We start from the raw sequence: 72089 nt of genomic DNA, 5'->3' as shown, positions 1-72089 counted from the left end.
CCTTTGTGCAGATGTGCACAACTGGACCCTAACCAGGCTGTTGTGCACACTATGGAAATGTAAAGCAGTGATAGGACTAAAGCCCAGGATACTGTCCACCACAGTGAAAGTACTGAACCACTACACTATACAGTACTACAGTGTTAGGTCAGTATGAACGGATGTTGACAATTGTATGCAAAGTATCCCATGCAAAACCTGCAGGCACAGTATAATCCCTGTTGTGTTCACACAAAAAGCATTTGGACAGTAACTACACAACATGGCACAGAACACACAACCATAAACTGGAGATATTTGCTGAAGGTCACACTCATCCACAAATGTGATGGGCTGCAGAGTTCAACATATGGAAAGCTCACACTGGGCATGCTCACACACTTTGATAAATGAGACATCTTTCACACAACATGCCATTGGAAAGCTGAACTGGGCATGCTCATACACTTAGTCCAAATGTTCACCAACTGTGAAAACACACCAGAGGATGCTCATTCCCATTCCTAAACACTGATGATGTCAGCACCCTATAAGTATATCAGGAGAAAAGCAAACCCCCAGTAATCCAAATAGCGCGCTCTGCTAATGCATCCATCTCTAATGTCATAACATAGTTAGGTAGGGATTTGAATCCAGCAAGTGGCAAGTGTGTGTGAAGGGTGGTAAGTGTGTATGAAAGAAACATCCCTTTTGGCAACTGAAAACACACCACAGGATGCTCATTCCCCTTTCTAAACACTGATGATGTCAGCACCCTATAAGTATATCAGGAGAAAATAAATCTCCAAGTAATGTGAATAGCGCGCTCCGCTAATGCGTCCGTCTCTAGTGTCATAACATAGTTAGGTAGGGGTTTGAATCTAGCAAGTGTGTATAAAGGGGGGTAATTGTGTATGAAAAAAACATCCCTTTTGGCAACTGTGAAAACACACCACAGGATGCCCATTCCCCTTTCTATACACCGATGATGTCAGCACCCTATAAGTATACCAGGGGAAAAGAAATCTCTCAGTAATGTGAATAGCGTGCTCTGCTAATGCGTCTGTCTCTGGTGTCATAACATAGTTAGGTAGGGGTTTGAATCCAGCAAGTGTGTGCGAAGGGGGTAAGTGTGTATGAAAGAAACATCCCTTTTGGCAACTGGGAAAACACACTACAGGATGCACATACCCATTTCTAAACAATATCACAATTATTTATGGCTTTTGATTCCAGACATGTCACGTGTGTTTTGCCCACACAGAATGCCCATGTGTGCGGGTTGTTTCTCACAATAATGCATGACATCGATTAAACCAGTTATGGCAATGCACACATGATGTATGTGTGTGCCAAATACACATATGTACCTGTGACCTTCAATAGTTACCATGTGTGATGCCTGCCACATGTGAATACATGGTATTTGCACAGGGTAACATTATGACTGTGGTCTTCTGTGCAGGTGCTGCATGTGGGATGTGTATATACAGTGTGAGATGTAGATGCTATCAACCTAGTAGTGAGGGATACACACCTGGTCTGGGGCATATAGTCTACATGTTGTTGATGAACAGGTGCTGCATGTTTTCACCTGTTGTGGGAGTGGTAAGACGTTGTTCCATAGCAATGCAGTGACTGCATGCTAAGAACCGTTCAGCTAGGGTGTTGTAGCTACAGTAATTCATTAGCATTCAGTAATATGTCAGCATTCCTGGTGAGGGTCTGATGCCAACCAAGGTCAGGGTTCTACCAGCCTGTGTCACTTGCTCAGTGAGCCCTTCCATGTTCCCTATCATGTATCCCAGTGAGGGACATCACACATCAGCTGTAGTGGCATGGACAATGACTGAGTCATATGTGTCCATGCATCTGAATGACCTGTATGCTTGTGTTATGTGGTGGACCATAGTGCCCCATGAGCATATCACTGTGACCTTCACCTTGTCCAGCCTGGTGAGCATGACCTCACTGTACTGGACAATAAAAGTACCTAACACAACCGCAGCAGTAGTGTTGTAGTACAGACTGTGCTTGTTTGGCACACAGGATTTGTGTGCTATGTGTTATGCGTGCTGTGTTCAGGCCTAACGTATGCCTGTGTGCCAGCTGCAGAGGTGTCTGCCACTCAGGCAGGATGCTATCCTTAGGCTCCATGAATGGCCCGGTGTGTTTCCGTGCTTGTATTGCTGTCAGTGTAGGTCCACATCAGACTGGTATTGCAGTCACTGTAGTATTTCATGCCACCTGACAGGTTATGCCAGTACTGGGTTCAGAGTGCTTAGTCCACAGTTTGGCCATGTGTTTCCATCTCATACATGTGTTGTACATCCATGGGTAGGGGATAGGGTTGACTGTGTACATGTGGCAGCTGTGACATTACTACATGACTCACATATTCCACAACTGTACCATAGAGGTGACTGACAACTGACCTTTGCACATGCTACCATAGTATTGAGATTGCATTGGTGATTAACAGCACATAGGGCCAATGGTGAACAAGATACATAGGTCCATAGGTTCATACAAGGATATCTGCCCTAGGGCATTTATACACCTAGCCAGAATGTGTGTGGCTTTCACCATGCATTGTAAATCTATCTTGCTATGCCCTTTTCCAAGGTTAGTATACTGTGCCTCTGTCTAACAGTGACACATAAGTGATACCCAGGGTAAACCTACAATGTCACATCCAGTCATTAATATCCCTCTGGAAGATAGTCACTGAGTGACTGTGCCTATCCTCTATTGGGATAATATTCCAGAATGAAGGGGGCCTCTGAGTTATGAATGTGTCCCTCCAGCATGTCCTATGTATATCACTCCTGAGGTTCAAGTCTTTCCAGCATGTAGCCTGATGGGATCTGGATATTCTGAGGTGCAGCATGGCCATTAAGCCAGGGTTTGACATGGCTTTATATGTCAGGCACAGATTGCCTATGAAGAGGCAGTATGCCACTGAGTAGAGCTGCTGTTTCTTTAACCAGTCAGTATGTGGCATCTATTTGAGCCCTTTGATCCTCTTGTTGAGGTACGTATGTGGTCTTTCCAGTTGCTGCAGGTGTCTGGTAAGGTGCATGCCGACAGGGGCATTGTAGTCAATTATGGGCATGATGAGGGATGAGTAAAGAGGCACAATGTCCTCCCCTGATCTACATGTGAATCCCTTCATGATGATGTGGCCCATATAAAATGTTTTCCTAACCACTTTGGCCATGTTGTTGTCAAATGAGAGAATGCTATCAACCTGTGTACCCCAAGGTCCATAATTCCTTCGTCTGCACTTAATGGATTAACACATATGTGGTACTTTGTGGTCACTTTGTTTTTGACAAAGGGGATGACTATACACTTTTTGGCATTCAGCTTGAGGCCATGGCTGTGGCACAAGTCATGTGTTTCCAAGAGGCCCTTTTGGAGGATGCGTGTGTTAGCTGGAGAGTTGATTATGGCATCCAGTTTGCAGTCATCTGCGACTTGCTCAGCCACAGTACTTCCATGTTGGCCTGTACCTCTGATAAATATATACTGAACATGACAGATCCCAGGGCTGAGCCTTGTGGGACACCACTTGTAACTGGTTTTGAGGCTGACATGGCTCCAGCAATTCTAACCATGTGTGTTCTGCCCTTGAGCCACTGTGCAATATCTGTAGTGACATAGGGGTTAATATGTACACTGGTGAGCTTCCCTAGAATGCACAAGTGGGGTATTGTATCAAAGGCTTATGCAAGGTCCAGGTAGGCTGTGTAGACCACCTTCCCCTTGACAGTGGCCTTGGTGACTGTTTCAAAGAAATCAAACAGGTTTGAGAGGCAGGATCTGCCATTAACAAAGCCAAACTGTGTATGGTGACATGTCTGTAGGTCCCCAATATCTATATTTATGGGGTTCATGATGATCCTTGCCATAGCTTTGCAGACCAAGCTATTCTGACGTATGGGGTGAATAGTGTCCAGGATCCGTTAAGGCACCACCTGAATGTAGAGGGACCACTGTTGCTGTACGCCACTCTTTGGCCACATATCGTGTAGTAAGGCTGGGATTGAACAGTAGTGTTATGTCTGGGTGTAGCTCTTCTTGGGGTTCATGTAGGACACAGCCTGGGACACTGTCTGGTCCCATTGATGCAGTGTTTATTGCTTTGGAGAGGGCAGCTCTTACCTGAGCATCTGAGATGTCAGGGGGGGCAGCACTCTGCTGGGAGAAATATTTGCCCTTTTGGTGTGGAGGGGAGAAGGTAGCAGTGAACCTGTCCACTAGGATGATGGCAATGTCTGTGTGTTTGGTATTTCGTGTGACATCTTGGACTACCTCTGAGCATATCTGGGTATTACCACCCAGGTTCCTAACATAACTACAGAAAGCCTTGTGATTATCCTCAGTGTCTTGTGGAATCTTCTCTCAAAGATGGCCTTAGACAATCTTATGAGTGCCTGTAGTTGTCTTCTAATACTCATCAGTGATGCCTTCACATTTTGGGAGTTTGTTGTATCATGTAGTAGCTTCATCCTTCTATTGTATAGTTTGTTTATGGCTGGTGTCCAGCACACAGGACGTCTGCCTTTGGAGGATTGGGTCATGCTTTCGTTTGGGATTGCATGATCCATGCATTCCTGAATGTGTCCATAGAATGCCTTTATACAGGTATCTGCAGTCTGGTCCATATTTTCAACAGGCCTGGGGGCTTTGAAGGTTTCCACATCATTTATGAGGAGTGTGAACATGCTTGACATGAGCTCCAGACTGAGCAAGGTGAGGGTCACATTTAGCTACCTGTCGGGTGATAGAATGTGCCACATAACACAAGCACTCAGGTCACTCCACAGCAAGTACAAGTATGAGGCAGTCATTGTCCATGCTGGTGTGAACAACCTGAGACGTACCTCCCTGGACCACATGGAAAGAGACACAGAGGAGCTCTTACAGCACCCTCTCAAACTCAGGAATCCCACACAGCCTTCATGATGACACAGGAGAGTATAGATTTCTCTGCAAACACCATCACACTGGGTGACGTCAACTACCCAAACATAGACTGTGAACATTACTCAAGCCACAATACCCAAGCTCTAGGGTTCCCATAGTTCAGAAACTCTTTAGCTATGGAACAGGTAGTCAACATTCCCACAAGAGGGGCAAATATACTAGACCTGATCATCACAAACATGAGTACAAAATGCTCACCACTTGAAGTATATCCCTCATTGTTGCAATCGAACCATATACTAATCACACTGGAGTACTGGATCCCCCACATATGCAAACCTCAAACACATTGATGTGTGTGTGGGAAATGCCCCTATTAGCAACTGTGACAGTACACTACAGGATGCAGATTCCCCTTTTGAAACACTGATGATGTCAGCACTCTATAACTACATTACCTGAATTTAAGTCCTTCAGTAATTTGTATAGCGCGCTCTGCTGATGCGTCTTTCTCCAGTGTCATAACATAGTTAGGTAGGGGTTTGAATCCTGCAAAGGGAATGTATGCGTTTTAGTATGAGTGGGGTTTGTGTGTGTGCATAATGCTGTGAGGGAAAAGTGCCTTTTGCCAACTGGGAGAACACACTACAGGGTGCACATCCCTCTTCCTAAACACAGATGATGTCAGCACCCTCTAAGTACAGCATTAGAAAAGATTTCTTCTACTAATGCAAATAGCACACTCTGCTAATGTGTCTGTCTCTAGTGTCATAACACAGTTAGGTAGGGGTTTGAATCTTGCAAATGGAAAGTATGTGTTTTAGTGTGGGTGGGGTTAGTGTGTGTGCACAATGCTGGGGGTGGGATGTGGCTTTTGCCAAATGGGGCTATGCACTGCAGGGTGCACATTTCCCTTAACAAACAGTGATGTTGACAGCACCCTATACAAACAAAACAACAAAAGAGAAGGTGTTGGTACCAATAACGCATGTTGCCCTAGGGCAAATAGCCTAGTATGAACCTATGAACCTATGTGTACTGCTATAGTACTTCTGCCATATGTTGCATGTGTGTGTGTTGTGGGGGATGCACAGGTAATGGCCAAATATTTCTGCACAGGCAACACGTCTGAAACACTCTGGGTGTTCATCCCTACATACTGTATGTGTGTTGCCATCCAACCCTGTGATGTGGACACACATTACTCAGCCTGGATATACATATCCCAACAACACCACAAGCACAGTACACTACCTTGCTATGTATGCATGTAATTACACAGTTATTCACTAGTTAGGACTGTGATGCTATCCATGCAGCCCACTGGGCCAGTGGAAGCCACAACACACACTGCTGGCCCCTTTGCAAAAGCTTACCACAGACATCCCACATAGTGCATGTAGTGTGCACACACATATCTAACCCAGACCGTATGCACACCACTTATTTATCCTGTCCAGTGGACTACAGATACAGGCACATTGTATAACAATAGCAGGAGGCTACTGCAGCACAGGGCAGATTCACATGAAGGCAAGGCATCTGTGGTCAGCAGTGGTAAGATGCTTCACATTCACCAAATGCACAGATATTGGCAACATTGTTGCAGACAGTTTAGGTGCAGGTATCCCCCCCCCCATTCTCCTACACAAGTGGAATTAGTTATCACAGATGACTGTAACCTCCCTATCATCTCACATGTCCAGGTGAGGGCCACCCACAACATTGCAGAACACACAGCATCACTGTTACAAAATGGTATCCCTGGATGTGTGATGCGTTCACCCCTAGAGGACATAGCACCACATTACAGACTGATATTAAACCCTGGCCATACTACAGGATATGTACCTGAACAGTGCCATACATACACAGTGGTCCCACACCAATGAGGAGGAACCTCTACTGGCCCTGGGAACTACTGCATCATATGCATAACTGGCCTTGTGTTCTAAGCTATGGAAGTTTTAAGTATGGACGACATGTACAGCAATATTACATATGTATATATATCAGGACTATGTACACACAACCTATCTCATGGACATACCTATAGATAGTGAACTATGATACATTTGGAGGTTTCACAGTAAACACAGTATTAACCTGCTACTTTGCATTACCTGTGTTTGTGTCAGCTGTTGCTGTGTCAGTGGTGCTACTTGTTGTTTGCTGCTGCTGCTGCTGGTTTTGTTGCTGGCTGTCTTTATTTCTTTTTTTTCTATCTCTGTCTCTCTCTCTCTTTCTCTGTCGGTTTTGTGCAATGAATGTATTGCATGTGTGGAGTGTGAGTACTGCATGCTTTTGTAGGTATCTGCATAGGTCCATGTGATGGCCTCTGCACCAATTGTAAGGCAGCATTTGCTAATTGCATGCAGCCAGTTGTGTACTGATTGCATGTCTCACTGTGATTTCAGGACAGTGCTATAAAAGGGTATGTGAGATAGGCATTGCCCTTTCAGATTGTAAGGGCGTGGACCATGCTGGTATGCTGTCGACAGTTTTCTGTGAGTGTGAAGGTTAGTACGTCTCTCATGCTTCATGCTGTGTTGTAAATTCAGGTTGCTGCATTTCTCTCACCTGTTCCCTGTAGTGAGTGTGTATGCATACTGACACCTACAACTATATTTCATATGTATTGGTATATATATATATATATATATATATATATATATATATATATATATATGTGTGTGTGTGTACATATACATACTTTCATATATGTACATTAGCTGACATTATTGGGTACAAGCTAACAATTAGCAGGGCTGTTTCTGTTAACACTAAACTAGTGTGGGAATCCAGTAATTGGGACAGTAAAAGTCTGCCTGACATGCTTTGGGTAGTACACATCCTATATTGCCTTTATCTTCATTCCTACTATTACATGTTCTACTTATTTTAGCACTATATTCCTGTATGAGAGTCATGGCTTACTGGTAGGTCATACAGACTAGTGTTACAATGGTCTTGTGGTAGGGCCTACTAGTATGCTTATATTTTGCTTTCAAATTGAGTACAGGGCCTATCAATCAAAGTGCTGGATGCACCTTTAAGCAGTTAAAGGGGTTAGTAGGTCTCACAGGAGTCAGGCTGTGTTGCAGATTCTGGTTGCTGCATTTATCTTCACTGTTTCCTGTAGTGAGTGTGTATGAATACTGACACCTACCACTATATTTCATATGTATCAATATATATATATATATATATATATATATATATATATATATATATATGTATATATATATATATATATATATATATATATGTATGTGTACATATACATACCTTCATATATGTACATTACCTTACATTATTATGTACAAGCTGACAATTAGCAGGGCTGTTTCTGTGAACACTAAAGTAGTATGGGAATCCAGTAATTCAGGCATTAAAAATCTACCTGACATGCTTTGGGTAGTACACATCCTATATTGCCTTTATATTGATTCCTACTATTACATGTTATATTTATTTTAGCACTATGTTCTTGTATGAGAGTCATGGCTTAGTGGTAGGTCATACAGACTAGTGTTACCAAGGTCCTGGGTTCGAGACTGACAGTGGGAATTTATTTTTCTTTTGAAATGAGTACAGGACCTGTCAATCAAAAGTGCCAAAGGCACTTTTAAGCATTTAAAACCAGGTCTGCGCTCGTTTGCGCGGAGCTCACGCATGTGCACTGGCGGTGAGCTCTGCTAACACAAGCGCACACCCGCGCTATTTTCTTTGAAAGAAAAGAAAAAGGGGTGACAGGAAAGTGGTGAAAAAGGGGTCACAAAGAGGGTAAGACAGTAGGGAAACAAGCTTGGAATTTGCAGGAAGGATGTAGGTGAGGCCCATAGCTGCCCATGTCTTTCTCAGCAACAGCTGTGCATTTGTATGCAATTTAGTGTGACATTTGGAACCTTCCACCCCTGAGAGAGGTGTCAGGAACAACATTAATACCTGTTGTACAGCCAATTGTAATTAACAGTTTCAATGTCCAGCGGACATGTGTGCAACATGGACAGCTATGTATGGGGCGTAATTTTTTTGTGGGTACAGAGTGCCCTTTTTTTTTTATCAGGTGAGAGTGGTATGTCAGGTGAGGTAGTCGGTATAGCTGGGGAGGTAGGTTGGGTAGGTTAACAGACAAGACGCATACAGGGGCGGTGTATGACACATGTGGGGGGGTTACACAATTGACAAGGACAGAGGTTGGGATATCCAAGGCACATGAGCCCACAGATGGCAACAGTGGAACTGATATCCCCACCCATAGGCAGTTGCCACTGTTCCTTCACAGCCCAGGACAGGGCTGTGCTGGGGGCTGTGCAGGTGGGACAACGGGCATGCCCGTAAGCTGTGCCACCCGGGCCTCAAGCTGGCATAGGGGCCCAAGAACAGAGTCTTGGATCTCTCTTCGCACCACAGACCGGACACCTTGGAGGGTGAGTGGACGTGCTCCTCCGGCCATGCTTGCAGAGGGGGGACGGGCCCCATCCCCTGCAGCGCTTCCACCCGAAGGTGGCACAGGGCCACCGGAGGAGGGTCCGGCCTGGGCACTAGTGCCAGGTGCACTCGCCAGCTGAGGTGGGAGAGGTGGGTCTGCTGGGACCTGCCTTCCCAAGCGTTCTAGGTTTGTGAGTATGTTATGTTAGTTTGGGTTAGTGGCATATTATTCCATTCAAATTAGTTGTAACAGCATGCATTGGTATTCCCATTAAACAAACACCCAGATATTAACACCATTGATCAACAGGCATATCAATATCACATGCATTATTTGAACGGAAATACACAATCAAACAACATGCAGGGTTGATTAATGGCAACAGGCCATCAGGTTTGCAGGTATGACCAGGGCACATGCAACAACAGACATGCATATATTTTTGAAACAGGACAAATGTCCATGGTTAAAGAAATGTTCACATACCAATATTTAGTGAGTTTTTTAATTTGCAATTATAGGGTGGGGTGGAGAAAGAAAATGATGACACATTCATAAATTATACATTGATATACATTTGTAATAGAAACACAATTAACTTGTGGGTGATAGTTTCCAAATGATTTTTACTTGACTGTCATGCTAGACCTGTTACAGATACATCACTATCCTAGTTATTTTGAATTTGATCAGATACATCATCCTGCTACACTTTGATGACAGGGCAGGGGACAACTATGGATGTTTAGTATGTCAGACAATCATTCATTCTATCTGCAAATTGCTGACTGTGATCACCATATACAGATTTTGGCCTGAACATTCAAGAGTCAGACACACTGAAATCAGTTTGGGATGTTAAGTTTTAATTCCCACATGCATTTAGTTGTGTAGAACCACACTGAAGCTTATATATTCAAGAGTTATTACTACTTTATTTATTGATACATGACCCTTTCTGTCACTCTCACTCATCCTGCAATTTCACAGTTCAGGTTGGTACTTCTAGGCTTTGTTCACATATTAGACCTGTGGGGATTCCAACACTTTCCAGCAGCCTCACTTCTGTCATGATTCAGCATTTCAACAGGGGATATATCTCACATGTGATTACCTCAGATTCTGAAGCTGTACTCTTGAGGCTACTGCAGGTTATACTACATTTTATTAATGGTGGGACATCTGTATTACAGCACTATTTATTTCTATCACTTATATTTCCAGTTTCACTTACATACTGATGAACTTGTTGCAGCCATACCTGCAGACTTTTACTTGCTGCTTGCACATTCTCTTACTTTTAAACAATACACTGCAGTGTTCTGCTACATGCTACACTATAATATTTATTTACAAGTACTAGGTGGGGTTACTAACCTGCATGGTGGCGCAGCCGCACCAGCCTGTGGTCATGTGCCTGTCGATTCATAGAGCGGACACCTGCAGCTGTAATACAAAACAAGTAATATTGGGATACACATCTCCATGGTATCAGCTAGTTGAATTCCTTACATACATAAGTAGAATGTAACTTACTCAGTAGTGGGGCGTTGGGCATATCCCGGGCCTCCTGGATCCATTGGGTCAACTGGTCTTGCTTACGTCGCTTCAGGTCCGCATGGTGGTGACGGACCTGCTCACCAGTGCGTGGAATCCCAGTAGCACTAGTAAGATCATGAGCAAACTGGTCCCATACCTCCGCCCTGTACGCTCCCCATGAGACCTGGCCCTGCATGAGTTGGGCCTCATGATGGTGAACTAGGAGCCAGACCATGTATCTTGACTCCTCAACGCCCCACCGCTGTGCTCGAAAGCAACATCCCTCCCCTACTCCACTCATTCTGCCTGCAGGTCTATTCTACAATCGTTTATGCTGTGTATTCCTGCCTATGGGGCTTATATATGTTGATTTTTCCCGCACATTTCTATGATTGGCCGGTTTAGAATTGTATCTACTTCACAGAAACTGCTTTATCATGCTCCATTTTGGATTACATCCTATATATATGCTATTTCTGCATTTCTAAGTACTGCTGTCATGGTTTAGTACCTTGACTCTAGTGCATGGTATCCTGGGTTCGAATCTGACCACTGATTTTTCATTTTTATGACTGTCTAGAAATGAGTTCAGGACCTGTCAATCAAACATGCCAAAGGCACTTTTAAGCACTTAAAACCAGGTCTGCGCTCATTTACGCGGAGCTAACACATGTGCACTGGCGGTTAGCTTGTGGGCGCGGCGTGCACCTCCGCGCAAACGGTGTGCGCTGGGTTACACCTTAATTGGCTAGTAACACACATGTTAAACTAAGCACAGCTAGTTGCACACAGTTTGAGTCTGTTAAACCAGTGCTTAGCTATGAGCAAGCAATTTGCAGTTTGTGAAACACTACTTAGCTACAGGCACTCTGTCTCACTGCAGTTTAGCTATCAGTACATTTCTAACAATTTTTATTCTTGTATTACTTGGAAATATATGCTCCATTTCATTCCATTTTACAAAAGGAAATACTTTTACATTTGTACAATACTGTCAGGGGCCTTTTTAGTGCTTATTTACAAAAAAAAAGAAGGTTGCTGTGTGGGCTCAAACCTTGCCTGCCGGCTCTCAAGCCGACAACTCTACCGCTCTGCTATTACTTCTTGGCTTACTTTGCATATTTAGTTCTTATATCCTTTTCCACTGATTGCTAACTGCAGTTGCGCTAGTAGCACACCCACGCACACGAGCGCACACAGTAGCAAACATTTACGGGGTTTAAAAAAAATAAAACAGTTTTTATTTTCATTTTATAACATCTGTTCACTCTTTACATTGCTGGTCTGTGGGGGCATGTGTTGTGTAGTGTGTTTATTCACATTTCCATGGCCTTTCTTGTGGCTGTTTACTTTCAGCCATTATAGACTTCCGGGGGCGTGTCCGCTTGCAGGGCTTAGCCAACGGACACGCCCCCTACTGTCTTACACGGTCCGTGTAAGAGTTACAGTGTGATTCAGCATGCCTCATGCACCTCATGCATATGCATGACATGCTGACATCACACGGTTTAACTGCAGCCTCCGTGTAAGAGTTATAACTCTTACACGGAGGCTTCCTGAATCTGACCCACTCTTTTCACATTCAGGAAGGCTACTTGTCCTGTATTTTTGCTTTTATGGCAAGTATGCTAATGTACAGAATTTACATTCTACTGTCTCTAGAGGAGTATCATTCAAGGAGTTTCAGTTTTTCCACAATCACTATGTAGATCTGCAAGCTAACATTTACATATACTTGTTTAGTAATTATGAGGGCTGATAGCTCTTTTGTGTTCTTTCTCTGACTTTCTATTAATGATGCCATGACAAGACACAGGTTTAGATCTATCATCTCTTCCTCTTGGATACAGAGAATTTCATTGCTAAATAAGATTGTAAGATGGTGTACACAATATATTTTAGAATTCAATGGGGAGGGGGCATCTGGGCTTTTGATATCTGGTCAGTCTTGTTAGACTCCACTGTACTCTTGATTTAAATAAGAACAATAGTGCACCTGAAAATCAGGGATTTTGCTCTGACAGGCTCACCACAAATGTTTTAAATATGTGCTTATAAACATTTCCTTCTTGAACTAAATCTTATGGGCAAAAACATTGTTTCCTAAACTGTTTTAAGTAGACTGTTTTGAATTCAAATGTGGTCCAGCTGTCTATACACAACTGACACTTATAAACACTTATTTTATTACAGCTTACTAGTAGAAATAGGGGTAAAATACCATGTTTTCTATTTAGCAATGCTTTAGTGTATTATTGGATTATTTTTATTTATTTATTTATTTTTTTTTTTGATATCCAAAAAGGGTAGCATTATCTTGGTATAATCAAATAATGCAAAATTTATAACTGCACACTAAAATAGCTAATATTTCACTCAAAGTCTGAAATATTATAGCAATAACCCACGCCTGGGTGTGGGTAATGCTAAATTTACCCACGGTTGGCGTGGTTTGGTCCCAAGGAAGCCGAGGACCAAACAAAGCCAACCGTAAATTAGCATTACCACACCCAGAAGTGGGTTATTGCTATTATACCATGACATTATTTAAGAAAAGAAACTGTTACTTTTCTTAAATAATGGCATAGTATAATGCCTGTTTACTGCCCTTCCGCAGATGTCTGGCATCGCGGCAGTTCTGATGTACTGCGCCTGCGCGGTACATCAGAGTTGAGCAAAAGCAACGGAGAAAGCAAGATCTCTGTTGCTTTTTTGAATGTCGCTATGTTAAATGAGTTTAACATAGCGAGACAGTTTAAAATAAGCAGCGGACATCTCCGTTGCTTATTTTAAAACTGTCTCGCTATGTTAAACTCATTTAACATATGAGACATAAAAGCAATGGAGATCTTGCTTTCTCCGTTAAAACTGTCTCGCTATGTTAAATGGGTTTAACATGGCGAGACAGCTTAAAATAAGCAACAGAGATCTCTGTTGCTTATTTTAAAGCTGTCTCGCTATGTTAAACCCTTTTAATAGCGAGACAGTGTTCAAAAAGTTATACTAATGGAAAAAGTCCGGGCGACGGACCTTTTCCATTAGTATAACTTCGATTACAACGCTGGCCAATCAGCGTGCACGTTTTGGGGGGGTCATGGTATAATATCATTTATGTTATCTATGGTAGAAAAGTGCCGACACTGTAAGCACAATATGGTATTACATGTTACAACCAACTATAGACTGTCACACAATAACAAAGGGAAGATAAAAGAAGGGAAGTGGAACTTGTACTACAATTACTAATTAATTAAACAAAAAAAATGTTTGTTTTGTTTTATGCTGCATTTTCCTAATGTCATTACCTGTTTGGTCATGAATTTAAACCAGGACTATCTGGTGTACTTCTCTTTGAGAAAATGTTTATTTCCTTGATATAAACACAATATAACAGCTATAACCCATCTTCAAATGTGCATACAGTAGATGAAGCTCACTGTCGGCCTTGCGCTGTCTGTTTATCCAATACAGTTAATATAATCTAATCTGTCGTTCACTGAACTTTGGGTATCTCTCATGATATAGGAACATTTAGCATTAACAATTCATGAGGTTTGGTGAAATTCTTTAGCTTCAGTTTAGAATAATGCTAAAGCTATGTAAGCAGAAAATGTTCTAAATTGTCAGCTACAGTCTGTGAACATATCCAGCAGACTGTTATTTGCTCAATACAGTTTTAATTTTTTATTTGCTCTGTTAGAAATCTTATGGAGAAATTTTCATGTAAACAGTTTTTAAAGGGTAATAAGACAGTTCACTTTGCAGTTTCTATAATTATTTTCTTTTTATTCACCTTCAGCACACACCAGTTTTTGGCGGGCTTCAAGTATTCAGCTGGGCATATATGCCTTAGCTATGAATGAATATTGTATAATGTAGGACAATAAAATGAGGTGGAACATTTCCCTCCTTCTGCTGTTGATAATGACATTTTAATTCAGGAATACATACAGAATGGGCTGAAGAAAAAGAGTGCAATTAATACATGATGCAGAATGTATAACTTGCTGTAATTCTGACTATTAATTGCCATTTATATTATGGACAATTTCATGTTTATTTTACCTTGCTGTTAACTGGGTAATCTCCCTGGATACAACTTTTCAGGGGTTACCTGGGAACACTACCTAGCAAAGTGACTTGCTTAAAGTCACACAGTAGGCAAATGAAAGCAGAAGGAATCAAACCCTGTAACCTTGAGTACAGGAAGCAGCAAATTATCAGCTCAGAGATGCCACTTAATTTGATACAGACAGCCCAGTTCTGCATAGTCAGCATCTTGACAGAAAGCAGGAACATGCTGAACCAGCCAAAAATCAAATAGAATAATACAATAGTAGCAGCATTTATTCCATCTTATAAATAAGGTGTCTTAACATCATCTTCTAAATTGTTACAATAACTAATCTTCTAACATGCTGCAATAATAAATTGATAAAAGCAGATTCAGTGAATGCTGGTACTGTCGGCTGTGAAAAATAAGTTATTGGTGTTATTCGGGGTTATTAATATTTCATTGTTTACCTGCACTCCAGCTTTACTACTGGCAAAGTGAGATGTGGCATCATATGTAGGATTAAACCAAGACAAAAGAGGTGCAAGAATAGAAAACCATTGTACACAAAGACACAGACAGACAGACACACACACACACACACACGCACACACGCACACACGCACACACACACACACACACACACACACACACACACACACACACACACACACACACACACACACACACAGGCACTTATAGACACACACATGCTTGCACAGAAGCACAAACACAAACATAAACAGACACAGGCACTGATGGAGAGAAGCACTTCTGCATACACACAGGCACACATACACACACACACACACACACACACACACACACACACACACACACTTAAATCAAATCATCAAATTGTTTGATAAGCATCAATGAGAGAGTCTGCAAAGCATAAATAAGTCTGGGATATATATATATATATATATATATATATATATATATATATATATATATATATATATTATAATAACCAAAATTTGCTTGTTAATGAAGATAATTATAACCTATTTTAATCAGCTGAGTTATGTGTTGTAAAATGCTATCAGTTTCAGAGGAAATGTTACAGTTCTTAAATACTGCATCATGAGTTTACAATTATACTGATCTTTTTATTTAATTTTACTGTCAATAAAATCATTTATTGCTATCATTTGTTTTGATTAAATTTCAAGTTTGATATGTTTCTAAAGTGAATTAGTGATGAGTTATTATGGGAATGATTTAATTTATATTACTAATTACAAGAAGAATTAGTAGAAAACAGATAAACTGCTTTCTTCTAACTGTAAAAGCATTATAAAATGTAACCATCAGTTTCTTTCTATTTCAGACATTTGTTTTAATCCAAAGTTCCATGGCCTGTTGTTAGCTGCCTCAGTGGTGCATTCCATGCACAGACTTTTAAGCAGAATTAGATCAGACACTGCTTTGTAAACAAGACAGAAGGAACCTATAAGAAACAGAATGCAATGACAATTCCTGAAGAATTTCTAAATAGTTCCAGAATTCTAACCATGTTATTATTCATGTATGGTATCCGTGTTCCCTTTTCACATTCTTTCAGGTGACTTATGTAGAGATTAAAAAGTACAGTATTGTGCTCAAGAATGTGGTGGGTTCATAGGTTCATAGGTTCATAGGTTAGTACTAGGCTATCAGCCCTAGGGCCTATACAAGCCTAGCCATAACAATTCCCTGGCTATTTCTTCCCACATTATTTACTTTCCTGGACCCCTGTCTAGCAGGGCGACTGATGTGATCCCTGGGGTGGCTTTCCTTTCTCCCATCCAATTGTTAAGGTTCCTCTTGAAGAGGTCCAAAGAGGCACTCTGCTTGACATGTATGGGCAATCTATTCCAGAGTCTGGGGAGTCTCTGGGTCAGGAACCTATCCCTCCAGCATGTTTTGTTTATTGTGATGACAAGGTTTAGATCCCTGGAGCGTGTAGCTCTGAGGGATTGGGATTTCTTTAAGTGTAGCATGTCCAACAGCTCTGGGTTTGACATGGCCTTGTATGTTAAGCAGAGATCGCCTCTGAGTAGACGATATGCGACAGAGTATAGCTGGAGTTTTTTAAGGCGGTCAGCGTAGGGCATCTGCTTTAGGCTTGTGATTCTTTTAGTGAGGTATTTCTGAGGCCTTTCCAGTTGTTGCAGATGTCTTGAGAGGTACATACCAAATGGGGCGTTGTATTCTATAATGGGTCTAATGAGGGATGAGTACAGTGGGACAATGACCTCCTTTTTTCTGGATGAAAAGCCCTTCGTGATGAGGTGTGCCACATAGAAGGATTTCCTGACTGTTGTGGCGATGTGGTTATCGAAGGTGAGACCACTGTCCACCTGTGTCCCTAAGTCTCTTATCACACTTTCTGTGTTTAGTGTACTGCCACCTATATGGTAATTCATGGATACATGTTTTTTCCCAAAGGGGATAACAATACATTTCTTGGCATTGAGCTTGAGCCCATGGCTCTGGAACCAAGCATCTGTTTCTGTAAGGCCCTTTTGTAGAGTATCCACATCATTTGGGGATTCAATAATGGCTCCCAGTTTGCAGTCATCTGCAAACTTTGTTAGCCAGAGTCCCTTAGTGTTGACCTGTACTTCAGAGAAGTAGATGCCAAACAAGAGCGGCCCCAGGACTGAACCCTGAGGTACTCCACTTGTCACTTGTCTGGAGCTGGATTTGGAGTCGGCTACTTTTACAGTGTGGGTTTTATCAGTAAGCCATTTAGCAACCCATTGGGTGACATAGTGATTAATGCCCAACTTAGTAAGTTTATCTATGATTCCAGAGTGGGGGATGGTGTCAAAGGCCTTGGCAAGGTCTAGATAGGCTGTGTGGACCACCTTACCCTTGTCCATGGCTCTGGAGACTGATTCAAAGAAGTCAATCAGGTTCAGGAGACAAGATCGGCCCTTCACAAACCCAAACTGGGTGGGGTCCAGTGTTTGAAGGTTGCCAATGTCTTTGTTTATAAGTTCCATGATAATACGCTCCATGGCCTTGCAGATAAGGCTTGTCAGACTGATGGGACGGTAGTTTCCGGGATCCAAGGTGGATCCCCCCTTGTGGATTGGGATAACTGTAGCTCTGCGCCACTCAGTGGGCATGAAACCTGAGGTGAGGCTATGATTAAACATGACACTTAGGTGAGGTGCCAGTTCATATTGTAGTTCATGTAGTACACAGCGGGGGATGTCATCTGGTCCCATGGATGCTGTATTCTTGGCTTTAGAGAGTGCGTTTTGTACCTGTGTGGCCGTTATTACTGGAATTTGGCAATCTTCCGGTATTGAGATGGGCCATTTAGGGGTGAGAGGGGTGAAGTTGGCACTGAATCGATCTGCCAGGATATTGGCAATATCTTCGGATCAGTATATTTAATGCCATTCTGTTTTAGCTCAGAGCAGATCTGAGCATTGCCATTTAGATTCTTGACATAGTTATAGAATGCTTTGTGGTTGTCTTTGGAATCTTTGGCAATTTTATTTTCATAACTAGCTTTGGAGGATTTTATGAGGCATCTCAGTTTCTTACTGAGGCTAGTAAGGGAGTTTTGCATCCTGGGATTTTCCTCTTTTCTGCAAAAGTTTCTTCCTTTTGTTGTAAAGTTTGTTTATGGCAGGGGACCACCAGATTGGCTTCCTTTTTTTGGATAAGAGCATTTTGGTTCTATTTGGGATGGCACGATTCATGCATGAGTGGATGTGCTCGTACAGTGCCTTAGTATAGGATTCAGCAGTTGAACTTTCAGTTCCCGTCTGCATGGGTGTCATGAAGTTTGTCACTTCTGACTTGAGTAGCATGAAGTTGGCTTTGGAGAAGTTTTTTATGGTGGTTTCTTTACTGGGGGGTGGGGGTGGGATGTGGATGTTAAAGGTGATTAGCTTATGGTCAGACCTGCCTAACGAGGGGGTGACCATAGGTATGGAGCATTGATTTCCCATGTTGGTAATGACCAGGTCTAGGATATTGGAGCCCCTGGTGGGACTATGGATTAGTTGATCCAGGGCGTTGGAATTTATAAATTCCAAGAACCGTTGCGCAAAGGTGTTGGGGCATGAGTAGTTTTCCCAGTTAATGGCAGGGTAGTTAAAATCACCCAGTATTAGGGTGTTTGGTTCTATCTTAATATTTTCCAGTATGTTTAGAAAGGTGTAGTGAGAATCTTGGGGTATGGTGGGATCTGTAGCAAGCTACAATTTGGATTGCAGTCTTACCTAGTGTTAGTTGCACTTGGAGAATTTCAGACACATTGTGTTGGCCAACTAGCCTGGTGGTGTGAATATCCTTGGTGAATATTGACACTCCTCCACCTTTAGTGTTTCGGTCCTGGTTTGGTGGCCGAAAAGTTTGGTAAGAGTTGTAGCCTGGTATTGCAGGGGTGCTCTCTGGAGCCTTGAACCAGGTCTCAGCTACTGCACAGATATCGATGTTCTCCATTTTTAGGAGTGCCTCGGGAGAGTGCATTTTGAGGTTTAGACTTCTAGCATTGAGTAGCATTACCTTCAGATTTTGCATGCTTGTACCTGTTACGGTGGTGGTTTTGTCCTTTGAAGTTTGCCTAAAAAAGGCACTATAGGGGTGGCAAGAGCCTTAGCCAGTAACCTGAATCCCAGGGGCGACAGGTGTAGACCATCTCTGGCAAAGCATCATGGTCTGTCAATCATGTCATCCCAGTCAGACAGATACTGGATCCCCTTTGAATGACACCATAAGCTTAGCCAATTGTTGAAGTCAATCATTTTATCCTTATATTGTGGTATAATTCTGGGTGAAGGCAGGATGCTACTCAGGGCTAGGGTCATACCTGCCTGGGCCACATGATCCGAGAGCTCTTCCATGTCTCTTTTCATGTAGTCCAGGGAGGTACGTCTCAAGTCATTCACTCCAACATGGACAATGACAGAGTCATATTTGTACTTGTTGTGGAGTGACTTGAGTGCATGCGTTATGTGGTGGATCCTGGCACCCGACAGGCAGCTGACTGTAATTTTCTCCTTATTCAACCTGGTGAGAGGGGCATCAGTGTGCCGGACTATAGAGTCACCTATGACTAAAGTGTTAGGTACATTGTCTTGCCTTAGGGGCTGTTGCTGGGTGGCACACTGGTGTTGTGAACTATGTGACACATTGGTTGTGATTGGTGTCTGTTTGCGTTTCAGCTTCAGAGGTCTTTGTTGCTTGGGCAGGTTACAGTTAAGAGCCTCTGCATATGTGGATTTAGTGTTGCTATATGTGGGTGTTGGTGGTGCGGGTTTAGAAGAGCTATGTGTTGCTTGAGGTGTAGTGTGGGTGTTAACCTTCTCCTCTTGACTGTTTAGCACAATCTTGGGTGGAGAGAGCTTTGCTTCCATTTTGGCTATGTAAGTGCATCTCTCACAGGTTGTAGTTTTGGGTGGTAGGAGGAGAGGGTTGTCTGTGTACATGAGGCAATTGCTGCATTGCCCCAGTATGCCCAGATTCACCAGGTGGACAGGAGAAATCACCGGAAGCTGACCTTTGGACATGCCTGGTTTGGGGCTTTTTTTTTTTCTTTGTAAAGTATAGGAGCTGTTTCCTTAGCAAGATAGGTTCATAGGTTCATAGGGTCATACTAGGCTATCTGCCCAAGGGCATTTATAAGCCTAGCCCATAGTTATGTGGCTTTCGCCACCCCTTTAGTTTGAATAAAAACTATGCCTATCATTTTGCTGTGCCCCTGTCAAGCAGTGACACTGAAGTAATCCCTGGGGTATATCTGCAATCTCCCATCCATTGGTCAAGATTCCTCTTGAACAAGGCCAGAGAGGTGCTCTGCCTCACATGTACCGGGATTTTGTTCCACAGCATAGGGAGTCTCTGGGTGATGAATCTGTCCCTCCAGCACGTTCTATTTATAACCGTGTCAAGGTTTAAGTCTCCCGCCCTTGTGGTTCTGAGGGATCTAGATTTTTGAGGTGAAGCATATTCATCAAATCTGGGTTTGACATGGCCTTATATGTCAGGCACAGGTCACCTCTGAGCAAGCGGTATGAGACTGAATAGAGCTGGAGTTCTTTCAGTCGGGCAGCATAAGACATATTTTGAGACCCTTTATCCTTTTGGTAAGGAACTTTTGGGGCCTTTCAAGCTGCAGCAGGTGTCTGGTCAGATACATTCGAATGGGGCATTGTACTCAATCATAGGTCTAATGAGTGATGAGTACAGGGGACGATGACCTCCCTTGATCTAGATGTGAATCCCTTCATGATCAGGTGGGTGATATAGAAGGTTTTCCTAACTACTTTAGCAACATGAGTGTCAAACGAAGGCTACTGTCAACCTGGGTCCCCAGATCTCTGATGACTTTTTCTGTGCTCAGTGGATTGCCACCTATATGGTAGCTAGGGGTAACCTTGTTTTTCCCGAAGGGTATGACTATGCATTTTTTGGCATTTAACTTCAGGCCATGGCTCTGGCACCAGTTATCCGTTTCTGTGAGGCCCTTCTGGAGGATATCTGTGTCAGATGTGTTTTCGACTATGGCCCAGTTTGCAGTCATCTGCAAACTTTGTCAGCCATAACCCTCCTGTGTTTGCTTGTACTTCAGAAAAGTAGATGCCGAACAAGAGTGGACCCAGGACTGAGCCCTGTGGGACACCACTTGTGACAGGCTTTGAGTCTGACATGGCTCCAGCAACTCTGACCCTGTGGGTTCTGTCACTTAGCCAGTTTGCAACCCATCTTGTGATGTATGGGTTTACATTCAAGCTGATGAGTTTTTCGATGATACCTGAGTGGGGTATTGTGTCGAAGGCCTTTGCCAGGTCGAGGTAGGCTGTATGGACTGCCTTTCCCTCATCAATGGCCTTGGTGACTGTCTCAAAAAAGTCAACCAAGTTTAAGAGGCAGGATCTGCCTTTGACAAAGCCAAACTGGGTTGGATCCAAAGTCTGCAAGTTCCCTATGTCTTTATTTATGAGTTCCATTATGATCCTCTCCATGGCTTTGCAGATAAGGCTTGTCAAGCTAATGGGGCGGTAATTTCCAGGGTCTGTGTTGGCACCGCCCTTATGAAGTGGGACCACAGTCGCCGTGCGCCACTCCTTGGAGTGCGTATCCTGAGGTGAGGCTAAGATTAAACAGCTGTCCTAACTGTGGGTTTAATTCCTCGTTGAGTTCATGAAGCACACAGCCGGGGACACCATCCGGTCCCATGGATGCTGTGTTTTTTGCCTTAGTGAGGGCAGTTCTCACCTGGGCGTTGGAGATGTTTGGGGGGCTACAATCCTCTGGAATAGATATCTCTCCTTTTGGGAGGGAGAAGTTTGCACTGAACCTGTCAGCCAGTATGTTGGCAATGTGTGTAGGTTCAGTAATTTTCACATAACTTTGAACTAATTCTGAGCATATCTGGGAGTTTCCTCCTAGGTTTCTAACATAGCTAAAGAAGGCCTTATGATTCTCTTTAGAGTCCTTGGCGATTTTTCTCTCAAAATTTGCCTTGGATGATTTTATGAGAGCTCTTAGTTTTTTACTTATAATGATCAAAGGTGTCTTACCTTTCAAGGATTTTGCTCTATCTTGTAGTAGCTTCCTCCTTTTGTTGTAGAGCTTGTTTATGGCTGGGGTCCACCAGACTGGACGCTTGCCTTTGGTACAGAGAGTCTTAGTTTTGTTTGGGATTGCCTGATCCATGCAGTCCTGTAGGTGCTGGTAGAAGGCATTTGTAAGTGATTCAGCGGTTTGAGTAATGTTTACCACTGGCTCAGGGGCCTTAAAGGAGACCACACTAGTTTTAGAAGTGTGAAATCGGCTTTTGAGAAGTTTTTCACTGTGGTCTTTTTGTTTCAGGTGGGGCGGGATGAGGACCTCCAGCGAGATTAGTTTATGATCTTATCTCACCAGTGAGGGGTATACTTCGGTGTTGAACATTTTGATCCCATGTTCATGATGATGAGATCAAGTATGTTTTCTCCTCTTGTGGGGATGGTGACTAGTTGTTCCATGGCATTTGAGTTTATGAACTCCAGGAATCTTTGGGTTAGAGTGTTCAGGCTTGAGTAGTGTTCCCAGTCTATATTAGGGTAGTTGAAGTCACCTAGTATGATGGTGTTTGGAGATACATTTATCCCCTCCAATGTTTTCAGGAAGGCCATGTGAGGTTCCTGAGTTTGAGAGGGTGGCCTGTAACATGCTACAAATTGCAGAGCAGTCTTGCCTATGGTTAATTGCACCTGGATGGTCTCCAATGCATCGTGCGTTGCCACCAACCTTGAGGTGTGGGTGTCCTTTATGAATATGGACACCCCCCTCCTTTCTTGGTGTTGTCCGGATTTTGGGGCCAGAACGCATGATATGAGGTGAAACCTGTTAGTGCTGGGGTGCTCTCAGGAGCCTTGAACCAGGTTTCTGTCACAGCACACTTTGCAATTATAGGCTGTTTAGTGTCTACTATTAATTTCTCCTTGTTAACAAGGAGAGTTCAGTGTTTGTATGAGTTTAAGGCTTCCTAGTGCTTTCCAGCAGGTATTAGAGAAAGTGCTAGTCACAGGGATGCTTAAAGGTAAGATTGAAAAGAATGCACTCTGCAGTGTGCACTAGAGAAGTTAGATGTGAAAGTAGGTAACTTGAGTTTTACCTGTTTAAAAAGTTAAGGTTTAGTGGAGAGTTACTATTTTTAAAACAGCAAGATGGATTGAAAGGGGTGGTCACTTTTGTATTTTGGTACTATGAAATACTGTAGGATGGCCAATAAATTTAAATAATTGAAGGGGTGGGATTTCAAAATGATGATTTTGTGATTACTCACATAAGCCAGTGAAAGTAGAGAGAAATGAGATATATGGTCAGATTAACATAAGAGGCGGGCAACTAAAAGACAGTGGTATTTAACAAGACAACTTAAATAGGTGGGAAAAAATTCTGCCTGACTCAGAACAGAGAGAGCTGTGGTCTCTTTTGAAGTTTTAATATGCTGTTAAAACAGAATGCAAGCAAAACACAAGGTAAAGAAAACAAACTACAGTATTCAAAATATAGAAAGGCAATACAGTAATACAAAAAATAAAAGCAAACTAACCTTTCCTTCACAGCAAAGTGTAGCAGAGTCTGGATGAGCCTTTCTGGTAAAGCTCTGAAATGTTTTAGTTTACTCCTTAAATAGAAATTTTAGTTCCTAGCTCCACCCCTCTGTTAACAAGTGATTAACCTTAAGTGACCTCTTCTGTCTTATGAATGAGTCCTTAATTAATCAGTTCTTATTTCTGCCTGACTCAGAACAGAGAGAGCTGTGGTCTCTTTAGAAGTTTTAATATGCTGTTAAAACAGAATGCAAGCAAAACACACGGTAAAGAAAACAAACTACAGTATTCAAAATATAGAAAGGCAATACAGTAATACAAAAAATAAAAGCAAACTAACCTTCCCTTCACAGCAAAGTGTAGCAGAGTCTGGATGAGCCTTTCTGTCAGTGAGAAATGCAATGGTACAGTAGTTACTCTGGTGTGATTTAGACATGTAATTTAAAATTAGATCGACTACCAAATGTAGAGAAATCCATGGTGGTGCAGCGGTAGCATTGTTGCCTGTCAGCAAGAGGTTCTCCCATTCGATTCTCGGCTGGTGTGCGGGGAGTGCCTTCTGTGTGGAGTCTGCATGTCCTCCCTGCGGTTGGATGGGCATTTGAAAGACATGCGTAAATGGGCGTGCCTTCGTTGAAGGTTGGACGTCAAGTTGGCACCTTGGCGTTCGTGAAAATCTTCTGCCAATCATTAGTGGACCAGAGTTCCGCTGTGGTGACCCCTAACCGGGAAAAGCCGAAAGGCCAACAACAACCAAATGTAGATTGATAGGTTCATTGGTGTTTACTAGGCTAATGACCACAAGGACCTTTTTAAGCCTAGCCATGCATCCAAAATCTCTGACAACTTTTGGTACCCTTGATAAGTATAAGCAGGGGGCTTGGGAGATAAAACATTTTCAAGCAGGAGCCTGGGAGATGAACCATTTACATGCTGTCTATGTCCATTAGAGACATAGGTGCCAAGTCAGGGATGAATTTCCTGTTCCTCATCCAATTGTTCAAGTTACACTTGAATTTTTTAGGGAGGAACTCTGCTTCACATGGATGGGGAGCCTGTTCTAGAGATGGGGTAGTCTCTGGGACACATACCTGTCTCTCCAGCAGGTCCTATTTATATCACAGGCAAGGTTTAAGTCTTTAGAATGGGTTATTTTGGTGCTGTTTGTTTTGTGGCTATATAGAAGGTCCATCAGATTGGGGTATGACAATGCCCTGTATGCCAGGCATAGATAGCCCCTCAACAGCCTTTAGAACATAGAATACAGGGATAGAGATAGGGCCTTGTGCTAGCATGCCTAGGACATTTTACTTGTGCCCTGTATTCTTTTAGTGAAGAATCTCTGTGGACATTCCAGTTGTTGGATATGTCTGGTTAGGTACATACCAAAGGGGGCATTGTACTCAATGATAGAGATGCTGAATGCCAAATACCGTAGAACAATTACTTCATTGGACCTAGATGCTGTACCTTTGTTTATAAGTTGCACAACATACAATGATTTCTTCACTATTGTAGACATGTGATGGTCAAAGGCTAGATTACTGTCTATGAGTGTCCATAAGTCCCTGACTACTGAGTCAACTCTAAGGGGTTTGCTGACTTCCTGAAGGATGCTATTATGCATTTATTGGTATTTAGTGTTAGTCCATGGCTCTGACACCAGTTGTTTCTCTCTGTCAGTCCTTCTTGGAGAACATTTGTATCAGTGTGTGATTCAATGACAGCTCCTAATTTGCAATCATCAGCAAATTTAGTCAACCAGAGACCATCCACACTAGCCTTGACTTCAGAGAAGTAAATGCTAAAAAGGAGTGGCCCAAGAATCGATACCTGAGGGACTCCACTTGTGACTGGCCTCTTTGTAGAGGTGGACTCACCAATTTTAACTTCCTAGGTCCTGTCTGTGAGCCAGTTGGCTCTCCATCAGGTAACATATGGGTTTGTACCTAACCTCTTGAGTTTGTCAACAATGCCTGAGTGGGATATTGTGCCAAATGCCTTGGCAAGGTCAAGGTGGGCAGTGTGAACCATTTTGTCCACATCCATTGCTTTGGGACCTTCTCAAAGAAGTCCACCAGGTTGAGTAAACATGACCTGTCCTTGATGAAACCAAACTGGGTTGGGTCCAGTGTCTGGAGGTTTACTATATCATTATTGATCATTTTCATGATAATTCTTTCCATGGCTTTTCATACAAGACTAGTGAGACTTATGGGTCTGTAGTTTCCAGGGTCTGTAGATGGCACACCTTTATGCAAAGGGCTGACTGTTGCTGTTTTCCATTCATGAGGCATAAAGCCTGTTTGGAGGTTACAGTTAAATAGTAGTTTCAGAGGGCTTGATAGTTCATGTTTCATGCTATTTAGAAGGCATCTGGGATATTGTCTGGGACCATTGATGCAGTGTTCTTGGCCTTAGAGAGAGCATTAAGGACATGTTCCTTAGCAATAGCAGGGGAAGTTGTATTTAATGGTATTTCCTGAGGGAAGGTTGAGGGGGAGAGAGAGTAAAGCTGGAGCTAAATTTGTCAGCTAGTAGGTTTGCACTATCTTCTGGCTCAGCATAGGTGGCTGCATTTACAATAAGCTTTGCACACAATTATGTATTGCCTTTGAGGTTGTGGACATAGCTAAATAATGCCTTGTGGTTGTCCTTGGTCTGGCAGGCCAAATTTATCTCAAAGTTGGCTTTGGTAGACTTTATTAGTCCTCTGAGTTGTTTGTTTAGCTTGATGAGAGTGCATTTATCCTACTGGTTGCTCCACCTCCTAATTTCTGCCATGATTTTCTTCCTTCTGTAATACAGCTTATTGATTTTGTGATTCCACCAGGGTGGTTTGTTTTGGAGTTATTTCTGTACTTCTTCCTGGTGGGTACAGCTGCCCCTATACCATTATTAGCATGCTTGCACAGGGTTTCTGTGAACAGTTCAGCATAGGCAGCAGTGTTCTCAAGGTTTATGGGGACTTGAAATTTTGCTAAGTTATCACTTAATAGCAGGAAGTTAGTCTTAGAGCAGTTCCTGAATATTCTAGGGTTAGCTGGGGGTCCAGGTTTTATTTCTACTTCAAAGGAGACCATTTTGTGGTCTGACCTTACCAGAGAAGACATCATACTATGGGGTGTGAAGCACTCTACCAACTTAATGAGGACCAGATCCAGTATGGTTGCAGCCCTGGCTTTTGTACTGACAATCTGGTCCAGAGAGTTTGTGTTTACAAAATCCAGGAATCTCTCTGCCTGTACGTTTGGTGTCATATAGGATTCCAAGTTATTAGTGGGGTAATTAAAGTCACACATGAATATGGTATTGGGTTAGATGGTGAGTGTTTCTAATAAGTTTAAATATATATCAGTTTCCTGGATCATAGTGGGAGACCTATAGCTTATAAGGAAGTGGTATTGGATTTTACCTATGGTGATTTGAACATGGAGTAGTTCAAGTGCATTGTCCTGTTCGACCAGCCTTGAGGTATATATATATATTTTTGATATAAATCGCGACACCTCCACCTTTAGTCCCTGTCTGTGTAGTGGTTGGTGTAAATGTGTGGAAGGCATTATAACCTTGCACTGTCAGTGTCCCTTCCACAGCTTTAAACCATGTCTCAGTGACTGCACAGACATCAGAATTCTCTACGGTGAAGAGAGCTTCTAGGAAGTGGAGTTTTTGTTTGGACTCCCGGTAAATGATTTTTTTTTTTTATTTCACTGGTTAAACACTGGTCAAAACTGAAACTGACTGCACCATTCTTTTTCGACCTTTAATGATGTTGTCATTTATATATGATATGACCATTAATTTTGGAACTATCATTTTCATTATTCTTTGCCAAATCTCATGATCCTACATTTACTGATATTACTTGAGAAATCATTAACATTCATCAGATGTGTTTTCTTAGACTGCTTTGGAAAACTTGAATATATTTTATTAAAGCAATTATGTTATCTAGTTTGCAATAATTAGCATATTTGGTTATCCAAACCCCCAATGCCCACTTTTATATCTAAGAAATGTGGTCCAAAATAAACTGACCACAACATAAGATCCTGTAGAATACCACCGGAAACCCTATCGAATGGGGTAGGTATAGCTTATGTTATTACATCCAGTTGCTTAGTGAGTAATTTAACCATTGAACTTCTTAAGGACTGTCATTGAATGCATTTACATTTATAGATGTTACCTTACTTACAATAGTGGTAAATGTCTTAGCAAGGCCTAGATAACAAGGATGTACTGACAGTCCTTCATCAAGTGCTGTTGTTATCCCTTCAATAATTGCCATGAGATTCTATATTAATCCATATTTAAGAAAAGTAAATCTGAATGTAATTTTGGATAAATTCTGATCAGATCTTTTCATGATTTTACTAGCATATTCATGTGTCCAGAAAAAACGTAAACTCCTAATATTGCTAAAGCCACACTGAAGGAGCAAAAAACACTGTAAAATCCAGTATAAATCCAATGCTCTTTATTGTAGGTAAGCGCTTTCACAACCAGCCCTGGTTGCTTCCTCAGACCAAAGATTACAAAAAAAAAATCATCCCAAACTTTAAAAGCCTTGAATCCTGTGTCACATGACTATGACCAATTGATTAGTTAAATGAGTTAAAAGAACAAGTACATTCAAAATGCAAATACACTCAAAAAGCACAAAATTTCATTCAAAGCAGTAAATAAAAACAACATATAATATGATGTAAAAGAAACATACAAAGAACATCCATAAAAATGCTATATATATATATATATATATATATATATATATATATATATATATATATATAAATATATAAAAATAAAATATAAATTACCTGCTATACTATCTAACATACTAATACCACCCTATCTGTAAATCACTAATAAAACAGCTTTCTTCCTAATATTCAAAAATACTGTATGTATAAATAAAAAAAAAAAAACATCTAACGTATACTATATTATATATTATATGTTGTCTCACTATAAAAATGCTGGTATAACCCTATCTATAAAATACAAAATTAAATAGCTTTTTTCCTACCTTTCAACACGGGTTTCAGAGATACATAATCAATCAGCCCAGGTAGATTATGGGCTGCTAACATAAAAATCCATCTCAACTCCCTTTGTTCCGTTCTATTATTTAAATCTTCCATCTTAATGGTTTCAGTGACAGTGTCAATAATAGAAAAGTAAAAATAGTGATTCTCTTCTTGTTGTAATATGTGTTTAGCCAGTGCACTATGTTGCTGTTGTCGCCTAAAACAGTAAAGGTGGTCGCAAATTCTCTCCCTTAACCATCTGTTGGTCTTACCAACATAAAATGCACTGCAGCAGGCACAGTGGGCTAAATATATCACATTCCTACTCTCACAGTCACCTGAGGTCTTAAACTTGAAGGATTTCCCACTCAATGGATAGACAAACATGGTGTTAGTTTCTATATACTGACAAAACGAGCATGTATTACATCTCCTAGTCCCATAGTTCATAATGGAACTATATTCTAATCCATCTGTATAGCAGAGCATCTGCTTCAATGTTTTTCGATTTTTATAAATAAAACAAGGTTTCTCTCCTACTATTGCACTTACCCTATCATCAGTCCCCAATATATGCCAATTATGATATGTATATATTATATCCTTAATCAAACGAGTATCAACTGAGTGTGTAATACTAAACCTCAGTAACTGTTCTCTGCTCTTCATTCTCTTAGGGGTCATTTCCACTACACCCATATTGGGACTAGAAAAATATGGTTTCCCTGTGGTGTTCATTTTACTTCTGGCTTCAGTGTATGCCTCATTTCCTCTCTTTCATGGTAACCCCTGACTAGGAACTCATCCCTCAAACTATTTTCAAAGTCCTGATCTCTTGCATGTAATTTTGACATGTGTATAGCTTGATTATTGATGACGTACCTAAAAATATGGGGAGGGTGCATACTAGTGTGGTGAACATAACTATTACAGGAGCAATTCTTCCGATACAATTTAGTGTACACATTGCCAGTGGTTCCATCCAACTGTATTTTTATATCTAAAAACTCAATGTGGGTACGAGATCTATTCATGGCAAAACATAAAAACTTAGTGCTTTTATTTAAATGTTCCACAAATTCACATAATCTATCCTCACTATACTCCCCAAAAAAGGAACAGGTCATCTACAAAATGACGAAAAAATGTCACCTTTGAAAGCATTGGCATTCATCATAAAAGTTCGCTCCCATTGCGCCATCACCAAATTGGCTACGCCATTGGCTCTAGGAGTCCCCATAGCTACACCTGACGTTTGTAGGAAATATTTCCCATCAAATGTAAAAACATTACATTTTAAGACAAGCTGTTACAAAGAAACTAATCATATCACCTTCTCTACACTAAATGAGCTTTCCTGTAGTAAGAAATCTCTTAGATAGCATATTCCTTTCTCATTAGGTATGCTGGTAAAAAGGGATATGACATCCAAAGTAACTAAAAACTCTTCCCCTGTAAGCATATAATTGTTTAAAAAGGCATAAAAATCTCCCAAAAAACATTCTGAGTCCCGTAGTATCAAGTTATATTGTGTTATTAATGGTCTCTGTTGTTTTTCCAGATATACATCAGTAATCCATCCTGCCCCCGAAACAATCGGTCTAAAAGGGGGTTCAGGATGCCTTTGTGAATTTTTGGAAGTCCAACAAAACTAGGGATAATAGGACATTCAACAATAAAATATTTAAGCAAATCTTCTGGTATATAATTTTCCAAAAAACAATTTCTAACTTGACGGTTAAAACTGTCTACCAGCATATTAACCTCTGTTACATCAATCCTCCTATACGCATTCACATCTAACAGTAAATTATTTATAGCTTCTAAATAAAACAGTCTATCCATTACTACTACAGAATGTCCCTTATCAGCAGGCTTTATAATTATTTCTCTATCATTCTTGAGTCTATTTAAAACTTGTTTTTCACTAAACATCATGTTGTAAAATTTCCTTTCCCTCCAATTAGAGTAAAACATTTCATATAACTCATTTTCACAAGCTTTCACAAAAATCTCTAAACTAGAAAGAATTCGTGTGGGTGATGGATCCAAAATTGTTTGAGTCTGATATGCTGCCCCCTGTCTTCAACTGGTACCACTATGTAACTTTTCAGTGCAGATGGAGTATGTGTTCACATACTGACAACTTCTGTAACATGAATGTGAGGAGATGAGTAAGGTTTTCTTTCATTCTGTTGAGAAATATACTAGATATATTGTCTCTTCCCATGTGACCAGAGTCTTTGATTTATCTGCTGCTCCTGTTATAATATCAGTTGCTATAAATGGGGTGCTTCCATTTATATTTATATTACTCTGACATATATCTTTGTTTTGAAGTATGTACAATTTTTCTACAAGTATATTCTCTGTGTCCTAAATCAAGCTGGGGGGGTCTTATTTTGACCTACATTGCTTCATACCTCCACATCTCCCTTGTGCAAGACCCATGGTGCATCAAAGGGGCAGATGTGCAATGGAGAAATGTGGTGTATCTCCCCTCCTCTGCAGTAGCTCAGCCATGTCTCCACCCTTTTTCTCCTTTTATACTACACCTTCCATTGCTCTGTCCCCAGCCTCCACCAAAGATCATTGCAGGAGATGCCCGGGTTATATGCTAATACTGCTTCCTCCTTGCCACTTTGTCTGTCACCTGAGACAATAATTGAACCTGGGTCAACTGGCCTGTAGTCAGAGTTTTTTCCTTCTGTGCCACCACAGGGACTTGAATCATACAGAATTTCTGATTCTGATATTATTATAACACTGTATATTTACATTTTGGCACAGTTACACTTGCTAACCAAAACAAGAGAAAACTACAATTTTATTTGCTAAACAATGTTTTTGTATTGTTAGAGTCTGTAAAGTTCTAAAGGTCATTCTCACCTTAATTTGACCCTCTCTGCAAATATTTCTTTGTTGTTCAAAATCTCCTTACACAATTTTCAGGATGAAGCATTTAGCTACTCAGCCTAGTGAGCTAATACCAGTGGAGGCATCTTCACAAATTTAAATGCATCATTCTGCTTAATCAAACTGTCTTTGTGTTGACATTTAAAGTGATAGGATATATATGTATCTATCTATATATATATATCTATATATATATATATATATATATATATATATATATATATATATATATAATATATATATGTGCGTGTGTGTGTATGTGTGTGTGTGTGTGTGTGTGTGTGTGTGTGTGCGTGCGTGCGTGTGTGTGTGTGTGTGTGTGTGTGTGTGTGTGTGTGTGTGTGTGTGTGTGTGTATGTGTGAATTTGTTAGGGTTCCCTATTGAGATCTCAGCACTGGAAATGCTGAGTGCCAATAAGCAAAAAAAAAAAAGTCCAAATATCCAGGAGAAGAGTGAATATTGAAGATTGCGCTTCTCCTTTAATCTTCTTTATCATTGTAGGGGGGCAAATCCCACTTGCACCCCCTCCCAAACTTATATATACCAACTCTGAGATCACTATATCTTGGAGAAAAGTAAATATTCCAGGAAATGGCCAGCTTGGACTTGGTATATATTATTAATAAATGAAATAGATATAAGTCTTTTTCTGGCCACTCAGTCTCTGTGTTTCAAGGTCCTGACACTTCATATGGTTACAGTTTGTTAGACAGTACATGTCATGCTTATATGCTTATTATCAACCAAATTAAACACATTTTAGAGCTCTAGACATGTTGGTAATATTTACAATTAAACAGCTACATTTCTAAAGCATTTTGAAATTTTCTAGCAGACTTCTCAGAGAAATATGTCAAAATTCTAGGCTTCAGAATGGACTTAGCTGGGAATTTTAGATTTAGAAGTATGAATATAACTTTGTCTTCAAGCATGTTTGCCATTTCTTCAGTATGTTTTTGGATGTTGCTTGCATACTTCTTAGAGAGTGAGAGAGAGAGAGAGAAAATTTCATGTTTATAGACAAGTATATATGACTTTTTACTTTTAAGGTAATGCCAGTTCAGGGCAAAAAATATTCTGGACATATATTACATTTCATACTCTGAAGAGAAGACACATTTACTTCTTATTAAAACCAAACTACAATATAACATAGCAAAGCATCAATAGGAAAGTATTGCAAAAGCCTTAGTTTTGTAGCGTTGACAGCTCTTGGTGAAAATTTCAGGTAATTATGCTGGGGTGCCTAGGTTGATATAGTGCATTTAAGCGGACTGCCATTCCCCCTTAAGGACTTTCAAGGAGCACAGTGCTGAACTTTTTGAAACATCCTTACAGGGACAGAAAAGATAAATATTTATATATATATATATATATATATATATATATATATATATATATAGAGAGAGAGAGAGAGAGTGAGAGAGGGGGAGGGAGATGTATATATTTATTACCTCTGATTACTTATCCATATGAAGAAAATGAAGATGTTACTGGTACAAAACAATAGAGTGGAGTCATAATTTTAAGTGACTCTATTAGAAAGTCCATTATGCCACTTAGTTATGCTGACAAAGAAAAAAATAATTATGTCAAGTCTTAGTAAGTGCAAGTTACATACTGTTTTAATAGGCCCACAGAAATTAATGACAGGAAACAGATAATTGATTCTAATATAATACACATGAGGGTGAATGATTTGATAAAAAATCTTTTATATTATATGTACAAGCAGAGGATATTGTTTCCGATCTGTTTAAAACCTAAAGTGAATTTATGCCTCTCTGAAATTCTCCAGTCATCAATATTGTCAGATTATCAGTTCACCAAAGTGACGTGATTTAACAAGCAGTTGGCTAAATGCATAAAAGATCTAGATATTATTAGGGTATGGTAGATTTTCATTTGAAAGATCAACTATTCAATAAAGACAGGTTTCATTTCAGCTTTTTGAGCAAAAATCATTTAGATGTAAAACATTTTTGGGCTTTAGTTGAGTGTTAAATTTGGAAATAGGATGAGAGCATAAGACATTTTTTAATGATATGTTATGGTAATGCAAGAAGTCTAAATAATAAACTGGAGGAATTTTATTTAACCTGTGCTGAAAATGAATATGATGTGGCAGTGGTTACAGAACCATGGACTTGTAAGGGGTGAATTTGTTAGGTTACAAATTATATGACTGTTTATGGGGAAACCAGAAAAAGGAGGTAGTCTGACAATATTTGTATTTAATAAAATAGATTTCTTGAGGAAGATCATAGTTATGAGCCATATTTTTGAAATTTCAAGGGGATTGCGATAAAAATATTTTAAGACATCTAGTATGTCACAAAAGTCCGACTTTATCAACTTTAGACCAATGTTCATTTATTGAAGGGGTATATAAGTACATGGATACTAATAATCGTATTACATTGGGTGATTTCAACTTTTCCAAAATTAACTGGACTAATGGAACACGTAACTGCACTGGAATAGAAATTCTATGTTCTAATTTTGATTAACAAGTTTGTGAAACGTTTCAATTTTCCTACAGGAGAAAATAATACATTTGATTTGTCAATTACTAAAGCAGCAAATAAATTAATAAATATTTAACAGTTATATTCATTTGGGAAATCAGATCATATTGTTTTTGAGTTTTCAGCTTTGAACTATTTACACACACAACATCATATCAAAACTTTATTGAATAAATTTTAAATATTCAACACAGATATACAGCATTTGTTTAATTTTATACATATAGCTGAGGTAGATTTGGCTGATATATCTATTGTATAGAATACATTTGCAAATATATGTTATAATTATCTTAATAGGTACAGCAAACCCATTACTAAATGTAATGAGAAATTTTCCCCAGACTTGTTGAACTAAAGCACTTTAAATTGCTGAAAAATAAAAAGAGAAAATTTAGAACCTGGAAAAAGTACAAAAATGGAACCACAAGAAGGGCTTATAATTTAGTAAGTAAAACGTTGAAATCATCATTAAGGAAAGCTAAATGCAAATATGAAAATAATCTATTGATCAAAGCATCAAACAAGACATTTTAATTTTATGTTAATTAGGTTTATGACAGGGAAAATTATTTTTGCCCAATTGTGCCAGAAGGCACTGTGTTATATCTGAGGCAAATATTAACGAATGGATCTAGTAGGCATTTTATTATCTCCAACATCAGCAGGGAAATACATATTATGAGGTTAGTCTGTCTATATGAGGACTTGGTGTTTAATTCTTTGTTATGAATAAAATATGATAGTAGTCCTGATGTTACTAACATGCCATGCTGTTTTTGAGCTTCATTGTATAAATTTATATAAACAATAGTGACATCAATTTTTGATAAGTTATTTTCATTTGATTATGTTCCTGGAGATAGGAAATGTTCTAATGTTGTGCCTACTCATAAGGCAGGTCCAATGGATCCATCCACAACCCCTTTCGCACATGGAGTTGGGGTGTCACTTCAACAATGGCAATCATCTAGAAACAAGGTTTACATTGCCGGGTGGCTAGATCTTCTGCAGTAGTTCTTCCACACCACATACTCACAGCTATGGCCAATTTAGAGTGTCCAGTTCACCTACTGCATGTCTTTGGAATCGGAGGAAACTAGAGCACCAAGAGGAAACCCACAGAAACACAGGGAGGACATGCAGACTCTGCACAAAAGGCATCCCAGCCAAGAATCAAACTGGGGAGCTTCTTAATGTGAAAAGACAATGCTATTTGCTGTGCTACTGTGCCACCCTTAGGTTCAGGTCGAATGGACAATGTAACTGATTATAGACCAATTACTCTGACTCCTTTGGTTGGCAAAATGTCTTTTATTAATTTTGAATGATGATTGAATGTGCATTTTATTAGACACCTCACAACATGGGTTCATGAAGAATAGATTGACACTTACTAATGTGATTATTTTTATGAACCTGCCAATCTGGCATTGGGCAGAGGATTATAAGTAGTTGTGGCCTATTCAGATCAATCAATGGCCTTTGATAGTGTTCCACATAATGTTATTATTAATGCAATATGTTAACATTTAGTTATCCCATACATCATTCACTGGGTGTCAAACTGTTTGCAGGGTAGATAATGAAGGGTCAGAATTAATGCATATAGCTCTAGGTGGGTCCAGGTATATATGGGATTTCCACAGGTTTTGGATTTCGGGTCTATTTTATTTAATATTTTTTTCTTTGATGCCAATGTCTACTTCAATGCAGTTGGCCAAATAAGGTGACAATATTAAATATGGACCTTTCGTAATTTCTCTTGATGACATTGTTGCATTTAACATCTATTTGAGTACTCAAAACAAAGCAGATCCAAACCAAGAACAAAGTAAAATATCCAAAGGCTTGAAAGGAACGGAACAGTCCAATGTGTCTTGAATCAAAATAATAAAGAACAAAAAAATAAAATGTAGAATATTACATCAAGCGCTTTCGCCTGGAGTCATACCAGGCTTTATCAAGATGAACCATCATTAAAAATTCAGTGCTTAAATAGCTTCTAGTCCAAATCATGTGACTGGAACTCCAATTAATAAAATATGCTAATTAGCCATTAAAACTAGCAAACCACCAGGTTATGTTAGAGATTTAAAAAGTTGCTTTTCAATGCTGTCAAAATTAAAACAAGTACATCAACATGACCAGCCAAACTTGTAATATCTTAAGATAACGTTAAAAATTATATGTGCCTAAAAAAACATTCAAAAGTTGTGGTTAAAAATTACTGCCCATTAAGTACAAAATAAGCAGTAGTTAAAAAATTGTTCAAAACAAGACATTGTCCATGTTGTTCAAATAAACACAACTACCAAGAAATAAACATCATAACTTAGCCCTCCTCAGTTTTAAAACACTCATGATGCTAACACTGTCGTTCAAACCAGGGGGTTCAGTTGCATTTAATTTAAGCTGCCACCATAATTCCTTATATTCCAATCGGGCCTCCCACTCGCCCCCTCTACTATCCTGCAAGACTTGATCTAATATAAAAAAACTTAAGTTGCATATTGGGGCATGAACCAAGATGTTTATAAAACGCATTGTTTTCCTTCTTCTTAGAAACATCATAGAGGTGCTCATATATCCTTCTTCTGAGTGTTCTCTCAGTTTTACCCACATAAAAACTGGAGCACTGTGTGCAAAACCCCAAATAGACGACCCCTTTAGTACCACAGTTATAAGAATGCTCAGCCTTAACTCTAAACCTCCTAGATGGAATAAATAATGAATTTTTGTTGAGCACATAAGGACATTGTTTACATGAGCCACACTTATACGTGCCAAATTTCGAACAACCCCTTGTAGAACCAAAACCAGATTCACCCTCAAAAAGGCCCTTAAGGTTCATGTCTCTTTTTCTAATGAAATGGGGGCATTCCTTGATGAATTGTTTGAAATCGTTGTGATGTGTAAGTATAGGCCAATATTTTGTGATTAACTGCTCGACCTTCAGTGAATCCCCAGAAAAGGTATACACAAAGCTATTCTGGTGTTCGGTCTGTTTAGATGATTTAAAAAGGGTTTCATGAGTCACCCCACTACCTAAAAGAGGGCAATACACAGTTTCCCTGCCTGCAATTATCTCCCCAGCTAAATCATCAACTAAGTACGCTGGGTACCCCCTTTCATTGAAAAGTTGCTTCAAAAAACTGACCTCGTCAAGGAAAAACTCTAATGTACTACACATCCTAGAGGCACGTATGAATTGCCCTTTCACTATCCCTTTCTTGTGGTGAAAGGGGTGACCACTATTGAAGTGCAAATAAGAGTTAGAGAAAGAACTTTTCCTATATACTTTAGATTGAAAGGTACAATTAATAACATCCTTAAAAAGAGCAATATCAAGATAATTCAAATAATCACTGTTAACACTGTGAGTAAATGCTAAAAAGGGGGTAGTAGAGTTGATATAGGCCATAAATTCCAAAATTTGGTCCAAGGTACCATCCCATAAAAGACAAATATCATCAAAGATATCTTTGATAGTGGATAATATGTTGAGCCCAAGTTGTAGAAAAGATGAATTTACTTTCCCAGTGGTGTAGTACAATATTGGCGTAGCCGGAAGCACAAGCCATGCCCATTGCTACACCCTTCTTTTGTTTGTAGAAATCGCCCTTAAAATAAATAAAATTGTTGTCCAGGACAGTTTCCATGAACTCAACCAATAATCCAATCATGTTAGCCCCTAGGCTAGATTCAAAAGTTAAAGTGTCATTAAACCATTCCAAGCCCACGTCATGAGGAATACTAGGAAATAGCTCAACTATATCAATAGTTGCCATCAGTAAATCTGGTTTGTAAAAATTTTTTTGAATGCCAGAAAGAAAGTCCCGTGAATCTTTACAAACATAGGGTAACTCAAATGCAAATTTGTTAATGTTAAAATCAATGAACTTACCTAAGGGCTCTGTTATCCCACCAGCCCCAGACACAATAGGCCTAAAATTTAAAGGATCTAAGCCCTTGTGCGTTTTAGGAATTCCAAAATTTGCAGGTGTCCTAGGATTTTTGGCATACAAATAATTATATAATTTTTCATTTATCGCACCCTGCAGTAAATGATCCATGAGTGCATAAGAAATCTTTGAATATGCTATATTTAACTCATTCCTAGATATCAATTCATAACGCTCAGCATCCTGCAACATATTGTGAATGTAGTTGTCATATGTCATGCTATACATTAAAACTACACCCCCACCCTTATCCGGCTTCATCACCCGGATGTCCTCCTCTCGAAGCCTTCTTACCAATTGACTAAGCTCTTGTCTAAAGTTGCCAGGTGGAATGTGAGACCTGTTCAAACAGAAGTCTCTTATGTCTCTCTCTACCAAGTCTTCAAATAATTTTAACAATGGATTTAAAGGTGGGTTAAATGTGCTGAATCTTGTCAGCCCATCATTGATCTGAGTCTGACCTTTGAAAAAGAAAGAAAGGTTCAGCCGTCTAACAAAAAGTTTTAAATCAACTAAAATAGTACATAGATCAAGTCTGCGTGAGGGTACATAATGAAGCCCTTTAGTGAAAAACTCAAAAAACTCATCAGTGATTGTAATATCAGTAAAATTATAAATAACAAAATTGTCCTTTCTAATTAAGACAAAATTGTCATGTACCCCCTCCGGGGTTTCATGAACAGAAATTCTAATACAGTCTTCATCTAAAGCCCTTATCTGTGTGTTCTGTTCCAAGCTTGAGGTTGGTTTAGGACATTCCTCCCCCCTGGTCTGCCCGGGGGATAGTGAAAATCCGATGGTCCACTTTGACTGTTTTTTTGAGCAAGCCTCTCTCTTCTCCTTGGTACGTCTAGTACAGGATTAGGGGCATTATCATTAAAAACAGTATCACTGTTAAGATTGTAGGAATGCCTAGTATCCTGCCTACCCCTACCAACCAGTGGGTAGGCTTTTCCATCCCTGTGTTCTGTGAGGTCGCGCTCAAGCTTCCTGATCTTGCGATTTACTATCTTTAAACAGAAATGGTCTACTTCATTAAAAACACAATCATATTCCCTTTTAACACTTAGAAAATTCTTATTTTTAACTACACAATCATTGAGAGATGTTACCTCCTTAAGTAACACAACAGCTTTTTCCTCATAATCTTTTATCATACATTCAAGCATGTCAAGCCCTGCCTTGTCAAAAATTTTAACCAAACTATTGTAAAGGGTAGATCCAGCTACAGCATTATTAGGAAATTTGTAGCAGCATAACCTCTTCGGGACACGCTGCACATGCAAACATTCTTTCAAGTAGTCTATTTCTAATTGCGTGCTCTTAAAAGTGTACAGCTTGTCGTTAAAAGTTTTAAAATCATGTTCCATGCAGTTGTCCAAGCTGTTATTAGTAATAAAAGTACCTTGTTTGAATTGAAATTGTTTTTCTGTCCATGAAACACAATTAAAGTCTTTTTTCACGGAATTACTTCTAGCGTTGTTGACATTCACTTGGTGTAACTGCTGCTCCTGTGGATCGGTGCAACCCAATAAAATCCCTCCAGGAACTTCCGCTGCTGAAAAAACTCCATTACTAGGACCCGAAGTAGCTGTGGCAAACAAACCCAGTTCATTTTGTTGATTGCCAGGCAATAAAGCCTCAGAAGTGTTAGATTCAGGATTTAAGGACTTAGTCAGTCGAGATAAAAGAGATAAAATCTGCTTAAATTCACCACGTGTAACCGGTGCATCATTGGTTTCATCTCTTAACAATAGTGGTGTATCAGCAAAACTAGATCGTTCAGCCCCTTCAGCCATGGATAAATAAAACCAACAAACTCAAAACAAAGCAGATCCAAACCAAGAACAAAGTAAAATATCCAAAGGCTTGAAAGGAATGGAACAGTCCAACGTGTCTTGAATCAAAATTGACTTTAATAAAGAACAAAAAAATAAAATGTAGAATATTACATCAAGCACTTTTGCCTAGAGTCATACCAGGCTTTATCAAGATGAACCATCATTAAAAATTCAGTGCTTAAATAGCTTCTAGTCCAAATCATGTGACTAGAACTCCAATTAATAAAATATGCTAATTAGCCATTAAAACTAGCAAACCACCAGATTATGTTAGAGATTTAAAAAGTTGCTTTTCAATGCTGTCAAAATTAAAACAAGTATATCAACATGACCAGCCAAACTTGTAATATCTTAAGATAACGTTAAAAATTATATGATGCTAACACTGTCGTTGTGTATACCTTTTCTGGGGATTCACTGAAGGTCGAGCAGTTAATCACAAAATATTGGCCTATACTTACATATCACGACGATTTCAAACAATTCTTCAAGGAACGCCCCATTTCATTAGAAAAAGAGACATGAACCTTAAGGGCCTTTTTGAGGGTGAATCTGGTTTTGGTTCTACAAGGGGTTGTTCGAAATTTGGCACGTATAAGTGTGGCTCATGTAAACAATGTCCTTATGTGCTCAATGAAAATTCATTATTTATTCCATCTAGGAGGTTTACAGTTAAGGCTGAGCATTCTTACAACTGTGGTACTAAAGGGGTCATCTATTTGGGGTTTTGCACACAGTGCTCCAGTTTTTATGTGGGTAAAACTGAGAGAACACTCAGAAGAAGGATATATGAGCACCTCTATGATGTTTCTAAGAAGAAGGAAAACAATGCTTTTTATAAACATCTTGGTTCATGCCCCAATATGCAACTTAAGTTTTTTATATTAGATCAAGTCTTGCAGGATAGTAGAGGGGGTGAGTGTGAGGCCCGATTGGAATATAAGGAATTATGGTGGCAGCTTAAATTAAATGCAACTAAACCCCCTGGTTTGAACGTTAGTGTTAGCATCATGAGTGTTTTAAAACTGAGGAGGGCTAAGTTATGATGTTTATTTCTTGGTAGTTGTGTTTATTTGAACAACATGGACAACGTCTTGTTTTGAACAATTTTTTAACTACTGCTTATTTTGTACTTAATGGGCAGTAATTTTTAACCACAGCTTTTGAATGTTTTTTTAGGCACATATAATTTTTAACGTTATCTTAAGATATTACAAGTTTGGCTGGTCATGTTGATGTACTTGTTTTAATTTTGACAGCATTGAAAAGCAACTTTTTAAATCTCTAACATAATCTGGTGGTTTGCTAGTTTTAATGGCTAATTAGCATATTTTATTAATTGGAGTTCTAGTCACATGATGTGGACTAGAAGCTATTTAAGCACTGAATTTTTAATGATGGTTCATTTTGATAAAGCCTGGTATGACTCCAGGTGAAAGCGCTTGATGTAATATTCTACATTTTATTTTTTTGTTCTTTATTAAAGTCAATTTTGATTCAAGACACGTTGGACTATTCCGTTCCTTTCAAGCCTTTGGATATATATTTGAGCACTGTTTCATATTGCTTTAAAGAACATGAGCTCAATATTAATAAGGATAAATGTGGGGTCTTATTCTTTAGGAAGCAAAGAACTGACCCTCCTGTAAGACTAAGGTCTGATAATCTTACAGCTTTGACAGAATACAAAAACCTCAGTCCCTGTGTACGATAACTTTGCATTTATAACACAGGCTCAAATAATACAAACCAATGAAAGTGATAGGTTTAATTTTAAAGAACTTCATTTTGAATGGTGTACATTTTCTGAAGAAGCTATTTATAGTATATGTGTGTCCCATTTTTGAATATAATTCCTTATTCTCTGCATAAAATAGGGGTAATTTACTTATCTGTGATGATACACAGTGAAAGTATAATAAAATTATTGGAAGAGGTTAAAAGCCAAACTTCTGATTCTAGATTGAAGCAGCTTGGATTATACTCAATCAGTTATAGATATCTATGTGTCAAATTATGCCTGGCATATAAGTCATTAACAAGTGAGAAACTTCATGTGTTACTTAATATAGATTTGCTGGACTTAAAATGCACAGCTAGAAGTGTGATTTTTTTGGGTCTATATTACCTTATCGAAAAACGTCTTCACTGAATGCCTCTTTGTCAACCAATAAACAGTGATCTCCCAAATCTGCAAACGGCCACTTCAGCAAATTTTTTTCCCAGGGGAAAAAAATCACTTGGCCAACCAAAAAACAAACAAACTTTCAAACCCTACAAAGTGGGGGGCTTTGCTCCCCCACCCCCTAAGTAAATATGCCAACTCCGAGATCGTACTACAGTGGGGAAAAGAGCAAATTCACGATGATGGCCAAGCATTTCTTTCCCTTGGGAAAAAATTCACTGAAGTGGCCATTTGAAGATTTGAGAGTTCATTGTTTATTGGTTGATGAAGAGGCATTCGATGAAGACGTTTTTTGATAAGGTAATATAGATCCGTAATTTTTACATTTAGATTGAGTAAATTTAGGACTTCATTGAGATCCAGATTTTTATCCCATGCAGTGATTTGTCTGTGGAATAACACCGCTCTTTGTATAAACATCAAAGTGAGACCCTGAAAACATTTTAAAAATATCATGACATCTGGATGGATTCAATGTTTATTTACTTAATCCAGAGTCTGCATTTTAATTTGGCATTAGCGATGATGCAGTTATATAGTTAACTATGAACTATGATGTAATGCCAAATCAGTATAAAGATATGTTGGACAGATATTGCATTTTTCACTCAAAAAATTCATAAGTTGGTATACCCAGTGTTCAGGTTTAATACACATTGAGAAACCTGAATCCTGTATATTATTGTTGCATTTTCTTTAACCTGCCCAAATGTCTAATTTAGATGTAAAAAGTAAATTTCCTTAATTATTTATATGTCTTGTGAGAATTTGTTGCATAATTAGAACAGTTTAGATAATATATGAATCTTTCTTTACTGTCCTATGGACTCTGAGGTATATCTTAGCTGAAAGGTCTTTTAAAATTCCTGTCACTTGTATATGGTATTATTTCAATCATAGTTTGATACAAATTATATTTACGTGCAAGACATAACTTTTATCGTAGTAGACTACAAGTAATGCCAAAATGTAGAAGGCGCTTTCATCTTTTTATATAAACACATTTAAAGAAAGACACTGGAATTGTTATTTTGAGATTGCCCATAAAGTTAAAGATGGGATCCATATGGGTCTATATAATAAGATCAACGGTTGAAAACATAGAGCACCTATGGTCGACACCATATGGTCGAGGTCTTCAAACATCGAACTTATAAAAACAACAACAAAAAAAAGAAAAAAGTACCCTAATGGGTTTAAGCAGGGGGGGCAAGCCACCCTGCACCCCCCCCCCCCGCTACTTAAATATACCAACTCTGAGACCACACTACATTGCAGTAAACAGAAATCTCCCTTTACGGACATTTCCGTTTACAAGTTCAGTGTTATGCACTTTTGCTATTCTCATGTCGACAATATCAGCTTCGATATTGTCTGCTTTTGAGAATATAATATAGACCTGAGCCATATATAGGATTCACTGAATTGATTCTAATAAGTTCACCTGTGCTTTTCTGTATAATGAAAATACTGAGTGCATTCCAAAATGGGTTTTGTAGCTGACATGTTTCTAAATAAGAGACCAACCTGTTTCAGAGCCCTATTTCTTGTATATTGTACATGCCCATGAAATGATGCGCTTTCATTTATTATTATTCTGAGATCTTTTACATATTTCACCTGTTCTAAGTCTTGACTCTGGTCCTCCTAAGATGAATTTGTTTCAGTTTACAAACAAAGCTATTCCTTATGAGGCACTATGACAATTTCCATTTGAACTCCAAAATTACAAAATTGGTCTCATTATAACCCATTAACCAGTCATGAAGGAAAATTTCCTCAGGCTAATTTACAGCATTATTGATTGCTCTTAAATAAACAGCATTGTCAATACCATATCAACATTACAATGGCATTAGCAATGCTCTAAATCAAAAATACCTGGATATGCAATATTTTTTACTATATTTATATATACCACATACGTGTGTGTGTGTGTGTGTGTGTGTGTGTGTGTGTGTGTGCGTGTGTGTGTGTGTGTGTGTGTGTGTGTGTGGGGGGGGGGGTGGGTGTGTATGTGTAGGCACACAAATATTGGAATTATCATTTCTATTCAGTAAATATAACAGCATTTATAAACCATGAATAAATCATATCCACAAGCAAAACAGTATAAAACATACATCACTTGGAAGGAATATAACATAGAGGATTATGATCAGATCCCTGATCACCAAATGGGGTAGTATGCCCTGGTAGAATTAACAACCGAATGGGGTAGTATGCCCTGGTAGTATTAACAACCAAATGGGGTAGTATGTCCTGGATAACTATGGATCTTTACTCATTTTAGGTACTATTAAAAGTGGTGTCTGTTTCCTTGATAGGGGATACAGTCCTGAGTAATGAGCTCTACGAAAGGTAGACATAGTAGCTCTGAGATGGAGGGAGCTTTAATAACTATCATAAGCGAGGCCCTTAAACTCTGTAGATTTATGGAGCTTCAAGCTAGAAATCTGTTGCAATATTTCCACTTGGGATATGGGTTCAGAGAGCTGGGTCTGTTCTTTCTTTGGTACCACTATGAACTGTAATGTGACTGGAAGTTTATAGTCTAAAAGGTTACTTGCAACTGCTGTTGTTGCAAAGAAGAGACTATAATGCTTATGAAAAATCTTCATCATGTCCACCATTTAAAACCATTGCTTGCTTGAATTTGTGTTTCTTAAGAAGATTCATAGGTTCATAGGAAGGCATTTATAGGACTAGCCAGAATGTGTCGGCTTTCGCCGCCCCCTTAGATTAGTTCCCTGTGCTTCTGTCCAGCAGAGCTATTGAAGTGATCCCTGGGGTAAACTTTCTGTTTCCCATCCACTCATCAAGGTTTCTCTTGAAGATGGTTAGTGAGGAGCTCTGCCTAATGTAGATTGGAATCTTGTTCCAGAGCATGGGAAGTCTCTGGGGCAGGAATCTATCCCTCCAGCACGTCCTATATATTGTTGTGGTGAGGTTTAGATCCCTGGAGCATGTGGCTTGAGGGGATATGGTTTTCTTTAGGTGGAGCATGCCCTTCAATTCTGAGTTGGACATGGCCTTGTATGTCAGGCAGAGATCACCTCTGAGTAGGCGGTATGCAACTGAGTACAGCTGAAGTTTCTTCAGTCGAGCTGCATAGGGCATCTGCTTGAGGCCAGTGATCCTCTTGGTGAGGTACTTCTGTGGTCTTTCCAGTTGTTGCAGGTGTCTTGTAAGGTACATCCCAAATGGGGCATTGTACTCTATGATGGGTCTGATGAGTGATGCGTACAGGGGCCCGATGACCTCTTTCAGTCTGGATGCAAACCCTGTTGTGATTAGATAGGCCACATAGATGGATTTTCTAACCACTTTGGCAATGTGATTATCAAAGGAGAGGTTACTATCTACTTGGTTTCCCAGATCCCTTATTATGTCTTCCATATTTAGGGGGCTACCACCTATGTGGTAGTTTCTGGGTACTTTGCTTTTTTCCAGAGGGGATGACTATACACTTTTTGGCATTTAGCTTGAAGCCATGGTTTTGACACCAGATATCTGTCTCAGTGAGACCCTTTTGGAGGATGTCTGTGTCAGCAGGAGAGTCAGTTATAGCCCCTAGTTTGCAGTCGTCTGCGAACTTGGTCAGCCATAGTCCTCCTGTGCTTGCCTGTACCTCTGAGAAGTATATGCCAAACAGGAGGGGTCCTAGGACTCAGCCCTGGGGAATGCCACTTGTAATCGGTTTAGAGTCAGACCTAGCTCCTGCAACTCTTACCATGTGGGTTCTGTCCATGAGCCAGTTGGCAACCCATCTTGTGACATAGGGGTTTATGTTCAGACTGGTGAGCTTGTCTATAATACCTGAGTGGGGAATGGTGTCGAAGTCCTTTGCGAGGTCTAGGTAGGCTGTGTGAACCACCTTTCCCTTGTCTATAGCCTTGGTAACTGTGTCAAAGAAGTCCACCAAGTTTAGGAGGCATGATCTACACTTAACAAAGCCAAACTGTGTAGGGTCCAGTGTTTGGAGGTTTCCAATGTCTCTGTTAATGAGATCCATGATGATGCGCTCCATAGCTTTGCAGATCAAGCTAGTCAGGCTTATAGGGCAATAGTTCCCGGGGTCCATTGTGGCTCCACCTTTGTGGAGTGGAATAACTGTTGCTGTGTGCCACTCTGTGAGCATGTAGCCTGTGAAGAGGCTGAGTTTAAACAGTGTGTTTAGGTGAGGGGTTAGTTCATCTTTGAGCTCATGTAGGACGCAGCCTGGGACACCATCTGGTCCCTTTGATGCTGTGTCTTTGGCTTTGGAGAGGGCTGTTTTAACCTGAGTGTTTGTGATTTCAGGGGCACTACATTCTTCTGGTATAGTTATGGGCCCTTTTGGGGGTGAGAGGGGGGAGAAGTTTGCATTGAACCTGTCTGCCAGGATGTTGGCTATATCAGGCGGTTCAGTGTATTTTGTGCCGTTCTGCACTAACTCTGAGCAGATCTGAGAATTTCCACTTAGATTCTTGACATAGCTAAAGAATGCCTTGTGGTTATCTTTGGAGTCCATGGCAATTTTTCTTTCGAAGCTAGCCTTGGATGATTTTATGAGGGATCATAGTTTCTTGCTGATACTGATCAGGGATATCTTCCCTTCTTGGGATTTTACTCTTTTCTTTACTAGTTTCTTCCTTCTATTGTATAGCTTGTTTACGGCGGGGGTCCAGCAGACTGGTTTCCTTTTCTTGGAGGAGTGAGTCTTGGTTTTGTTTGGGATAGCATGATCCATGCATTCTTGTAGGTGCCTGTAGAGTGCATTAGTAAAGGATTTTGCAGCTTGGACAGCGTTATTCTTTAGCATAGGGGCTTTGAAAATTCCCACCTCAGTCTTAAGTAACGTGAAGTTTGCGTTTAAAAAGTTTTTCATGGTGGTTTCTTTGACCTCCTCTTTCTTGACTATTCTGTTATGTGCATCTCCTTTCATATCTTTTGTAGGCCTGCAGAGAAAGCGATTACTACCAGAGTCTTAAGTAACCTAAAACTTGTTTAGTGCCCGGGTCATTGGCATAGAGGAATGAAGGACTAATTATGACCCAGATGACCGAAATTTGATCAGGTCTATCCCATTGCCATTTGGTTCTAATAATCCTGATGGTGTCTTCAGATGATCGAGCTGATGGTGCAGTCTCATACTTCCTTGGCATACAGCAAACATTTACAGTAGTACCACAGAGAGTGAGTTGACATATCATTCTACTCATGATAGACTTGTAAGATTTCTGCTCAGTGCAGTAGGTTTCCAGCCTCCAGTGTCTAAGAGGGAAATGAGTCAGAGAGTCTAACTCTCTAAGGCTTGATGATCGAAGTGAGAAAATGTAGAAATGATAAGATAAACTTCTGATCACACAAACACACATACACACATATGTACATGTGTCATATCTTGGGGAACAGTGTGTGATCTCTTGCAGGTAGCTCTTCTTCTTCTTTCCCAGGCTTTCTTCCTCTAAATCACAGAGCTAGCAAGTAAGGACAACTTTAAATTTTCACAAAAGAGTAAGGTACAGAGGACACAATGAGACATTTTTTGGTTACCAATCGTTCCACCTCTTTTCTGAAGTTTATGACTACCTACAGCCATAATAGTGTAAGCTTTCTTTACTTCACACTATAAAAAAAACACTTAGAACAGCAAGCCTCACCAACAATCTCTACTTCAAACCCTCTAGGGTTAATATGCCCAAGCATGTACCCTCAGATAATTAAGTGTAAAGTGATCAAGCCCCAGGGAATGCACTTATGAAGGCTTTGAAGGATATTGAGGATTTTCTCACATCAATAACCTCCACATTGACTTCCTTGCCAGGGGCTATGAAAACAGTGTACTGCACAGGATTCTCATGTCCATTTTAACCCTGAAGGAAAATGATGACCCAAGCCTACCAAAATATCTTGAACATATCATCAGGACTTTTTGGAGCCTTTACACAGACCTCAGAGGTGACGTAAGAAAAGTAAGTAAGTAAGGAGCATGGTCCTCATGTTCCCAAAGAAATCAAGAAAATTATTCATGAAAACTGGATCAGAATTAATGAAAACAAAATCTATTAATCAAATCCTAGAACCCAGGCCCTCCTTCATGATTAAAAGAGGTAAAAAACATATGGGACAATAAGACTATAATGAGGCTAAAAGGCACAACAAGACCATTGGAGAGCAAGGAACACACAGATGTGGCTCCAAGAACTGTAGGAAAAAGTCGTATAAGCAACACAAACGAGTTGATCTTCAGCAAAATTGATGGTGACCGCAGTAGTGACTGAGTAGTCTACAGGGCCCAGTGTACATGATGTAACTGTTTCTTTTCTGTGGAAAATCATTAATAAACTGAAGTTGAGTACAGCACACCACATGTCCAACTTAAACTGAAAACCACTAAAAACTCCCTAGCTATGCACAGTTTTGAGTAGCCAGGTTACTGCAGTTTTACATTTCACATCTTAGACTGTATTGAATGTAAACTACTTCAAAATAACCTTGATGTAGTTCTGAAAAAAAAGTAAGCAATAATGGCAAATTTACCTACACACCTACCATCAACCAGCACTTAGTGTTACACGGCTCCTTAAAAAGCACATTGGTTTTAAGGAAACTCAACCACAGACACTGTTTCTGAATCATACGCTGGGACAAAAATTATCATGCAGCATGTTTGGCAGTGGCACTATAAGTTCGCTGGTTGCCTGAGCTTTGTCCTATCTCCTGGTTATTCATTTTAATTTTTATGTTTTATACTTTTTTAGACTTCTTATGTTTTATTTTCTACTTTGCTCCACTGGGAACACAAGATCAATGGCCTTAACTACAAGCTCTGCTTGGGTGCCATACTAGTTAATGTTGTTTACTGATCCTGTGACACAGATGACTTTGGAACAGGGAAGAAGATGGCAGTTTTTTCAGTCCACACTGGTGGATTCCACTTTGCACTTTTAAATCTTTTTTTCAGTCTGATTTGTTTAACAGTCAGTTATTCTGGCATAAAATTGGACAGGAAGATAAAGAAAGTATGCTTATACCATACTCCAAACACATCAGAGACACAAATATCCGTTCCTGGTATCAATAAAGTGCTAGATATATACTTAGATTTAGTTATTTGAGAAACACTGGTCAAGTAATATCCATTAGTTAAGCTAGATTTGTGCTTCATAAAAGCAGAGTAATTGTACTGTGATCCTAGTTTGGATATTTAAATTGAACAAGTCTAAGCTAGATATTTACCCAATAAATTTGTGAAATTATTAACGTAATCCTTTAGACACTATAGATGAAAAGGAATGCTGACTAGTATTAGAACATGAACCTGCTTTAGAGGCTTGGGTATGTTCTGCAACTAATGACATTTTCTGTGTTTTTTTAGCAATATGGATGTAAAGAGGAAACTGGTAAAATGATTCCAAATAACCAATCAGGGGTGATCCTTAGCTTTACCACTCAGACACTTCTATTCAAGTGAGGGAGGCCAAATAAAAAAACGGAGGCAAACCTTAACTCCACCACTCAGACACCACTACTCAAATGAAGGTGGCACTTTCTATCATTTCATTGTTCCCCCAAACCACAGATCACCATTTGCTGGGAGTGTAGTCAATTACCCACTGCTAACACAGCCAACAATGACTCCTATGCAGAGGAATACACAAATGCCCTGTATGTACGGACTTAGCTGTACCTGACCAGATCAAAACCAGATCCTCCCAATAAAACAGGCCACCCTGGTGAACCTCAAGTATAAATAGGTTATATAACAAAAGGAAGAAACCAATGTCTAAGGACAACAGTGAATTTAGTCAGCAGAAGAAAAATAACCTCCACAACTTGAGCAAGCAAATTAGATATCTTGTAAAGTCCTCTAAAGCTAGTTATAAAGCTAAAGTAGCATCCTTAGTTACGGACAATCATAAGGCATTCTTTAACTATGTACGGAATCTAAAAGGGAACACCCAAACTTATAGTGGATGGTACCCGTCATACTGAACCTGAGGAAATTGCCAACCTGCTAGTTGACAGATTTGGCAGAAATGTCACCCCCTGTCCCCACCAGTCATACCCCAAAGCATAACTGACATCAGTCCTCTACCTAGTATGTCCAAAGAGGAGGTCATATCCACGCTGTCCAAGGCCAAAACATGGCCTCTATGTGACTAGATAACATCCCAGACTGCTTACTAAACAGCCTAAAGCAAGACTTAGCAGAACCGCTTGGAAATCTCTTTAACCTCAGCCTGAGGCTTTGTTCCACCAGAGTGGAAAACAGCAACAGTAATCCCCTTGCACAAATGGGGTTCATCAACCAAACCTGGGAAGTATAGACCCATAGGCCTAACCAGCCTTATCTGCAAGGCCACGGAAAGAATCATCATGGACTTATTGACAAGGACATAGGTGACCTTCAAACTCTTGACCCAACCCAGTTTTGTAAAGGGCAGATCATGCTTATTGAACCTGGTGGACTTCTTTGAGAATGTCATCAATGTCCTGGATGAAGGCAAAAAAGTACATACTGCCTATTTTGACTTAGCCAAAACTTTTGACACAGTCCCCAACTCAGGTATCACTGAGAAACACTCCCAGTTAGGGATTAACCCATACATCACTAGATGAGCAGCCAACTAGCTTACCAACAGAACACATACTGTCAAAGTTGGGGATTCCACCTCTACCGGTAGAACAGTTACCAGTAGTGTTCCACAAGGATCTGCACTGGAACCTCTACTGTTTGGAATTTATTTCTTGGAAGTCCAAGAGAAAGGAGATGGCCCCTGGCTTACCAAGTTGCTGAGGATTGCAAACTGAATGCAGTCACTGAGTCCCCAAATTATATTAACATAATGCAAAAGGGGCTGACACAGACAAATGATTGTTGCCAAAGCCACAGACTAAAATTAAATGCAAAAATGTGTATTATTATCCTCTTTGGCAAGAGGAAGTCCCTGTATATTACAATATTACCAGCACCCCACTAAGCTCCAACCCCTTGGTGTGAGATTTGGGAACACAGGTTAATAGCAATCCAAACTTTGATCACCATGAGTCCACAGTGGTAAGGAAAGCCTTCTAAGTCACGCACCTCATAAGTAAGGGCATCACATCCAAGACTAAGGATGTTATAACTCCTCTGTACTCGACCCTCATCAGACCACTACTAGAATACAATGCTCCCTTTTGCAAGTACCTCACCACACACCTGCAGTACAGAGGTTTCTCATCAAGAAAATTCAGGGTCTCCAAAACATGACCTACATGGAAAGACTGAAAGCCCTGTCACTGTACTCTGATTCCTACAGGCTGTTAACAGGTGACTTGTGCCTGGCCTAGAGAGCAGTCTTTGACCCTGCCCTAATGGAAATATTACACATCGGCAAATCAAATGGGACAACTGTTAGTCACTCGAAGGATCACAACCTAGTCTGTGACATTAACAGAACATGCTGGAGAGACAGATATATCTAAAGTCAAAACACAAACGGCCAGCACAAGTTAGGTGAACCACCAATAACTATTTATTGTAAAAAGAATAAACAGAAAAAATGCTGCAGAATATTACAATTACAGACCAGTTTTGGCAAAAGCCTTCTTCAGTATGAACACAAATGAAAATACAAATATCATCCACAGTAGCACTTAAATATACAGAACAAGAAACACACCCCCTACCTTCCACAAATTATAACATGTCATTTAAACCTGGAGGAAACATAGCCCCTAACCTAATTATCCAAAACTTTTCTTTTTTATTCAATATATTATGCCAACCTAGTTTACTACTTCCTTTAACCATAATACGATAAATAGCTGTAAATCTAAACTTAGCAGTAGAGTGTTGCAACACATGCCTATATAAAGCATTATACATTCTTTGACAATGAATGTCACTAAAATGTTCAGAAATATGCATCTTAAATTATCTTGAAGTTTGTCCTACATGAAATGCAGAGCACTGGCATTCAGCCAAATAAATCACCCATTCCAAAATACAATTAACAAAACACTTAATATTGAATACCACAGATGTGCTGGCAGAAGGAAATGGTTTAATTTTCATAACATGTTGACAAGCACTGTGGATGATATTTGTATTTTCTGCTGTGTGCTTGCTTGAGAGACAGATATATCTCCCAAAGATTGACACTCCTGGAATAAGCTCCTAATTCGCATGAAGCAGTACGCCTCCATGACCCTATTTAAGCGCAAATTAGACAATTGGATGGGAGACCATAAATTCACCCTTTGAGTGGCACCTATGTCCCTCATGGACAGGGACATTCAGTGCTGATCTTAGATTCGCTCTGCGAATAACTACCATATAACCTAGGCCAATTAGAGAACACAGGAATAACATGGCTAGGCTTGTAAAGGCCGTAGGGTCATTAGTCTAATAACCTCCTATGAACCTATGAACCTATACCAGAAAAAAATGACCCTTGATTGGCTGCCTGAATCCTCTTTAGCACCTCTGAATAAAGACTAGTATATAAAAAGAGACCTTGTGTTTTAACAAGCCATGCATCTGAAGAAGTATCCTGTAAGAGAAAAGTGCTTATCTTGGCTGAATAATAAATTGAATGATACTGGCTTTTAGTCTGAATTATTTCTGAAAATCAGCATTACAGGGATGGAAACCTTGTTTTACAGGATTTTTTCTAGTGGAAAATCTCCTTATCCACAGGTTACTAGGCACCAGCCAATTGGAGGACTATTTGGTTCCTCCCTTTAGAATCTCTCTAGGGGAGGAGGGATGGGATGCCAGGAGAGGTTTAGATATTGTGATGCTGGATTGGTTAGCCAGTGAGGAGGTGATGCACTACCACAGAGGCAGAGTGGCCTCATATTGCCGCATTGCATGTTTCTTCAGGGTAGGGTACATAGATAGGCAAATCACCACAGAGGTAAGGATGTTCTCTTCACTGGTTAGTACCTGATAATGAGGTTAGCAGGCACGGGGGAAATAGGGAACAAAACTCAATTAGCTCTCAATCCAACTATTACCTTGTTGGCTGAATGGGAATGAATGGGCCACATGGTTCATTGGGTAGGTGAGCTGATGGTCATCAGGAGACTGACAAAAGACCAGGAAAAAAAAGCTTTATACCGGTTTTCCCAGTTTAATATCTGAGTTACAACTAAAGAGTGATGGCTATGGGTTATTACATTTAAGCTTTGTTACAATACAGGCAATGTTATTGCTGCACGGTCAGAGACTATGAGTCTAGAAGCAAGATACCCATCAATGTACTAACATGATATTAAATAAGAGAACTTTTGCTGCATGCACTTTCCATCATTTCATTGTTCCCCCAAACTACATATCACCATTTGATGAGAGTGTAGTCAGTTACCCACTGCTAACACAGCCAACAATGACTCCTATGCAGAGGAATACACAAATGCCCTGTATGTACGGACTTAGCTGTACCTGACCAGATCAAAACCAGATCCTCCCATAAAAAACAGGCCACCCTGGTGGACCTCAAGTATAAAAAGGTTATATAACAAAAGGAAGAAACCGATGTCTAAGGACAACAGTGAATTTAGTTAGCAGAAGAAAAATAACCTCCACAACTTGAACAAGCAAATTAGATATCTTGTAAAGTCATCTAAAGCTAGTTATAAAGCTAAAGTAGCATCCATAGTTGCGGATAATCATAAAGCATTCTTTAACTATGTCTGAAATCGAAAAGGGAACACCAAAATTATAGTGGATGGTACCCATCATACTGAACTTGAGGAAATTGCCAACCTGCTAGCTGATGGATTTGGCAGAAATGTCACCCCCTGTCCACACCAGCCATAACCCAGGGCATCAGTCCTCTACCTAGTATCTCCAAAGAGGAGGTCATATCCATGCTGTCCAAGGCCAAAACATGGCCTCTATGTGACTAGATAAAATCCCAGGCTGCTTACTAAACAGTCTAAAACAAGACTTAGCAGAACCGCTTAGAACTCTCTTTAACCTCAGCCTGAGGCTTTGTTCCAGCAGACTGGAAAACAGCAACAGTAATCCCCTTGCACAAAGGGGGTCCATCAACCAAACCTGGGAAGTATAGACCCATAAGCCTAACCAGCATTATCTGCAAGGCCACGGAAAGAATCATCATGGACTTATCGACAAGGACATAGGTGACCTTCAAACTCTTGACCCAACCCAGTTTTGTTAAGGGCAGATCATGCTTATTGAACCTGGTGGACTTCTTTGAGAATGTCATCAATGCCCTGGATGAAGGCAAAAGAGTACATACTGCCTATTTTGACTTAGCCAAAACTTTTGACACAACCGCCCAATCAGGTATCATTGAGAAACACGCCCAGTTAGGAATTAACCCATACATCACTAGATGGGCAGCCAACTAGCTTACCAACAGAACATATACTGTCATAGTTGGGGATTCCACCTCTACCAGTAGAACAGTTACCAGTAGTGTTCCACAAAGATCTGCACTGGGCCCTCTACTGTTTGGAATTTATTTCTCGGAAGTCCAGGAGAAAGGAGATGGCCTCTGGCTTACCAAGTTTGCTGAGGATTGCAAACTGGATACAGTCACTGAGTCCCCAAATGATGTTAACATAATGCAAAAGGGCTGACACAGACAAATGATTGTTGCCAAAGCCACAGACTAAAATTAAATGCAAAAAAGTGTATTATTATCATCTTTGGCAAGAGGAAGTCCCTGCACATTACAATATTACCAGCACCCCACTAAGCTTCAACCCCTTGGTCTGAGATTTGGGAACACAGGTTAATAGCAATCCAAACTTTGATCATCATGAGTCCACAGTGGTAAGGAAAGCATTCTACGTCAGGCACCTTATAAGTAAGGGCATCACATCCAAGACTAAGGATGTTATAACTCCTCTGTACTCGACCCCCATCAGACCACTAATAGAATACAATGCTCCCTTTTGCAAGTACCTCACCACACACCTGCAGCACAGAGGTTTCTCACCAAGAAAATTCAGGGTTTCCAAAACATGACCTACATGGAAAGACTGAAAGCCCTGTCACTGTACTCTGTATCCTACAGGCTGTTGACAGGTGACTTGTGCTTGGCCTACAGAGCAGTCTGTGACCCTGCCCTAATGGAAATATTGCACATCGGCAAATCAAATGGGACAACAGTTACTCACTCCAAGGATCACAACCTAGTCTGTGACATTAACAGAACATGCTGGAGAAACAGATATATAAATGGCCAGCACAAGTTAGGTGAACCACCAATAACTATTTATTGTAAAAGCAATAAACAGAAAAAATGCTGCAGAATATTACAATTACAGACCAGTTTTGGCAAAAGCCTTCTTCAGTATGAACACAAATGAAAATACAAATATCATCCACAGTAGCACTTAAATATACAGAATAAGAAACACACCCCCTACCTTCCACAAATTATACCATGTCATTTAAACCTGGAGGAAACATAGCCCCTAACCTAATTATCCAAAACTTTTCTTTTTTATTCAATATATTATGCCAACCTAGTTTACTACTTCCTTTAACCATAATACGATAAATAGCTGTAAATCTAAACTTAGCAGTAGAGTGTTGCAACACATGCCTATATAAAGCATTATACATTCTTTGACAATGAATGTCACTAAAATGTTCAGAAATATGCATCTTAAATTATCTTGAAGTTTGTCCTACATGAAATGCAGAACACCGGCATTCAGCCAAATAAATCACCCATTCCAAAATACAATTAACAAAACACTTAATATTGAATACCACAGATGTGTTAGCAGAAGAAAATGGTTTAATTTTCATAACATGTTGACAAGCACTGTGGATGATATTTGTATTTTCTGCTGTGTGCTTGCTTGAGAGAGAGATATATCTCCCAAAGATTGACACTCCTGGAATAAGCTCCTGATTCGCATGAAGCAGTACTCCTCCATGACCCTATTCAAGCGCAACCTAGACAATTTGATGGGAGACCAGAAATTCACCCTGGGAGTGGCACCTATGTCCCTCATGGACATGGACATTCATTGCTGATCTTAGATTCGCTCTGCGAATAACTACCATATAACCTAGGCCAATTAGAGAACACAGGAATAACATGGCTAGGCTTGTAAAGGCCCTAGGGTCATTAGTCTAATAACCTCCTATGAACCTATGAACCTATACCAGAAAAAAATGACCCCTGATTGGCTGGCTGAATCCTCTTTATCACCTCTGACTAAAGACTAGTATATAAAAAGAGACCTTGTGTTTTAACAAGCCATGCATCTGAAGAAGTATCCTGTAAGAGAAAAGTGCTTATCTTGGCTGAATAATAAATTGAATGATACTGGCTTTTAGTCCGAATTATTTCTGAAAATCAGCATTATAGGGATGAAAACCTTGTTTTACAGGATTTTTTCTAGTGGAAAATCTCCTTATCCACAGGTTACTAGGCACCAGCCAATTGGAGGACTATTTGGTTCCTCCCTTTAGAATCTCTCTAGGGGAGGAGGGATGGGATGCTAGGAGAGGTTTAGATATTGTGCTCTGAGAACACAAGTAGAGCACATGCTGGATTGGTTAGCCAGTGAGGAGGTGATGCACTACCACAGAGGCAGAGTGGCCTCATATTGCCGCATTGTATGTTTCTTCAGGGTAGGGTAAATAGATAGGCAAATCACCACAGAGGTAAGGATGTTCCCTTCACTGGTTAGTACCTGATAATGAGGTTAGCAGGCATGGGGGAAATAGGGAACAAAACTCAATTAGCTCTCAATCCAACTATTACCTTGTTGGCTGAATGGGAATGAACGGGCCACTTGGTTCATTGGGTAGGTGAGCTGATGGTCATCAGGAGACTGACAAAAGACCAGGAAAAAAAAGCTTTATACCGGTTTTCCCAGTTTAATATCTGAGTTACAACTAAAGAGTGATGGCTATGGGTTATTACATTTAAGCTTTGTTACAATACAGGCAATGTTATTGCTGCACGGTCAGAGACCATGAGTCTAGAAGCAAGATACCCGTCGATGTACTAACATGATGTTAAATAAGAGCGCTTTTGTTGCATGCACTTTCCATCATTTCATTGTTCCCCCAAACCACAGATCACCATTTGATGAGAGTGTAGTCAGTTACCCACTGCTAACACAGCCAACAATGACTCCTATGCAGAGGAATACACAAATGCCCTGTATGTACGGACTTAGCTGTACCTGACCAGATCAAAACCAGATCCTCCCAAAAAAAACAGGCCACCCTGGTGGACCTCAAGTATAAAAAGGTTATATAACAAAAGGAAGAAACCGATGTCTAAGCACAACAGTGAATTTAGTTAGCAGAAGAAAAATAACCTCCACAACTTGAACAAGCAAATTAGATATCTTGTAAAGTCATCTAAAGCTAGTTATAAAGCTAACGTAGCATCCATAGTTGCGGATAATCATAAGGCATTCTTTAACTATGTCTGAAATCTAAAAGGGAACACCAAAATTATAGTGGATGGTACCCATCATACTGAACCTGAGGAAATTGCCAACCTGCTAGCTGATGGATTTGGCAGAAATGTCACCCCCTGTCCCCACCAGCTATACCCCCTACCTAGTATCTCCAAAGAGGAGGTCATATCCATGCATTCCAAGGCCAAAACACAGCCTCTATGTGACTAGATAAAATCCCAGGCTGCTTACAAAACAGTCTAAAACAAGACTTAGCAGAACCGCTTGGAACTCTCTTTAACCTCAGCTTGAGGCTTTGTTCCAGCAGACTGGAAAACAGCAACAGTAATCCCCTTGCACAAAGGGGGTCCGTCAATCAAACCTGGGAAGTATAGACCCATAAGCCTAACCAGCCTTATCTGCAAGGCCACGGAAAGAATCATCATGGACTTATCAACAAGGACATAGGTGACCTTCAAACTCTTGACCCAACCCAGTTTTGTTAAGGGCAGATCATGCTTATTGAACCTGGTGGACTTCTTTGAGAATGTCATCAATGCCCTGGATGAAGGCAAAAGAGTACATACTGCCTATTTTGACTTAGCCAAAACTTTTGACACAACCTCCCAATCAGGTATCATTGAGAAACACGCCCAGTTAAGAATTAAGCCATACATCACTAGATGGGCAGCCAACTAGCTTACCAACAGAACACATACTGTCATAGTTGGGGTTTCCACCTCTACCAGTAGAACAGTTACCAGTAGTGTTCCACAAAGATCTGCACTGGACCCTCTACTGTTTGGAATTTATTTCTCGGAAGTCCAGGAGAAAGGAGATGGCCTCTGGCTTACCAAGTTTGCTGAGGATTGCAAACTGGATGCAGTCACTGAGTCCCCAAATGATGTTAACATAATGCAAAAGGGCTGACACAGACAAATGATTGTTGCCAAAGCCACAGACTAAAATTAAATGCAAAAAAGTGTATTATTATCATCTTTGGCAAGAGGAAGTCCCTGCACATTACAATATTACCAGCACCCCACTAAGCTCCAACCCCTTGGTCTGAGATTTGGGAACACAGGTTAATAGCAATCCAAACTTTGATCATCATGAATCCACAGTGGTAAGGAAAGCCTTCTAAGTCAGGCACCTCATAAGTAAGGGCATCACATCCAGGACTAAGGATGTTATAACTCCACTGTACTCGACCCTCATCAGACCACTAATAGAATACAATGCTCCCTTTTGCAAGTACCTCACCACACACCTGCAGCACAGAGGTTTCTCACCAAGAAAATTCAGGGTTTCCAAAACATGACCTACATGGAAAGACTGAAAGCCCTGTCACTGTACTCTGTATCCTACAGGCTGTTGACAGGTGACTTGTGCTTGGCCTACAGAGCAGTCTCTGACCCTGCCCTAATGGAAATATTGCACATCGGCAAATCAAATGGGACAACAGTTACTCACTCCAAGGATCACAACCTAGTCTGTGACATTAACAGAACATGCTGGAGAAACAGATATATAAATGGCCAGCACAAGTTAGGTGAACCACCAATAACTATTTATTGTAAAAGCAATAAACAGAAAAAATGCTGCAGAATATTACAATTACAGACCAGTTTTGGCAAAAGCCTTCTTCAGTATGAACACAAATGAAAATACAAATATCATCCACAGTCATACTTAAATATACAGACAAGACACACACACCCTACCTTCCACCAATTATAACATGTCATTTAATCCTGGAGGAAACATAGCCCCTAACTTAATTATCCAAAACTTTTCTTTTTTATTCAATATATTATGCCAACCTAGTTTACTACTTCCTTTAACCATAATACGATAAATAGCTGTAAATCTAAACTTAGCAGTAGAGTGTTGCAACACATGCCTATATAAAGCATTATACATTATTTGACAATGAATGTCACTAAAATGTTCAGAAATACGAATCTTAAATTATCTTGAAGTTTGTCCTACATGAAATGCAGAGCACTGGCATTCAGCCAAATAAATCACCCATTCCAAAATGCAATTAACAAAACACTTAATATTGAATACCACAGATGTGTTAGCAGAAGAAAATGCTTTAATTTTCATAACATGTTGACAAGCACTGTGGATGATATTTGTATTTTCTGCTGTGTGCTTGCTTGAGACAGATATATCTCCCAGAGATTGACACTCCTGGAATAAGCTCCTAATTCACATGAAGCAGTACTCCTCCATGACCCTATTCAAGTGCAACCTAGTCAATTGGATGGGAGACCATAAATTCACTCTGGGAGTGGCACCTATGTCCCTCATGGACAGGGACATTCAGTGCTGATCTTAGATTCGCAATGCAAATAACAACCATATAACCTAGGCCAATTAGAGAACACAGGAATAACATGGCTAGGCTTGTAAAGACCCTAGGGCCATTAGTCTAACAACCTCCTATGAACCTATGAACCTATACCAGAAAAAAACGACCCCTGATTGGCTGGCTGAATCCTCTTCAGCACCTCTGAATAAAGACTAGTATATAAAAAGAGACCTTGTGTTTTAACAAGCCATGCATCTGAAGAAGTATCCTGTAAGAGAAAAGCGCTTATCTTGGCTGAATAATAAATTGAATGATACTGGCTTTTAGTCTAAATTATTTCTGAAAATCAGCATTATAGGAATGGAAACCTTGTTTTACAAGATTTTTGCTGGTGGAAAAACTCAGTATCCACAGGTTACTAGGCACCAGCCAATTGGAGGACTATTTGGTTCCTCCCTTTAAATCTCTCTATGGGAGGAGGGATGGGATGCTAGGAGAGGTTTAGATATTGTGCTTTGTGAACACAAGTAGAGTGTATGCTGGATTGGTGGGCCAGTGAGGAGGTGATGCACTACCACAGAGGCAGAGTGGCCTCAAATTGCCCCATTGCACGCTTATTCAGGGTAGGGCACATAGATAGGCAAATCACCACAGAGGTAAGGATGTTCCCTTCACTGGTTAGTACCTGAAAGTGAGGTTAGCAGACCTGGGGAAATAGGGAACAAAACTCAATTGGCTCTCAATCCAACTATTACCTTGGTGGCTGACTGGGAATGAATGGGCCACTTGGTTCATTGGGTAGGTGAGCTTATGGTCATCAGGAGATGGACAAAAGACCAGAAAAAATAAACTTTATACCTGTTTTCCCAGTTTAATATCTGAGTCACAACTAAAGAGTGATGGCTATGGGTTATTACATTTAAGCTTTGTTACAATACAAGCAATGCTATTGCTGCACTGTCAGAGACCATGACTCTAGAAGCAAGATACCTGTCGATGTACTAACATGATATTAAATAAGAGAGCTTTTGTTGCATGCAGTTATTTCTTCTCTTGCTATGACATCATTAATAATTTTTTTTTTTTACTTGAATGGAATTCATACCATTAATACAAATAACAAAGACAGGTAAGCACATGACAGGGTGCCTAGAGAGGAGTTGTGGTATTGTATGAGGAAGTCAGGAGGGTCAGAGAAGTATGTAAGAGTGGTACAGGATATGTACGAGGGTATTGTGACAGTGGTGAGGTCTGATGTGGGAGTGACAGATGCGTTTAAGGTGGAGGTGGGGTTACATCAAGGATCAGCTCTGAGCCCTTTCTTATTTGCAATGGTGATGGACAGGTTGACAGACGAGATCAGACAGGAGTCCCCATGGACTATGATGTTTGCAGATGACATTGTGATCTGTAGTGAGAGTAGGGAATAGGTGGAGGAGACCCTGGAGAGATGGAGATATGCTCTAGAGAGAAGAGGAATGAAGGTCAGCAGTACTAAGACAGAATATATGTGTGTGAATGAGAGGGAGGATAGAGGAATGGTGAGGATGCAAGGAGTAGAGGTGGCAAAGGTGGATGAGTTTAAATACTTGGGGTCAATAGTTCAGAGTAACGGTGAGTGTGGAAGAGAGGTGAAGAAGAGAGTACAGACAGGATGGAGTGGAAGAAGGGTGTCAGGAGTGATTTGTGACATACAGGTACCTGTAAGAGTGAAAGGGAAGGTCTACAAGAGAGTAGTGAGACCAGCTATGTTATATGGGTTGGAGACAGTGGCATTGACAAAAAGGCAGGAATTTGAGCTGGATGTGGCAGAGTTAAAGATGTTAAGATTTGCACTGGGTGTGACGAGGGTGGACAGGATTAGGAATAAGTATATTAGAGGGTCAGCCCAGGTTGGAAGGTTTGGAGACAAAGCCAGAGAGGCAAGATTACGTTGGTTTGGACATGTGCTGAGAAGGGATGCAGAGTATATTGGGAAAAAGATGCTAAGGATGAAGCTACCAAGCAACAGGAAAAGATGAAGGCCTAAGATAAGGTTTATGGATGTGGTGAGAGAGGACATGCAGGTGGTTGGTGTGACAGATCAAGATGCAGAGGACAGGAAGAAATGGAAACAGGTGACCCGCTGTGGCGACCCCTAACGGGAACAGCCGAAAGAAGATGATGATGATGATGATGATGAACAAAGACAGGTAAGTTCCACGTTCAGTGTCATCAGGAATGTCTTTCATCACAGAAACTGTATGAATTGCACAACATCAGGTAAATTCATCCTGATACAGACTTTTTTTTCATCTGTTAAGTGAGGCCATTATTCCTCTTGTGAGATTTCCAAAGGCTGTTTTAAGTAAACTACACATTTGCTACTTAAGAATTTTGCATCCACCCAATTAGTATGCAGTATTTCTACTCTATCACTCTTTAAAGCTTACTTTTTATGAAATTTTAATTGAGTATATTTAATTTTGATTTGCAGTGAATACTTCAGTTCTCTAGTCCATCTACTAGTGATGTTATTATTATTTTGTTCTTTGTTTTGTTTCATTTGCTAACCATGTGAATTGTTTACATTTAGGTTTCCATTTTCAGGAGCATCAAGAAACACTTGTCAGGTTAAATGACCTCTTCCAGGTAATGTGATATGTGTGTACAGGTGGGAGAATAAAAACTCATTTCTACCACACAAAGCATATGAGCAGCTTACAGCTTTTACCATATGAGACCTACTGACAGATATTTTACTTTAAAGACTTTGTTTTTAGTTCATTATACAACAAAACATTCAGCATCCTAAACTATTTATAAAGCATAAAAGTATGCTATTTAATCCATGGCAAGCCTCTATCAAATTATCTCTTTTAGTCCCATCTTTTCCTTGTCCACCAGTATACAGACACACACACACACACACACACACACACACACACACACACACACACACACACACACACACACACACACACACACACTGCTCCCTACTTCATTTTTTGCTCAGATTTTTGCTTTACCTCTTTACCTTCCTGTCAGGCTTTTGATTTTTTACATCCGAGGTGCTATTTATTGCCACCAAAAAGTTCAACGTTGATTACTTTTTATATCATTTATGACTGATACCATTCTGATGGTATATGTCCCATCACTTATTAGGACTTCGGTGATCACATACTCCTGTTTCTTTGTTCTACCTTTCCTTTGAATTATGCAGAAGTTCATTTTGTACCATCTGTTCTTCTTGCACTCTCTGTGCTGAAGTAATCCATCTTTGTTCATTTAACCTTAGCTACTTTCATCTAAATGTATCAATGCATGATCATAGTAGCAGTTACAAATCCTATTATTTCCTTCTCTGCATGCTGGCTTTTCTAACAGTTGCTCTCTTAAAAACTATAAAATTTACTGTGACCTTTGTCGCAGTTTAAATTATTGTGGCTGAGGGTGTGATAGTAACTTCGCTCATATCACAAAGGAAATTAATCTTTCAATCAAGAATAATAGTCTGCCTTAAAAAAATTGAATTTCATGGTTAATTGGATTGCAGAGTTTTCACAATAACTTTGGATAGCCTGAAGATGAATTCATATGTCGTGTTGTTATAAAGGCATGAATGCATGTTTGTAGTAATCTGTGCATGTCTTGCAAAATATAATGTTTGGATGTAATAATCTGAAGCAGCATTTTTCTAGTAGATGATGTAAAACAAAACTGGATATAAAATGGGTTTCAGTACTCCTACTTGGCGATGGTTCATACACATATAATGCCACATAAAGACTTGGTATAATTGAAGAGGCACACCCAAACTAAGCTAATAGTCGGTATGACTAATTGACTAATTGAAATTACAGCAGGATACAGAGTGTGTGTGTGTGCGTGTGTGTGTGTGTGTGTGTGTGTGTGTGTGTGTGTGTGTGTGTGTGTGTGTGTGTGTGTGTCTGTGTGTGTGGTGTGTGCGTACATGTGCATGTGCGTGTGTGTGAGAGAGATGTATGACAAGCTATTATGTGAGGTAATTATACCAATACAAGGTAGTGAAATGACTTTATGCCACACTTCCAGGATGTATTGAGTATGGGTGTATGTGTGGTGATTTTTAGATATAGAAGATATAAAAATAGCTTTTTGTTGTTTGAAAACGTGAAGCATGCCATTCAATGTGCACTAGTATAACATGCAGAGCAAGATGCATTTCTGTTCATGTGCCATGCATTAACTTGCACAAGGATGCTTACTTGTAGTGGCTTTTTTATTTAATTAAAATAATAGAATAAGTATTAATGTGACTTCATTTCATTGACAAAGGTCCCTTGGCATTAATAGCTAACAAAAGAAAGCTACAATGTAGAGACTAAAAAGACAGTTTAGAAAACAGGTCTATAAAAAGCCGCAGCTCCCATTGCACTAGTCAGATGTTATAAGACAGAAAAAAAACTGTCAGTATTACATTCAGTTTATATCAAATAGCGAGACCTCCTATCTTTCTGACATATGTTACCCAGGAGAAGATGAATTCTTGCAGGCAATATTTATTGTTTTCTCTAGTATATTTTAATCCATAAGAGCTACATTTGATTGTGTGAGACCTGATTCACTTTAGCTTCCTGTTGTACCTACTGCTGAGTATTTTCTCTAAGTCCGGTGCTAAATCCATGCAGCAGTATAATTGGGTCAATAATCATCCTTAAATGGAACTGATTAGATTTGGAGTTTAAATTTAGCTTCCTCCATACCTTTATATGTAGTTTCAGAATGCTGTATAAAATGGCATAGTCTCCACTAGATCTATTTTCTATTCTGTGATAGACAAGAAGAATAGACAGTGTTTCATATGTCATATTTTTTGTAATGGGAAGGTCTTCATGTGCATCGTTTTTTGTGTGCGCGTGTGTGCGTGTGAGTGTATGTGTGTGTGTGTGCGTGTGTGTGCATGTGTGTGTGTGTGTGTGTGTGTGTGTGTGTGTGTGTGTGTGTGTGTGTGTGTGTGTGTGTGCGCCAACATGCATGCTGACCTGGATGATGGTCAAATGGGATCAGTTTCCACCCCACAACCATTCCAGTGCAACATTACCTGGCTCTGTTTCCCCATTTATTATAAACACTCTTCAAACCTGTCAGCATGCACACTATTTTCTTCTTTACTTTTACAATGATCTAGGACCGGCCTTTGGTCCACAGCACCCCCCCAGCACAACCCTGAGCCCCCATCCTAGTCTACCTACACCATCCAGATTACTGGAAAAGTGCCCCTGCTAGAGTGGCTCCCTAGACGGCCACCTAGTTGGTCCAAGGCCGGTTATGCAATGATTACAAATATTTGGATTTAATGTAAAACTTTTATTTCAAATTTTATAGCACAAATACCGATGGCCACTTGATAAACAAAATAAAATAGTCTCACACTGAAAACGGCATGAGAAATAGTAAACTTCTCTTCCCTTGAAACTTAACACTCATTGAAACTGTATCTGTCCAGTAGTGGATTAAGATTACCTTGGGCCCTGGGTTGTTTTCAAACCATGGGCCCCTGCACAAATTTTTGGACTATACATAAATGCATGTGTTTGTTGAGTTACCTTCCTGAATGTTTTAAATTCTATTTCTTGTTTAATACAATAAGGTGTTAAGAGTGTGTTTGAAATTTGTAGTTTTGAACATCTTTTCCAGTAAACAGTGGAATAAAATGTTTGAACCAGTAATTACAAAAGTATCCATTTCAGAACACTTCAACCATAAAAGGCATTCAAAGTACTGTCATTACAACTACCAATATCATGCTCAACAATTACAGGCACTTTATTAACCATACACCTCACATGTCTGATTGTGATAAAAAATGGCCACAAATTAAGTATTCCAATTTTCTTTACAAAAATGCACATTAGTCCTGCAAAGACAGACTAATTACTTATTTAAATTTTATCAACTCAGCAGGGTCAGTTATTTTTATTCACATACATTCCCCAGACCAGCAATTACAGCAACATTGTTGACTGCATCCTTATCAGATGTCTCAATCAAATAATAATACTAATAATAATAATGACCAAAGCCACACGTTACAAATTTGTTTCACAAAAAGTCATAGTAGCCAAAGTATTCTGACTTAATTCACAAACACACACTATTGCACACAGCCATGTAAGGCCAGATTAAAGACTGTTTGAAAAAGATAACAGCTTATCTGGTACTTTCATCTACAGAGAGCCCCCACCCACTGCCACCAGAAGTTACAGCCACTTTGATGACTATGTACACCTTTATTGTTATGAAGAAACAAATTGCATGCAGTTCATTGGTAGTTTTGGATGAACTACATAAAACTCTAAAAAATCAGTAATATCAGGCCATAAGATCCAGCCATGTGTAGCACAGTTTAAATAAAAGTGTATTTATGAGAGTATAAGAAATATTAACCATCAGATAACATGCTAATTCAATATGCACAGTCTTTGCAGAAGTAAAAGGGATATGAATAATCCCACCCTAAAGATAATTTTTACTAATGCAGAGGTTGCTGCTGGCAATTAACTGTACATTTCAGTGCTTCGTCTACAAACACAGTATGTAACTGCTCTTGAAAAGTAAATTACCTATGTTACATTAAAAATGGTGTGCTGGTGATATTGCCATAGCATTTTGTAAAGTAGTTAATAAGGAATGGCTGGAAAACAACAACAACAACACTAAGTTCGTAATTACTAGGCACGCAGTCTTGGAAACCATTAAGGAGCCTAGCTCAAATTCCCAATTGCTCCAAAGCACTGCCTGTTTAAGTGACTTGCTCACTGTCACACTAAGTAAATGATAGTGGGAAGATTCAAACCTTGCACCCTTGCTACAAGAAGCAGATTATTAACAAGTCAGAGCTTTACTCCTCTCACAGATGAAAAATGAATAAATCCTTTACGACTTGATCTTGTAGTGGAGATTACATATCATAGTGAAATGCAACAGTGACTACAGAATGGGTGCTGAACATCAAATGGTTTAGATCATAACTCCAAATAATGCAGATTATATGAACTGGCAAATATCAATCCCTTTGCACATACTAGTTGCAGTAAAGAAGGTACTGCAACAAAATGTTATTAAAATGCAACGTTTGGGCTATATTGTACAATCCAGCCCTATTAAAAAATGAATCCATTCTTTAGTGCAATGAATTAACAAAACAATTAAAGACAACATAAATGCTGCAGCAGATTTTGTTTTCTAACCCACAAGTCATTCAACAATCAGAAATATTATTGCATAGAGCATACTATTTTGTGGGGGGGGGATTGGGCGTTGCTTATAGGATATTTACACCTCTTTTTGACCTCCCTACATCTTCTCTGTCATCAAAAATAACTATCCCCTCTGAAATCACATGGTACAGGTCTTACCTGCTTGAATGACTACTAATGCAGTATTTTTATAGCATATACCTCCAAAGTCAACACAATCAGATAATGAAAAATGGGGCCTTATGCAAGGTAATGAATCAGGCCCCCACCAGCCATATCAATATACAATTACTTGGCTGTCTCTCCCCAATTACCATAAGCACTGTTCAGACGTATCTGTGTACATACTATTTTCTTCTTTGCTTTTGCAATTATCTCAGAGATTTTAATTTCATTTAAACTTTTATTTCAAGTTTTACACAAAAAATACTGACACCTATTTTATATGCAAAACAGAGCACTTTTACATTGAAAACAGACAGCATGAGAAACAATAAATTTATCTTCCCTTGAAACTCAGATGTAGTGAAAATATATCTATCAGTCCATTAAATTTCAAGATATGTGCTGGGAATCATACTCATATAGCATATTGTGAAGTACTAATTAGCATGTAAGTGAATGGTACAGTTGTTAAAAAGACAAATGTGTAAAACATTTGTTAGCAACCAGGGACAGCCCACTGGACATGAGTTTCCCTTACCAGGAGCAGCCAAGGAGTATTGTCTGGTGAAGTAACCTGACAGAGTCACATAGAAAGCAAATGAAGGCTGAGAGAATCAAACCATGTACTAGAAGAAGCAATTAATTAACAGCTCATATCCCTACTCATCTGTTGTACCCCAGACATACTGCATTTCACACCTGTGGCCTGCAAAAAAAACTAATTTAAACTGTATTAATAGTTAAAATATTAACATTAAACTCATAGACTTCATGTTGTCCATGTATTCATAGCTAAATAATAAACACACTGTCAACATTCAACAGAACGAGGAAACCAAGGATCACATCCAAAGAACTTTGCTTATGTGATGGTGCATTTATTTACTATAATCAATTTCCTTCCTTTACACTATAAATCCTCTGGTTCATAGGTAGTTACTAGGCTTGCAGTCTAAGGGCACATTGATTCATAGGTTCATAGGTTTGGGTCTATATTAAAACACCGAACATTTGAAATGTTGAGTGTTCTAATATCGACCCATTTTCAGCGAACACTGAAAATATCAAAGAAAAAGAAAACTGAATTCTTTCCTAGGGAAAGAATTCAGTTGTCCGTTTCTGTTGCTTCGGTATTTTCAGCACTCTGGTGGAAAGTTACGGGTTGGGTTCAGGTAAGTGTGCAATTGTGTGGACGTGTGGGTTAGGGCAGGTTAGGTGAGTTAGGGTTAGGGTGCAGGTCAGGTAAGTGTGCAATTGTGTGAACATGAGGGTTAGGGCAGGGTAGGTGAGTTAGGGTTAGGGCACAGGTGAGGTGACTGTGCGATAGTGACGGACCTTAGGGTTAGGGTTAAGGTAAGTGGATAGTTAGTGGTGTATGTATAGTTTAGTGTAGGGTTAGGTGTACAAGTTTAGGTGTATGTGTGTGGATTGCTGTTTGTTTGGTGTGCTTGTGTTGTGTGTATGTGTTTTGGAACAGTGATTTTTTTCCCTAGGAAAAAATTCGCTGTTCCGAATGTTCGATGTTTTGTATTTTTGATTGCTAGGGTTTGATATTAGAACACTCAACATTTTAAATATTTGGTGTTCTAATATAGACCCCATAGGTTCATAGGTGTGTACTAGGCTAATGGCCCTGGAGCCTTTACAAGCCTAGCCCATAGGATTACCCTAGCATTGTGCCACTCAGCCTTAGTTCCCAGTGCCTCTGTCGAGTAGAGACACTGCAGTGATCCCTGGGGTGAATTTTCTATTTCCCATCCACTCATCAAGATTTCTCTTGAAGAGGCCCAATGAGGTGCCCTATTTGACATGTATGGGAAGTCTATTCCATAGCATGGGCAGTCTCTGGGTTATGAACCTGTCCCTCAAGCACATTTAATTGATTGTGGTAATGGGGTTGAGGTCTCTGGAGCATGCAGTGTGGAGGGATTGGGATTTCTTTAGATATAGCATTTCTAACAGATCTGGATCAGACATGGCTTTGTAAGTCAAGCAGAGATCGCCTCTAAGTAGGTGATATGAGACAGAGAATAGTTGGAGTTTTTTGAATCTGTCCATATAGGACAAGTGTTTAAGTCTTAGGATCCTCTTTGTGAGGTACTTTTGCAGCCTCTCCAGTTGTTGCAGGTGTCAAGTGGGGCATTGAACTCGATGATTGGCCTAATGAGGGAAGAGCAGAGGGAGACAATGACCTCTTCCTTCCAGGATACAAAACCCTTAGAAATGAGATGTGCCACATAGAAGAACTTTCTGACCACAGTGGCTATGTGGTGGTCAAAAGAGAGGTTGCTGTCAACCTGAGTTTCCAGATCTCTTATAACGCTTTCTGTGTTCAGCGGACTACCATCGATGTGGTAATTCATGGGAACTGGGTTTTTTCCCAAAGGGGATGATGATGCATTTCTTGGCATTGAGCTTAAGGCCATGGTTCTGTCACCAGTCATTGGTCTCAGTGAGGCCTTTCTGCAGGATGTCAACTTCACTTGGGTAGTTAATAATAGCTCCCAAGTTGCAATTATCTGCAAACTTTGTCAGCCAGAGTCCCCTCGTGTTGCCCTGGACTTCAGAAAAGTAGATACCAAACAGGAGAAGACCTAGGAACGAACAATGTGGGACTCCACTCGTGAGTGGTCTGCAGTCTGACTTGGAGTCAGTTACTTTCACAATGTGGGTTCTATCTATGAGTCAGTTTGCAACCCACCTAGTGATATAGGTGTTGATGCCTAGCTTAGTGAGTTTTTCTATGATTCCCTAGTGGGGAATGGTATCAAAGGCCTTGGCCAGATCAAGGTAACTCTATGAACTACCTTGCCTTCATCCACAGCTCTGGTGACTGACTCAAAGAAGTTGACCAAGTTGAGCAGGCATGATCTACCCTTCACAAAACCGGGTTCCTATTAGAACGACAAAAACGCATTTTGTCTAATGTGTTTTCATCGACACCTAAAGAGGGAACAGTCAAAACAGCGAAGTGGCTGCAGCAAATTTTTTCCCTGGCTAAAAAGTCACTTGACCGCTTCATTGCTTTGCCTTGTTCTGCACTGTAGTGTGGTCTCAGAGATTCCCTTATGCGGTATAGCTCTTGACCGTAAATGTGCAACAGTTACTGAGCTTAGGGTTAGGGTATGTGTTAAGGTAAGTGCATATGTATTAAACTGTTTACTTTTTTGTTTTTTGCGTTAGATGTACAGTTGAGTTAAATGCATATGTGTTTTAAGCTGTTTACTTTTGTTTTGGGGGGGGGTAGGATTAGGGTTAAGGTAAGTGTGTATGTGTTTGGAACTGTTTACATAAATGTGCAACAGTTACTGACCTTAGGGTTAGGGTGCGGGTTAAGGTAAGTGCATATGTTTTAAAATGTTTACTTTTTTTTTGCGTTAGATGTATGGTTGAGTTACGTGCATATGTGTTTTCAGCTGTTTACTTTTTTGGGGGGGTAGAATTAGGGTTAAGGTACATGTGTATGTGTTTTTTTTTTTTTTTTGGTTGGAACAGAGATTTCTTTCCCTAGGAAAGAAATCGCTGTTCTGAGGTGTCAAGATTTTCAGCTTTCACTGAAATAGGGTCGATGAAACATCGTTCGCTGCTTTAAGCATTCAATGTTTTAATATAGACCCAGAAAACTAAACTGTGTGGGATCCAGAGTTTGGAGATTCCCTATATCCTTGTTTATTAGGTCCATGATGATGCGTTCCATAGCTTTGCATATCAGACTCATCAGGCTAATGGGGTGATAGTTCCCAGGGTCTGTAGTCACTCCTTTGTGGAGAGGGATGACTGTAGCAGTGCCCATTCACTAGGGACAAAGCCAGAGGTGAGGCTGTGATTGAACAGAGCACGCAGGTGAGGTGCCAGTTCACTCTGTAGTTCATGTAGAACACAGCCAGGGATATTGTCAGGTCCCATAAAAGTTGTATTCTTGGTCTTGGACATTGCTGTTTTAACCTGTGCAGCAGTAATACTGGGTGCCTGGCAATCTACTGGGATTGTGATTGGTCTTTTTGGGGGGAGAGAGGGGTAAAGTTGGCACTGAATCTTTCAGCCAGTATATTGGCAATATCTGTTGGCTCAGTATAGGAGGTACCATTGTGCAGTAGCTTAGAGCAAATCTGGGTATTGCCATGGAGATTCTTTACATAACTATAGAAGGCCTTGTGGTTGTCTTTATTATCTGCTGCAATTATGTTTTCATAGCTAGCTTTAGAGGATTTGATGAGGGATCTCAACTTTTTGTTGAGGCTAATAAGGGAGTTTCTCCAGTCTTGGGACTTCACCTTATTCTGCATAAGTTCCTCCTTCTGTTGCAGAGTTTGTTTATAGCAGGGGACCACCAGATTGACTTCCTTTTTTTAGAGAAGAGCATCTTGGTTCTATTGGGTATGGCGAGATCATTGCATTTGTATATGCGTTCATACAGTGCACTAGTGTATGATTCGGCGGTCATGCAATTATTCTCTATTAGCATGGGTGCCATGAAGTTAGCCACCTCTGTTTTTAGGAGCTTTGGAGAAGTTTTTCATGGTGGTTACCTAT

The sequence above is a fragment of the Protopterus annectens genome, chromosome 2.part2 (genome assembly GCF_019279795.1).
Source record: "Protopterus annectens isolate FY-2018-M chromosome 2.part2, PAN1.0, whole genome shotgun sequence".
In the NCBI taxonomy this organism is placed as follows: domain Eukaryota; kingdom Metazoa; phylum Chordata; order Ceratodontiformes; family Protopteridae; genus Protopterus; species Protopterus annectens.
Note: the sequence above shows the minus strand (reverse complement) of the source record.